Raw genomic sequence first — 72,089 nt, 5'->3', positions numbered from 1 at the left:
TCTAATCTTGGACACATATATTTGTTAAAAACCCAGGACTCCTTGCTCAAATGCTGTCTGTATAACAGGCAGAGCACAGTCCATCCATTGGCTTGATTGTCCTGTGGCCACTGAAATCTTGGCAGACCTCTGCAGGGCCATCTGGCCATTAGCATCCTTTCTGAAACTCTTTCTGCTCTTCTGTGATCAAATGCTCTGCCCATTGATCTTTCCCAGGATGTAGGGTTTTATTTGCTGTTTGCTGGCTACTGCATCTCACCAAGAGTAGCACAGAATGGCTTCACACAGCAGTAGGAAAGAGATTCAAGTTTTCCAGACCCCAAAAGCTCACTGTGAAGTTTGGAAACCTTTCTTAACATAGTTAGGCTCAGAAGGCTATTCTGAAAATATTATGCTGATCTGAAAGAAAGCCATATTATACAGTGTGTGAAACTAACACATATGGTATTACTGGTCAACAACTTGAAATATGTCCAATTCCATAGGTTACAAAAAAAAAAAACAAAAAAAAACCCAAACCCTCAATTGCTTAACTTTTAGCTCATCTGTTGAAAACTGATGGTGTATATATAAAATAAAAGTAAACAATTTTAGGCTAGAAAATGTACGACTTGACTCTGGGGACTTCATTGAAGACCGCAGGAGAAAAAAGAGACCTTTCTTACCCTGAAAGAATGAAGACCAGCACATGAGCTGAACGTGTGCACAAACATCCAGTTTCTTGTAATCAAAAAAAAAAAAAAAGTGCAAAAAAAAATTAGAAGCAGAAAATAGAGAACTCCATTAACCTCACTGTGTGTGGTTAACACTCCCTATTAGCATATGGGGAATTTGTTAGAAAACACTCTTAGAGCTTCCTCTGACCGCATATCCTTCCAGGTACTAGAGGCTGAGACTTACATAGCTCATAAAACACACAAACAGATTTGCATCATCTATGAAAATACTGCAGCCTTAAATATTATGAAATGGTAGAGCTGACTGTAAATCCTCTTGAAAGTGTTTGTTTTCCTGTATCGCAATAAGCACAAACCCCATGTAGCATGTGTAATGCCAAAAACAGACTTGTGCTGCTAAAGATTCAGAGAAAGATGTTGCACGTGCTGCTTGACACTGCAAAGTCTCCTTACAATAAATGTGACTACTTTTCCAACCCATGTTTCCTGGGTCTTTCCCTGCGAGCATCAACCTGTGAGCCATGGATGCTTAGATGAAGACAGGAGGAGACACCCTGATAATACAAGACTTGAGACTCTGCCGCCCAAACAGTCTGGCTGGCGTTTTGGTGCCAGCACCAACTGCTGGTTAAATCATCTAATCAGCCAGGAGGAGGCCTTTTGTTCTCTTGCCTTTGTGACTACATTTTTTTTAACATTTAAAGTTGCCAATAATTCCAAATGCAGTCTTATCACTTCTCTCTGATTTGTTTCCACGCGAACATAAAACTATTGTATCCAGATTAAATTATAAGAGGATGCATAAATGACCCACTGTGGTTAGACTTACAAATAACAGATATCTCCTTACAATGGTTTGAAAAGGAAATTTTTTTATATCAAGCCACAACAGGAAAAAATGCATCTCTACACTCTTTTATTACCTATATTCATCATCAACAACAATAGCAATGATTTATTGACTATCCACCAGCACCACTACAGGAATTCTGGGAGTTTGAAGTAGTAAAGCTAGGCCTATGTAGTTTATCAATTCAGAACAAGGTCAGACATTTGCTTACAGACACAAAAAGGCTTTTCTGCCTCTACCCATTTATGAGTTAAATTTCTTTTTTTTTTTTTAAGTAAAGATAGGAAAGAGGTTAAAATGCAAAGCTGCTTTTATCCACATATAACTTTCTGACTTACAATAGGTCAAGCATCAGTGTTCAGGTTTACAGCCAGATGCAGTTATGAAGCAGGTATGGGTGTCTGTAAGAAAAAAAAATAAGTTATTTGATGAATCTCAAATAATACAAAATTTTTCATTGACAGTATAAGAACTCATGATACCTAAATCAATATAAGAATCTCTTCATTTCTTCTCTTCTTGACCCTCTTTCAGGTTCTATTTTTGGCATTCTATTTTTAGATTTCTGCAGGTAATATGCAGAGAGGTATTGCTGAAGTAATATGATGTGCAAATCTCCATTAATTGGCAGAATACTGAAAATCAATTATTTCTTCCTTGAAAATAAAGGAAATTTGTCTAAGCAAAACTGCAGGAACTTCTATAAGGCTATCTGCTCCTAATCTCGTACTGAGATTTGAAGTATATAAATACAAATATTCATGTTAAGATGTTAATCAAAATGAAAAAGTCCCTATAAGAAATGTAGGGGGTGTGGCGCCTGGGTGGCTCAGTCAGTTAAGCATCTGACTTTGGCTCTGGTCATGATCTCACTGTTTGTGAGTTTGAGTCCTACATCAGGTCAGCTGGAACCCCACTTTAGGTGAGCCCCACTTCTCTCTCTCTCCCTCTCTCTCTTTCTCTCTGCCCCTCAGTCACTTGCACCCTCTCTCTCTCAAAAAAAAAAAAAGAAAGAAAGAAATTTAGGAAAAATGAAATGCTATTGAAATACATAAAAATAAAATCTATTGAATTTCATCAATCATAAGAACTTGAATTCTCTATGAAAAATTCATATTTACAGTGAGTCAAAGTATAGAAATTGTGTCCAGGTAATCCTTAAGAGACATCCCATTCCTGTTTATATGATGAAAATATCTTGTATCCTTTAATGAAAATCATCTCTATATTGCCTTACTAAGTAGTTTACATATAGCCTATACATAGATTTAATAGTTACTGTACAAATGCAGTAAAAAAAAATCATGTTGGGGGTGCCTGGGTGGATCAGTCGGTTAAGCTTGATTTTGGCTCAGGTCATGATCTCACAGTTGGTGAGCTGGAGCCCCGCATTGGGCTCTGCACTAATGGCATTGAGCCTGCTTGGGATTCCTTCTCTCTCTCTCTCAAAAATAAATAAATAAACTTAAATTTTTTTTTCATGCTATCTCTGCTATTAGTACAGACATTATTATATTTGGGAGAGAAAAGTCTTTGCATTATGCATGCAGTTTTCGAAAATGGGTACAAAACTAGTATTAGGAGCCAGGTCTCAACAGAGACATGCAATATTTCCAACACCCATATCTCTGTATTTTCTGGCCCTTTTAAAGAACTGACATTTTCAGAATGCCCACAGAATAAAGAGAAGAAGTCAGACTGAGAGAGGGCCATTACGCATCGCTGGCTGCTTGGAAAACCAATAGCTCCCTCAGTTTATCACCAGGATTAGGGCGTTAATGAAGAGCCTTCTGTGTGAATCTTCCTTGTGTTCAACACCCCTATTTGACCACTTCTATCTGTGTCTCTGGCTACATTCATCACAGTCACTGTTTTGTCTTATTAGAGCCATTTGAAATAACCAAACTCTGAGTAACCCCTACTAATTATTTGTGACTTTGGAAGATACAACCACTCTGAAGAGGTCCTCATTCTACCTTTAGCCTTAGCATTTTTCCCAGCAAAGAACAAACCTTATCTCTTTAATAGAATTTGTGTACATTTAGATGAATAATGCCTTCAAGGAACAGTTACACAACATAGGCTGTCTGAGACTGAAGACAGAGTCACAGAAATCCCTCAAGGTACAAAGTTTCCCCCTCGATCTGATGGCTTGTCACTACTTTTATTTGCATATATGTATGTTTATTTTCTAATAAACATTTTCATTTAGAGGTGGGCTTAAATGGAAAGTTGAATAGGTGCATGGAGGTCTCCAATAAGTTAAAGTATACATATGAAAAGATTATTTTAAATTGTATTTAATGTAGCAGAATTATTGAAGCTACTTTGTAGAATATATTTCAACACGGTATTTCTATCTCATTGATAATGCTCTTAGATGTTAGGATATTGAACAATTCCCTTGAGTTAATACAGAATTCTCAACACATCCAAAAGTCTATCTTGCCTTTGAAGCATGAGTTGGGGGATCTTCCATGTATAAGCTTAAGGTTATAAGAGCTGTTCAATTACTCCCTCCACATCCCTCTCTGAAAACACACATAAGCAGACAGCTCTAGCCAAGAGGCAGAGTAATTATCTGTAGACCCCACTATCAAAATGGAGGTATTTGCATTCAAGTAATCTAATAACCATTACTCATAATGAAGATGAACTGAAGACTTACTCTGTGCCAAGCACTACACCACAAGCCTTATGTGAATTATTTTATTTAATACCCAAAACAATTTGATAAGCTACCTACGATTTGAGGTTTAGAGAGTTTTTAGAGGCTTAGAGAGAACTGCCAAAATCACACAACCAGAAAAGAGTGGGCTACAATTCAAGCTCATACTGTTTTACCCTGAGCCCAATGCTCCCGTTATCCCACTTACAGCATCTGGATCAATCTCATATAAACCCTTAGAGCATCCTTACTTTTTTTTGTTTTTATGTAATTTCTATACCCAATGTGGGGCTCAATCTCATGACCCCAAGATCAAGAGTCACATGCTCTACCGGCTGAGTCAGCCAGTTGCTCCCCTTGGAGCATCTTTAAATCATTTCAGAGCCACATCTCTAATTCAGGTATCAATTTACTTCCTCCAACACTTACCAAATATGGTAAGAAGGCATCTAGAACTAAACCGATAATCAAAATCAGAAGTAATAAGGAAATTTTAGAGATAATAAGGCACAAGTTGGAAGAATGGGAAAAAAAGGGGACTTCTTCAAAGTAGCCATATGGCCTACCCATTGAGAGATGTATATATCCAGTTGCGTATATTCTCAAAGATAATCTCTATAATAGTTAAAACAAATGAATTATGTCTAATGTATCAACATGGAAAAAAATCTGAAAAATCTAGTTTGAAGATATCAAGTTGGATATTGTTATTTACTGAATAATATCAAAATCTTAATTTTTAAACCCATGAAGTAATATTATGTATTGATATGGATACACACACATAAACAAAATGCATAAAACATTGATGGGGAAAAAAATATCTAGGAATGCTAACTTCTGGGAGAATTAGAGAATTATGGGCTAGGAAGAAATGAGTAGAGGACCTTGACTATTTCTGTAATGTTGTATTTATTTAAAAATATCTGAAGTAAAGATGGCAAAATGTTCACATTCATTAAATGTAGGAGGTGGCTACATGGTATTTGTTGTGTTCGTTTCTATAGATTCCTGAATGTTTGAAATAGTTTGTTCTTTCAGCATAGTTTTCTGAATGTTTGAAATAGTTTATCATTTAAAAAAAAAAAAGGGAAGATGAGAGAATATAGTGTCTTAGTGGGGGAGCTTTATGTAAATAGAATGTTTGAAACTTGAATTATAGCTGGTTGCAGATGTAGGGCCTTTGCTGGGCTGGAGAGGAGACTTAGATAACATCCAAGTTAGGGAGAATAAGAGGATCCCACCACCCTTCATCCTTTTTACAGACACAAACTATTGGCATAAACTGGATTACCAGACTTGGGATCCTCTTGGGAAAATAATTAAATCATGACCACAATTAGGTTTAACAAGTATACAACTATGTCTGATTCACGGGGGAACCTCAAATAAAGTAAGATAGAATGAGACACAACAGAAAATTTACCAAAGGGAGCACTAGGTGTCTGCTGCAGTAAATTCAGCAAACGGACCTAAGGGTTGGAGGGTAGTGAATTCAACAGCTGCTGGCAGAACCCTGGGGGATTCAGACATTCCTGCACCATGTTCGCGCCCCGCACATCATGAATTATTAACAGCTCACAACTTAGAAACTTTGCGGCACAAGACTTCCCACCGCTCCCACACCTGATGAAAGAAACACTTTATTTTTCATTCTTGAGAACAAAATTGGCCAAGATATTAGCAGGGATCCCAAATGAGAAGGTGTTGGTGGTAGCAAAGTCCCCGCTTACCAGGCTCAAAGGCAGCGGCAACATCAGCTAGTTGGAACTAGATTAGTTCCAGGTGGAAGTTCTGGCTGTAGCAGAAGCAGTTCAGTTCAACTCAGAAGAAAACACTGTGTATCTAACTCACTGTGCTTAACCAAGCCCGTTCTAGAACGCTTCGTCCTCACTGTAATGAGCAGCGAGGAAGTATTCTTTTCCTCACTTCGCAGAAGCACCATTGGCTGAGGTGCCGGAGACCAGAGCCGCACCAAGGCAGCGACGGCAGTGTGGTGGCATGCTGGCAGCAATGAGGCCGCAGCACCCAGCCTTTCACTGGGCTCTGCAGCCGGACTGCAGTGGCAACAGCACAGTGCCACTTTTGCAGCTGTGGCGGCCCAGCTTGGGAAGCCCTAGGCTAGCCCGGACTCTGTGTGGACAAGTGAAAAGCATCTTGTGGGCGAATTTCCACAAGTCCCTGGAGGAGGAGAATTCCACAGGAACCCTAATGAGTAGGTGGGGCGGAGGGGTGCAGGACGATCGAGATGTGAATGCTTTTGTGCTCCCAGGGTGGGAAATGCTGAGATGTCCAAGGCACCGGAACTGGCTGCTGCAAAGGACGGCATGTTGATGAAACGCTGTGCTTCAGACCAAAAGCCCACAATAAAATAAAACCCAAGTCTGAATTAGATGATTTGGCCTAATGTTTTTGCATCCCTCTAAGGCATGGAATCTTCTAAGACGATTTTGGTTAAAAAAAAAAGAAGGAACGGGAAGGGGGAGGAGAGGGAGAAAAAAACTGCAAGTGATCAAATGTATCCACTTATGAATATGTCCTGGTGACAATCTCTTCAATTACACACAGTGAGAAACAGGTAATACTGGAGCCTGTTTGAAATGGAACGTTTTGTAAAGGCTGGAATTTAGTCTGAAACCTGAGGTATGAGATGAGAGAGGACAGCATCCCTGCAGCAGGAGCAACTAAGTGTATTAAATCCAGGTGAAAAGAGCAATAATCGTGACCACACAGACAAACGTAAATCTAAAAATGCTCCGTAAGTCACCCCCCAAACACTCATAAGCCCACAGCACAAGATGTCTGCAATGTATAAAGCATTCGGATACATGAGGAAGAAACAATAAGCAAAGTGAGAAAGACAGGGGTGGGGGAGACACCTGAGACCGTTCTGATGCGATGCTGAGAACTGTCCAGCAACCGTATGGCCACTCAGAAAGGGAAGATGGTCATCCTCCTACGTGTGCTCTATGCTGAGATGCATTTTAGCCAGTTGGTTTATTGAAAGTGTAGGTACACTTACTCACCCAGCACTTTGCCCATATCAGGAATCATGCTGTCTTCCCTGAGAGATCCCCCTCTGGCTAACTGGTCCCATCTGTTGATGACTGAGAGAGCAGCAAAGGGAGAGTGCAAGCTGACCCCAGTGGGCCCAGCCTCCCCAAAAGGGCATATGGGACACACGTGGGCTGTCTACCTTCCTGAGTCTTGCACAGGTATAAACACACAGGCGTCACAGAGAAGGATCACATGGGGGCCAGGAGAGACGCAAGCATGCTGCGTCCTGCTGTCAAGGTAACAACTACCTTCGATTCCTGGCAACAGGATCCTTCCGGACCTGCTGTCAGAGAAACTAAGGGATTAGCCAGACTTCTCCCACTGGGGAGGTCACCGCCATCCCGAGGGCCGATCAATACATTAATCCTCCCAGAGAGGGTCGATGTTGGCATCGTAGAGGCAGGAGAGCCGACGGTCAGCATTTATATGTTGTGAAGGACACAGCCCCACAGTTCTCACACCTTACACCTTCTCACTGACTCCACTGCAGACTTAGAGGGCCCACAGAGGAGTCTGCCTCCAGAAAGCGCCACATGATGTCTTGTCAGCCTTCCCTCTGTGGAATACGATCCATATGCAAATTGAAGAACTCCCTTTTTGGTGAAATTTGAATCCTATCATCTTAGGACTTGACGGTTCAGTGATAATTGGAGATCATTCTGACTAGGGATTTTTCAAAGAAATAGCATACCTGAAATTCAAAGCACAAAGAGACATATCCCTTTCCTTTATTATAGGTATCCTACCACATTGCTTGTGTCTCATGTTTCCCCTGTCTCAACCAAATAAGAGGCTTGCAGTGGAAATGCCTAAACTTTTAACACCCCAAATGCCCCCTCTCTTCCCCAGGAGGATCTTGTAAGCAACAATGATCACAATTCTCTCAGCTACCAAACAACAAACACTGTTTTCCTGCTTTCCTGGTTCCCTAAGATGACTGCCAAGCCCTCTGAGACTCTCACCCTTGCCATAGGGATACCCTGAAGTTGTTGAAAAATAAACATTATGTCACAATTCCACCAAAGCAGGGAATAACTTTTCATGATTTCAGTTTTAAAGTGTAATATAATCGGGGCACGTGGGTGGCTCAGTTGGCTGGTTAAGCGTCCGACTTTGGCTCAGGTCATGATCCCACTGTTCGTGAGTTTGAGCCCCACGTCGGGCTCTGTGCTGACAGTTCAGAGCCTGGACCCTGTTTCGGATTCTGTGTCTCCCTCTCTCTCTGCCCCTCCCCTGCTCTGTCCCCCTCTCTCTCAAGAATAAACAAGCATTGGGGCGCCTGGGTGGCTCAGTCGGTTGGGCGGCCGACTTCGGCTCAGGTCATGATCTCACGGTCTGTGAGTTCGAGCCCCATGTCGGGCTCTGTGCTGACAGCTCAGAGCCTGGAGCCTGTTTCCGATACTGTGTCTCCCTCTCTCTGACCCTCCCCTGTTCATGCTCTCTCTCTGTCTCAAAAATAAATAAACGTTAAAAAAAATAAAAAAAAAGAATAAATAAGCATTAAAAAAATAAAAAATAATTTTAAAAAGTGTAATACAATCCTAAAGCAGCAATGCTTTCTTCTTCCATTGTTCCCGAGGTTTTCACGAAAATATCCCTTTGAGATTTTACTTGCAGGTTCTCCCTAGCATTCAGACAAGGATCCGTGGGAACTGGACAGAGCATGAGCTGAATGAAGAATGCCTTGATATGCCCCCAAATTACCCCTCCCAACACAAGGCTGCCTGTAGCTCTTATCCCTTTAGGATGAGTCACTGCTGAGCAGGCTGCTCAGGTTGCCATGTAGGTGGGCTCGTAGAGGCCCTGTGAATTCAGGAGATCCTGAGACAAAGACCTCCCAGAATGGCCAAACCTGGAACAAACACAGTTAGGGTGCAAGTTGAGATCCCCCTACTTTATTTCCAAACATGGACATCGTTCCTTCAAGAAAAATGACACTTCCTCACAAGGGAAGACAAAACTATCATTAAACAAGGGAGAAGGCATTTAATTAGGCAAGAGCAAAGATCTTGCACATGTCCGTATTTATACACCTGAGAGAGGACTAGAGTGTATTGAGGAAAACCAGAGTCAGAGAGTTCATAGTTTGAAAAACTCTTCCCTTAGGTGACCTCTCTACTAAGAATCAAGGCTTTTCTATAGTCAGATACACAGCATCAATGAGATGTATGACCTTCATTCATCTCTTTTAACCACAGTTTCCCCAACTGTGAATATCAAAGGGATACAAACTTTTTGAGAATCTGATAAAAGCTATAGATCTCCACTCCCCCACCAAAAAAATAAACACAAATGCATCCAAATACAATTTTGCATGTAATTTGGAAAGGAGAAATTCACAAACCTTAAAATCCAGATTAAGCGCCCCTGAACTAGATGGTTTCTGAGATTTCTTCCAACTCTACCATGAGTTTACAGAAGCCCTGGTTAGACTTGACAAATTTAACACTCTCGTTTTTCTTTACTGCCTCCTAAAAACTCACACATACAAAAGACAACAGAAAAATAATAGGAAATGAAGAGATGGTAACAGAATAACTGGCGGTAGAAAGCACCCAGACAAGCGAAACTGATTTGGCTGAGCAGAGATTTAAGTAGCGCCCAGAATTCATTCAGCTCCCCACCCAGAACACTGCAAAATTGAAGGCTCTGGCACCTGTGAAAGCAAACGTGAGCAGTGAAGTCAATCAAGTTTTACTCTTTTACGCAGGCTCTACCAAAGCCCAGTAACGAATTTTGCATTCTTTTTTTTTTTAAAGGAGAGTCCCTAAATTTTACAAGTTTATGCCCCACTGATCTTGTATTTGTCCCTCAGTGTGGCTGAAACAGAAAGATTAACTGAGTCTTTATTAGAAAGTTAGAGCCCAATGCCCTTCCCCAACCCATATAATCAGGGAACTCCTTGACTGAAGACAGATTTACTAACTTGAGATATTGAAAGAGTGTGTCTCAGCTATGGTCAGGGATGAGGGTCAGTTTGAAATAGAGAGAATTAAATGAAAATCTACATGCTGAATTGTGGAACCCAGGACCCCTCCCTCCATTCAGCTTCCAGATGCTGACAGTTAGTTGTCTCTGCGAGAGGTTGGAGAACTCTCTGAAAAAACTACAGCAGGTGGCATTCCTGAGCTCCCTGAAAGAAAAGCTGGGTCACTGTCCAATTATTGTATGCTAAAACCAACCAGAATACAAGCCTGCGAGCTTCTCATCATCTTATCTATAACTCTCTTCTAAATATGAGTGGACAGGGATGCTTGGGTGGCTCAGTTGGTTAAGCGTCTGACTTTGGATCAGGTCATGATCTTACGGCTTGTGAGTTCAAGCCCCACGTTAGGCTCTGTGCTAACAGCTCAGAGCCTGAAGCCTGCCTGGGATTCCACGTCTCCCTCTCTTTCTGCCCCTCCCCGACTCGTGCTGTCTCTCTCTCTCTCTCTCTCTGTATATAGATACAGATATAGATGATATAGATATATAGATATAGATATAGATATATAGATAGCACAGAGCCCAATGCGGGGCTTGAACCCACGAACCGTAAGACCATGCCCTGAGCAGAAGTTGGACACTTAACTGACTGAGCCACCCAGGCGCCCCTAGTTTCTCTAGTTTCTTATAGAATCTTATCTTTTCTTACCAAGATTTTCCAAATAATGGGATGAAAAGAAGTCCTAGTCTATCTGAACATGCATTTTCCTGAGACTTATACTTGGTTAACATAAATATGCTTGTACCGATTTTTCTAAATAATGTATAGTCATTAAGCATATTTGCAGGATAGTAATTCTTTTGTCTGTTATTGTATAGAAAACTCTTAATTATCTATTTTTTTTTTTGGAAGACACCAAGGGAATGCAGTATGAGAAAAAAATAAGAGAAGGATGATCCTTAGCAAATCTTGCTTTCAAATTCTTAGGCATCATTAAGCCAAACAGAAAATAACAAAACCATCTGCTACAAAGCCCATTTTTTTTCTTATTTACTTTTCCCCCCCTATAACCAAACTTTCCCAACCAAAACATTGATCCTCTTTAACTCAAGGAAAGTATAAAAACAAACACAAGCAAAACAGTTGCAGCAAGTAGCTTGCTCATTAGGGTGGATAATGAAAAGTTGAGTATATATCTTATTTTTTTTTAACGTTTATTCATTTTTTGGAGACAGAGAGAGACAGAGCACCAGCAGGGGAGGTGCACAGAATCCGAAGCAGGCTCCAGGCTCTGAGCTGTCAGCAGAGAGCCCGGCACAGGACTTGAACTCACAATCTGCAAGATCGTGACCTGAGCTGAAGTCAGCACTTAACCAAGTGAGCCACCCAGGCGCCCCAAGTATGTATCTTATTTTGATCCTTATCTTTGTCTAGCTAACAGAGTATGAGGAGTAGAAAAAGATAGAAACCAAAATTAAAAGTATATACCCTGAAAAGTCCAGGACCAATTTTCATTAACCAACTTCATACAGAACTTTCACCACACGCTGTTATATTTAATATTTTTAAGTTCACTCTTATAAAACATTTTATAAAAATAAATAACTACTGGGACACCTGGCTGGCTCAGTTGGTGGAGCATGCAACTCTTGATCTCAGGGTTGTGAGTTTGAGCCCCACACTGGGTGTAGAGATTACTTAAAAATAAAATCTTTAAAATCAATAAATATAAATATAAATAACTACTAATGCTAAATGACAAACGCATTCTTATGTGCCACAGAAGAGTTAAGTATATTACAGGGGGGAAAAAAAACCTATATGTTGAAGTGCCAAGGAGAAAAGCAGATTCTTTTATCCATTCAAACAATATTTATCAGGCATCTGCTCCATTTTCTAGATGCTATTCTAAGCACTGAGAACACTGCGGCAAACACAACAAGCCCCTGCCCTCCTGGAGTTTACATTCTAGTGAAAGAAGATAGACTATAAACAAATATATAATTTGACAGGTGGGATAGAAACAATTAGCAAACATGAAGCCGGTAAAAGGGAATAGTGGGAAACAGGAAGGGGATGCTAGTAGATACGTTAGTCAGATGATGTCTGCTTAATATGATGATTTTTGTTTTTTAGTTTATTTACTTCAGAGAGGGAGTGCACAGGGGAGGGGCAGAGATAGGGAGAAAGAATCAGAAGGAGGCTCTGCGGTGTCAGTGGGGAGCCCGTCACAGAGCTCACACTCACAAACCACAGGATCATGACCTGAGCCAAAACCAAGAGCCCTCTGCTCAACTGACTGAGCCACCCAGGCACCTCTAATATGATGATATTTGAGCACAGACCTGAAGAACTGCTGGAGACAGCCTATATGAATAGATCCGGGGGACAAGTACCCTAAGCAAAGGCGATCAGCAAGGGCAAGGTCTCTGGGATAAGAGTGTACTTGACCGATTCAAGGAACAGCTGAGGCCAGTCAGCTGCAAAGTGAGCAAGGAGGAAGGTAGTAAGAAGTGAAGTTGGAGATCACGAAGTACCTTATGGAGCACAGTAGCCTTTTTTCCTGTCTCTGATTGAAATGAGAGACAGAAGATGAGATTTCCCTTCCTCTACCCCACTGAAAAAGTCAGTCCTTTATTTCTATCTGGGATCAAGTGGAAGGAAGGAAAGGAATACATTACAGGAACCACAATGCCAAGGAAGGAACAGACTAGTCCTGATGAACAACAGACTGCTTTGAAACCTACTTCAAGATCATAACATGTGGCTCCTGCAATTTTTTATCTGAAAACATTGTTAATAGCAGGGTGACATTCATGATTTCCTTCAGTCTAAATTCAGTAACCTTCTATTTTCCCATCAGGTGAAATAGAAACACTAGTCTAAATTCAGCCTAATCATGGTGCTAATAATAGCACACACGTGAAAAGCATCTCTGAGCTACAGATGCCCAATTTTTGCTTCTGAATTGAGCCTTGTTACATGTCCTCCAGGTTCAGGTTAATCCCCATCCCACTGTGAGCAAATTTTAAGGAAAGGCACTGACACTATCTGAGATCTGGAACTCAGAACAACTACCAAGCACGAGCCAGGCAAATGTGCCAGTATGTAGTAATCTCATCATTCACTAGAAAAATTTGCTGTATTTTTAGCAATCACTTCTGAGAAACTCATTTTCCCATATTGAGGCTACTAGAACAATTTTCCCACAGAACTTGCACAAAATTTTACCAGCTAGTTTATTTTTTTAATTTATTTTTAATTTATTTTTTAATATAATTTATTGTCAAATTGGTTTACATACAACACCCAGTGCTCATCCCAACAAGTCCAGCTAATTTTTTTAAATCTCATAACCTTTTACTTTTCCTCCCTTCCTCCCTCTCTCCCTCCCTCCCTTCCTTTCTTCCTTCTTTCCTTTTTTTCTTCCTTCCTTTCCTCCTCCCTCCCCTCCTTCCTTCCCTCCCTCTCTCCCTTCCTTCTTTCCTTCCTTCCTTTCTTCCTCTCTCCCTCCCTTCCTCGTAATAATCATAGCATCCTGGCCCTAAATGGTCTCCTTTAGAGATGAAGTCTTTCACTGCTTTAGTGAAATAAAGACAAAGACCTTTTACCATGCTTAATTTTAATGGCAAATTAGGCACAAAAGAACATCTGTTTTGAGCAATATTAAGATTGCACTGTACAGCTCAAGTCTTCTTGGTGAATTCTCTTTCTAGTGAAATACTTTTGTGGTCATTGCCACAAAACAGATGAAGAGTATTTTGTCCTTCAAAATGGATGCCAGTCAAGGAGCTAAATGGGAGTTCCTGCTGCCTCGAGTCTCAGCCTATCCTCTTTAGAGCTACTACCACCAGGTCCTTATCTTCCCAGACTCATTGGGATATGAAGACTCTCATTTACTGTTCACAATTATTGAGGAAAAACAATGTAACAGAAATTTAAAATGTGATGTCACAAAACATTTTTAAATTCCATCTAGTTCTCTTAGCCTCAGCAATCAGACAACAAAATGAAATAAAAGGTATCCAAATTGGCAAAGAAGTCAAACTTTCATTTTGCAGATGTCATGATACTCTACATGGAAAACCCAAAAGACTCCACCAATAACTGCTAGAACTGATACATGAATTTAGCAAAGTCACAGGATAGAAAATCAATGCACAATAATCGGTTGCATTTCTATACACCAATAATGAAGCAACAAAAAGAAATATCAAGGAATTAATCCCATTTACAATCGTACCAAGAACCACAAAATACCTAGGAATAAACCTAACCACAGAGGTAAAAGATCTGTACACTGAAAATTATAGTAAACTTCTGAAAAAAATTGAAGAAAACACACAGAAATGGGAAAATATTCCATGCTCATGGATTGGAAGAACAAATATTGTAATGTCGATACTATCCAAAGCAATCTATACATTCAATGCAATCCTAATCAAAATAGCACAAGCATTCTTCACAGAGCTAGAACAAACAATCCTAAAATTTGTATGCAACCACAAAAGATCCCAAATAGCCAAAGTAATGTTAAAAAAGAAAACCAAAGCTGGAGATATCGCAATTCCAGACTTCAAGCTTTATTAGAAAGCTGTAATCATCAAGACAGTATGGTAATGGCACAAAGACAGACACAGAGATCTATGGAACAGAATAAAGAACCCAGAAATGGACCTACAAATGTATGGCTAACTAATCTTCAACAAAACAGGAAAGAATATTCAATGGAATAAAGACAGTCTCTTCAGCAAATGGTGCTGGGAAAACTGGACAGCAACATGCAGAAGAATGAAACTAGACCACTTTCTTACACCATACACAAAAATAAATTCAAAATGGATGAAAGACCTAAATGTGAGACAGGAAACCATCAAAATCCTACAGGAGAAAACAGGCAGCAATGTCTTTGACCTCAGTTGCAGCAACTTCTTACTTAACATGTTCTCCAAAGGCAAGGGAAACAAGCAAAAATGAACTATTGGGACCATGTCAAGATAAAAAGCTTCTGCACAGTAAAGGAAACAATCAATAAAACTAAAATGCAACTGATGGAATGGGAGAAGACATTTGCAAGTGACATATCAGATAAAGGGTTAGTATCCAAAATCTATAAAGAACTTACCAAACTCCACACACGAAAAACAAATAATCCAGTGAAGAAATGGGCAGAAGACATGAATAGACACATTTCCAAAGAAGACATCCAGATGGCCAACAGACACATGAAAAGATGCTCAACACCACTCATCATCAGGGAAATACAAATCAAAACCACACTGAGATACCACCTCACACTGGTCAGAGTGGCTAAAATGAACAACTCAAGAAACAATAGATGTTGGCGAGGATGTGGAGAAAGGGGAATACTCATGCACTCTTGGTGGGAATGCAAACTGATGCAGCCACTCTGGAAAACAGTGTGAAAATTCCTCAAAAAATTAAAAATAGAATTACCCTATGACCCAGCAATAGCACTACTAGGAATTTATCCAAAGGATATAGGGGTGCTGATTCATAGGGGCACACGAACCTCAGTGTTTATAGCAGCGCTATCAACAACAGCCAAAGTATGAAAAGAGCCTAAATGCCCATCAACTGCTGTGTATACAGACATACATACACACACACACACACCCATTGGGGGGTAGGGAAAATGGGTGATGGGCATTGCGGAGGGCCCTTGTTGGGATCAGCACTGGGTGTTGTATGTAAGTGAATCACAGGAATCTACTCCTGAAGCCAAGGCTACACTGTATGTTAGCTAATGACAATAAATTGTTAAAACAAAAATCCACCTACTTCTTCAGGTAATAAATTCTTGTCCTATACTGTCATCTACTTGGAGGCAAGCAAATCTGTCTAATAGTACCTTTCCTGTATTTTCTATCAAGTATTTGTTGAGCATTATTATGTTCCAGGTATTATTCTAGGTGCTGAAGATACAGCAGTAAACAAACAAACAAAAAAAAAGGTAAAAATCCCTGCTATTGTTTCCAGTGAAGGGAAACATACATTATAAAATTAAATAAGTGAAATACATAGCTCAGGAAATTGTGTTGTTGGAGAAAAATAAGCCAGAAAAAGAAAATAAGAAGGACTTGGGGAAAAGTAGATGCAATTTTAAATAGGTGGTCAGGGAAGGCATCACTGAAAAGATTCATTTGAACAAACTGGAAGATACATACAAGATGCCCTTTCAGAAGCATTTTGACTTTCATGTCATTTCTTCTCTAAAGACATATTCTCTGTGGTGGTTTTAAGGAAACATATTTTTGGCACAAAAACAGACACATAGACCAATGGAATAGAATAGAAACCCCAGAACTAGACCCACAAATGTATGGCCAACTAATCTTTGACAAAGCAGGAAAGAACATCCAATGGAAAAAAGACAGTCTCTTTAACAAATGGTGCTGGGAGAACTGGACAGCAACATGCAGAAGATTGAAACTAGACCACTTTCTCACACCATTCACAAAAATAAACTCAAAATGGATAAAGGACTTGAATGTGAGACAGGAAACCATCAAAACCCTAGAGGAGAAAGCAGGAAAAGACCTCTGACCTCAGCCATAGCAATTTCTTACTTGACACATCCCCAAAGGCAAGGGAATTAAAAGCAAAAATGAACTACTGGGACCTTATGAAGATAAAAAGCTTCTGCACAGCAAAGGAAACAACCAACAAAACTAAAAGGCAACCAATGGAATGGGAAAAGATATTTGCAAATGACATATCGGACAAAGGGCTAGTATCCAAAATCTATAAAGAGCTCACCAAACTCCACACCCGAAAAACAGATAACCCAGTGAAGAAATGGGCAGAAAACATGAATAGACACTTCTCTAAAGAAGACATCCGGATAGCCAACAGGCACATGAGAAGATGCTCAACGTCGCTCCTCATCAGGGAAATACAAATCAAAACCACACTCAGGTATCACCTCACGCCAGTCAGAGTGGCCAAAATGAACAAATCAGGAGACTAGAGATGCTGGAGAGGATGTGGAGAAACAGGAACCCTCTTGCACTGTTGGTGGGAATGCAAACTGGTGCAGCCACTCTGGAAAACAGTGTGGAGGTTGCTTGAAAAATTAAAAATAGACCTACCCTATGACCCAGCAATAGCACTGCTAGGAATTTACCCAAGGGATAGAGGAGTACTGATGCATAGGGGCACTTGTATCCCAATGTTTATAGCAGCACTTTCAACAATAGCCAAATTATGGAAAGAGCCTAAATGTCCATCAACTGATGAATGGATAAAGAAATTGTGGTTTATATACACAATGGAGTACTACGTGGCAATGAGAAAGAATGAAATATGGCCCTTTGTAGCAACATGGATGGAACTGGAGAGTGTTATGCTAAGTGAAATAAGCCATACAGAGAAAGACAGATACCATATGTTTTCACTCTTATGTGGATCCTGAGAAACTTAACAGAAACCCATGGGGGAGGGGAAGGGGAAAAAAAAAAGAGGTTAGAATGGGAGAGAGCCAAAGCATAAGAGATTCTTAAAAACTGAGAACAAACTGAGGGTTGATGGGGGTGGGAGGGAGGGGAGGGTGGGTGATGGGTATTGAGGAGGGCACCTTTTGGGATAAGCACTGGGTGTTGTATGGAAACCAATTTGACAATAAATTTCATATATTAAAAAAAAAAAGGAAACATATTTTACAGCCTGTGGATCACTTTACATAAATTCAAATATGCTAGCTCAAAGATGACCACTCTCACCATTATTATCTAACATTGTTCCAGAGGAGATAATAGCCAATGAAACTGGTCATTAGAAATTAGGTATAAACATAGCAAATGAGGAGGTAAATATCACAATTTGTAGATTATCTATCAATTGCTTCACTTAAAGGAAGGGCAGTAGGGAACCAATTACAACCAAAAGAGAACTCAGCAGTGTGAACAGTTACAAAATTAATATACAGACTTTAGTTGCCTTCACATGTATTAATACAAACAACAACCAGTCTAAAAATACAAAGGAAGATAAACCCCATTTACAATAAGAAACAAAAGATGGCAAATACTTAGGAATAAATTTGACCAAAAAATGTGCAAGAACTATGAAGGAAATTTTGAAAAACACCACTAAAAAGTACAAACAACCATGAACACATGAAAATTAGTATCAAACTCATGATTAGGAAGATTCAACATCATGAAGATAGCAATTCTCCTTAACTTATATAGATTTAATACAATCCCAATGAAAATACCATCAGAATTTTTGTTGGAAAAATAGGTAAGCACATTTAAAGTGCATATGCAAAAAGAAAGAAAGCCAAAAGACTTTAGAAATATTTTTATATCTGAAAATATAAAATTAATAATAAAAGGGGAACAAGTCTATTTTTCTTTTGAAACTTAAATAAAATAGTGTGGTGCCACTGAATGAGTGACAGGTGAATAAAACATAATGGGAGGTCTAGAATTAGACATAAATATATTAGGGAATTGAGTAAAAAGGTGGCATTGCACATCACTGGGAGAAAAAAAATGGATTATTAAGTAAATGATTTTAGAACCACTAGGTTAGTCATCTATAAAAAAATGTATGTCATACCCTTTATACTAAAATAAACTTTTGGTACGTAAAAGTTTTAAACTTAAAAAAAAGCACTAGAAACAAGAAAGAATTTTGCAAAAGTAGGTAGGGTCTTACTAAGTATAACACAAAACCTGGAAATCATTAAAAACTGATAAATTCAGATACATAAAAATTTAAAATTTCTGCATGGCAAAAACTTTCGCAAAATTAAAAAGCACACACACACAACAGATTTTCAACAAGTATAGAAAGAAATATCCATACATTGCTGATGGAAGTATAAACTGGTACCAACTCTATTGAGAGCAATCCGGTAGTCTTAAATTTTTAAGTGTATGTATCTTCGACTCAGAAATTCCTTCTAGGATTGTATCTCATTTGATGCATGTGAGAAAATATGTCCAAAGATATTTATGAGGTAGTATTTAAAATATCAAAATATTGGAACAATTGGGATATATCTATATAATGGAATTATATGCAACCTTTGAAGAGTGAGCTCCAAGAAGAATGATTTGAAGAATCATTGAGGATGATTTGAAGAACCTTTGAAGAATGATCTGCAAGATCACAATTATCTTCCCTTAGCCCAGGAGCAGAAGCAGAGACCCCAAAACCCAATGGATTAAGTGTGAGACAGAAAAAGTATGGATGTATGCTTCCAGTTGTTTTTTTGTTTGTTTGTTTGTTTGTTTGTTTGTTTCTGAAGAATAAACATGCCTGAAGCTGAGATCAGGGCAAGTGGAGATGGAGAACAGACTTGGATGGAGTCCAGGACTGGAGGTCCTTTCAAAGTGGGGGTGGGAACTTTTTAGTTCCAGGAACAAAGAAAAGGACTCAGTGATGAGTTATTCTTAGTGTGGACCTCACACTGATCCTTTGCCTGTGGACATTAACTATTTTACCAACCTGGATACTCTTAAAACATCCCTTGAAGAGAAAGTGGGACTTAATGTGGTGACTTTGGACATCCTATGTAGAGATAGATAGCTAAAGGAAAATTCTGTCCCCTGACCAATGTGGAATTGAGTGGAACAATTTGGGAATTTGTTTTTAAGAAGCAATGGATACCCCACAACTGTTAGATATGTCATCCCAAGGAATCTGAACATACTCCCAATTCTCATGATGTCTTCTGGGAAAAGCACTGTTAAAAACAGCTGTCCTGATGAAACTCATTTATAGTGGTGGGAATCAGGATAGTGGTTATCCTTAGGAATAGGTAACATAAGGGAGGGCATATCCGAGAGCCTTTCATAGTACTGAAATGTTCTCTATTTTGATGAATGGTGGTTAGATGAATATATACATACTTTAAAATGTTTGCTTAAAACTTGCAAGCTTACTATATATAAACTGTACCCCAATTTTTAGGGATATCCTTCTATTCGACCACAACCTACGTGGGCCTGGGTTATCCACATTCCTCTTTCTCTCCCATAAAGAATAAAACTAATCTATTCAGCAAAATTTCAATGCCAGACAGTACAAATGCAAAGTCACAAGGAAAACAGAAACACAAATATATTTATCTGACAGAGAGATCAAAAAAAAGTAAATAGTGACTGTGGCTTCATCAAACATTTACAGAAGAGTACGGGCCACAACAAAGTAGCTGATAATCAAGATATATGTTAAGATTATATTTGCTTTAGGGCAATTTATTTTCAAATGTGCAATTGGTTTTAAAGTCTTCATTTAAATCTTAACATTTTGTTAAGAGATTACGATAAAATTTTGGTAAACTGTGGGTTTAGAAAACTATAATCTTTTAATGCTTTAAAAAGTACTGTTTAAAATTTTTGAAAAACACTTTCTCAGTTCTGAGATTTTTGCATTTGCATTGCCCTACAGTCCAGGAACAACTGCCAAACACTCTAGTGGGACTAAGAAAATAAAGTTTAATTCCTTTTCACACTAAGTTTTCTTTTCTCTGCATGAATGGAATACTTCTCCACTCTCGGAAGGTGTTGTGATTTGCTTCCTTTAATACTGGGTCTCTGTTTGTTTCAGTCAAAACCAAAACACTCCCCACTACCCTATTCTCATTCCCCTTCTCAAAAGAAGTAAATTTTGGCAGAAGAGTAAAGAGCAAAAGTAAGTCATAGGCCAAGGGTGACCAAAGTCAATGACCTCCAGGGCAAACCCACTAAGCTCCCTCCTACCAGAAGCCACAATTTGAGGGGTGTGGGATAAGCAAAGTAACTGCAAAACAAACTGCTACAAAGAAGGAGGCTGCTGTAGGAAGAAGGTGCTCATCAAATTCACCCAACAGCACCATTTTGTCCCATCAGCAGTAGTACCTTCTGTAAGGATCCTATGAATTCTGAGCTCATAGCAATAGGAGGCCAAGAAATAATCAGACATCAAAGAGAAGAACTTGATAATATTAATAGCAATTACTCCCAACTTTACTTATTTTTCTTTTTGAAAAAAAAAATGACAAGGAAAATACAAAATTTATTCCAGCCCTGCTAAAATACATCTACCTGAAATTGTTTCTATTATTTATGAATCAAAAACTCCTTATCAGTTTTTATATTTTCATCATCTAACCATTTTTGTAAAGACTTTACACCTTTGAATCCTCCAGAAAAAGACAGCTGTGTTATTGTGGAAAGGGAATTAAACCTAGATCCAGAATATCTCATTTGAAAACCATGGCTTTGCCACTTAGGAAATATGAAATAGGAGAGAATACCTGATTTCACAACGCTGTCATAAGGAGAAAAAAGTTTTGTAGCCTGTAACAACCTATACAAATGTAAAGTATGAGACAGGCAGCATTAAGAGGAAAGTAGAGAGGCTTAGATCCAAAGAGATCCTGGTTCGGGGCCCCTGGGTGGCTCAGTCAGTTGAGCGTCGGACTTCGGCTCAGGTCATGATCTCACGGTCTGTGAGTTTGAGCCCTGCATTGGGCTCTGTGCTGACAGCTCAGAGCCTGGAGCCTGCTTTGGATTCTGTGTCTCCCTCTCTCTCTGACCCTCCCCCGTTCACACTCTGTCTCTCTCTGTCTCAAAAATAAATAAACATTAAAAGAGAGAGAGAGAGAGAGATCCTGGTTCAAATTTCAGTAGTATCACTTTGACCACGTAAGTTCTCTGAACTCAATTGCCCCGTCTGGATTGTTACAAGGATTAAATATTAACTTATAGAAAGCCCCAGTCACTTAACAGACATCCAATAAATGACAGCTATTATTTTTAAGCTTTTTTCCCTTTCCTTTAGTCATTTTTCATTCATTTATTCAACAGTTACTGAGTAAAAGGCACTGTGCTAGGGTACAGTGTTAAGTAAGACATATACAACTCCTATTTTCATGGAGTTGTCCTCTGACAGTGGGCACAAACAGAAAATTAAAATATAATTTTATGGGGAAAGTATAGGGTCCTAAGGGAAAAGAGACATTTAATCTAGTCTTAGGTTAGTACTGCAGAGGCTTTTCTCGGAGAAAGTGACACTGCACCAAAAACTGAAAGATGAATAGGAATTAACAAATGGAGGAGAGGTGATAAGGGAAATTTTCTAGGCAAAGACATGTACAAAGACCCAGAAGCAAGAGAGATCACGTTTGTCAAAAAATACCTCAAAATGCCTACCAACACATACCCTCTGTTCTGGGATTAGAATACAAATACTATCATATAAGTCTTTCCGACCTTTCCTTGTCCACTGACATGTCTTTCAGCCTTTCATCTGATAAACAACCATTTCTCCATTGTAGACCACTGAAGAAAACTTATTTTCATCAACCAAAATCCTATCACAACCGATCACCATTATCAAGTATAAATTCCTGGTTATGTGGTCCAATAATTCACAACATCTATCCTTATTCCAATGTACTGTTACTATAAGCATAGCCTCAGACTAGATGATGATGAATAAATACCACTCTCCACTCTCAATGAGTTTAACAGTCCAATTAGAAAAATAAAATATAAAATAGATTATGCCATAAAACAATATGTGATTAAATATCAATCACAACTGAACCATAAATGTAATAGCCTTTGGTTGGACAATAAATGTGATAGAAATTTAGACAAGGATATATCATGATAAAAATCTTACAAATGTCAGTGCAGCTCGGGAGTATTTTTTCACATCATTCAGTGAGGCCTGTGGACTTTTATATACAGACACTGGTAAGTTCATTTGTTTAGTCTTTCAACAAATATTTGAGGGTCTCCTGTTATATGCATACAACAGGTACAAAGGCAAAACAAAGGTCCTACTGTACAGATCTGGTATTTTTGTTGGCAGAGGAGGCAATAAACAGAAAAATAAAAACTTTACATGTATATCTTATTCTATCTTTGAAACAACTTCACCAAATAGGACTTATCATCCTCCTTTCACAAAAGAGACATGGGATGTCAAATAATTTGTCCAAGATCAGAAAGTCGTGTAGCCAAAATTTTAACCTGTATCTATCAGACTGTCAAACCCACGCCCAATGTGAGCCATTCCACTCCACTGCTGAGACTTCCATTTCCCTGAACCACAGAGATTGCTGGAGGCTTCTGTGGTACATGGTTGGTCCTGAAATGGTGTGTCCAGGATATAGCCAAGTGATTCTCATACTCTCCCTCCCACTGAACTAGGTTGTGAGCTATTTCTTACTCCTGCAGTGTTCTTTCTCCCATCTGCATTGCTTTCTATTGTGATTTTGGTTTCCACATCAATGTATATATCCGTGGGCTCCATTCTATGCAATTCCCTTCTCTGCTTTTAACATCTTCAACAAACTCTCCATTCATTTTCCTCATTCACCCAAAATACCAGATTCCTGGTATTCCTCATTCACCCAAATTCCTCATTCACCCAAAATACTAGATTATAGCACTGTACTCCCCTTCAAAGTTATGGCACTAATGGGCAATGTAGCAACTGTGCTATGTTGGAAGGACTATTGTCTTTGGACTTATACCTATTAACAATAGCTCTACCATGAAGCAGTTAAGTGCCTGGTCCTCTCCTACACTATCTCATTTCATCTTTTCAATAACACTGTAAATTATTAAAAACTGTTCATGTTTTACAGATGAGGAATGAAGGTTCAGAGAGGCTGATATCTTGTTGAAGGCCAAGGTATAGTAAATACACATCTTCCCATGTGCTTCTTACTATACCATGCTGCCTCCCACCTAAAACTACAGAAGTCAAAGAAATGTGCATTTGAAAGATCTTTTAGGGGCACCTGGGTGGCTCAGTTGGTTAAGCATCCAACTTCAGCTCAGATCATGATCTCACAGTCTGCGAGTTCAAGCCCCGCATTGGGTTCTGTGCTGACAGCTCAGAGCCTGGAGCCTGCTTCAGATTTGGCGTCTCCCTCTCTCTGCCCCTCCCCTGCTCATACCTCTGTGTCTCTCTCTTTCTCTCAAAAGTAAATAAACATGAAAAACTTAAAAAAAAAAAAAAAAAGATCTTTTATAAGATCCTTTCCAGTGCAGACATCATGTAGGCATCCTTTCTACAGAGCACTTTCCAGTGATCCAGTCTCTTCAATTCCTGGCTTTGTCACATGCAAATTGGGACCACGGTGAGCCTCAGTTTTCTCATCTATAAAAGGGAATGCTACTATTTACCTCACAGAGTTATTGTGATGATTTAATGACAAAGTATGTAAAAGTCCTTTGCAAACAATAAAGCAACTTACAAATAAAATGTTCCTTGAACTTCTTTTACAAGTTAAGCCTGTAAAAAATCTCGTCTTTGAATTTGCCATTGTAAATTGATTCCCCTTTATATACATATACATATACATATATATATATATATATATACACATGTATATACATACATATATACACATATACGTATGTGCACATACATACATGTATATATATAATAAATATAAATTATAAATTATAAATCAGTGATATATATACATATATACATATACAAATCAGTGATACATATATATATGTATATATATCACTGATTTATAATTTCAGATTTAGGGGGTGCCTGGTGGTGGTTCAGTTGATTAAGCGTTGAACTCATGATTTCAGCTCAGGTCATGATCTCTGGTTCTTGAGTTTGAGCCCTGCGACCGGCCGTGTGCTGGCAGTGCAGAGCCTGCTTGGGATTCTCTCTCTCCCTCTGCCCCTCCCCTGTGTGCGTGCATACTGTCTCTCAAAATAAATAAACTTTAAAAAATAATAATTTCAAATTTAAATAGAGCAATATATCCACAGCTTTTCCTACTAGGCAAACTTGTTTTACATTACCACTAAGACTAACCTTGCAATATAAGTTTTCCTCAAATTCTTTTAGAAATGGAGGAAAATAGTCAACTTTGGAACAGCTATAAGAAAATGAATTTCATCTTAAATGTGCAGTTATATAAATTAAAATGGCCTGCAATAGGCCTAGTTTTCAATCAATTTTCTTATTGTTTTATTAAAAGTTACACATATATTTAAAATGCCAATATAATAGAAAACATTCATTAAGCACTTAACATTTCTTAATCCATTTAATAAAATTCTTCAGTTATAGGAAAAGGATAATTTAACAATCAAAGAAAAGTTTAACAGTTAAAGGAAAATTAGTGTAGTAACTATAAAACAATATAGTCCAGAGAAAAACTATAGAAAGTATAGATAAAATAGATTAAATTTTATTACCTATAAAATGCCGACACGTATGCTCATTTAAAACTGATCCATGGGTATTATATTATGTCCCTTTATTCATGTAAATGGAAAATTAGATCTCTCTATTTACCTTCCATTTAGTTAGCTTTCAAATTCATTTTAGTATGTTAATCTTAAAGTCTGTCATTTCCAGGATTGTTTTTGTGCTTCTTTCCTTGGCATTCATATTGTTTCCCTTTCTTTTCCAAGAATTTTATTCTAAAAAGCACATAAAAATGTGTGAGCAAATACATATGTGTGTGTGTACATGCACAGTATTTGCATCTTTTTCTAAATTAATATTTCTCTTGACAATACAAATCAAATCAGGACAGAAGGTTCATCCCTTCCTCACCCCCCATTAAGGCAAAAAGGTGGAAATAAATGTCTTTTGTACTGCATAAGCCCATCTCATTAAATGAAAACTCTTAGTGTTTTACTTACAGCTAATGTCCTTCAAAGTGCTTTGTGGTGATAATGTTTTTTCAGCAATGACGTCTGGAAAATCAAAGAAATTCAGTTTTCTACCTTTTAAGCTTCTTATATCTCTCTGAATGATGCAGGCTCAAGAGTTGCCAAATGAGATGGGCAAAGGCAGCCAAACAGGGCTTCCTAGCCAACTAAAAATAGCAGGTGGTGGTGGGCAGATATACCATTTCTCTCTTGCTCTTTTTCTTCTTTTCCCTAAAGCTAGGTACCATAAATATGGCTTATTCAATATTAAAACAGTACAAAAAGAACTATATTCTCTCTTGTCCTAATCTCTAAACATGTGGTCAGTTAGGAAAATTTGCACATTTTGCTAAGGAAGATGAGAAAGTCAGGGCAAAGCTGTATTCTGTATTTCTTACAGGAAGGTTTCCTTCCATACCCAATTTCCATTTGTTCTGAAAGTAAATCAGACCATAACTTCTGGAATCAAGAATTGCCTTTGCCTGTTGGAGCACTTTGAATAGTAACTATTAACATGTGTACGTTTTATAGTTTAAAAAGTCTTGTCACTGATTTTATGTTATTGGCTCCTTACAACAAGCTTATGCTTTGGAAAGGTTCTAGCATTATAATTTGAAAAATGAGACAACTGAGGCTCACAGAAGTTGTAGCTTGCCCAAAACTATCCAGATTAAAAAAAAAAAAAGGTAGATCTTCTGTTTTTCGATTCTACTTTTGTGACACACACACACACACACACACACACACACACACACATAAACACACCTCCCTAAAGATTCCAACATAATGAAATTTAAGGTTTTAACTTGTAAAGTTTCACACATATGTACATATATATATTATAAAATTGATATGTATATCAATTATGGGGAAAAAGTTTTCCTTGGATTAGCGGTCCTTTACAATTCAAAAGTTTAAAAAAACATGAAAATATGAATTTACTAATGATATTAAGCATAAAATGATTTCTTTAAAGAAATTCATTTTTCAACTTATTATCACTTGTGCTTGCTTCAGCACATATACAAAATTATTATCATTTAACAAAAGAAATTAAATAAGGAGTTATGGGCATTTAAGTTTTGTTTGTTGAAGATGGGAGCAAAGAGCCTAGAAGGAAATACTAATGTGCGAGTTGGTTATCTCTCAGTGGTAAGATTACAAAGACTTTTTTCTTCTCCTATTTTCTGCACATTTCAAATTTCATATAAGCAAGAAATTATGGTCGTAATGCATTTTCCTCTTTTCTTTTAAGTTTATTTGAGAGAAGAGTATGTGCAGGGGAGGGGAAGACAGAGAGAATCCCAAGTGGGCTCCACTCTGTCAGTGTAAGCCTGATGTGGGGGTTCCATCCCACCAACCACGAGATCGTGACCCGAGCCGAAACCAAAGAGCTGGCTGCTTAACTGATTGAGCCACTGAGGCTCCCCATTAATCGTATTTTCAAAAATAATTTAGACATAAAAAATTTTCTACAATATAAGGGAAAAAAGCAGGACACAAGATTGAATCTACAATATGATCTCAATTTGGTTTTTAAAAAATATATATATATATTTTTTTGTAGATTCAAGTAGCTAAAGCTGGAAGGTAACAGTTTGCTAGGATAGTGTTACCTCTGATAGGATCCAAGAATTATCTTGTTTTTTAAAAAAAAATTTTTAAACATTTTATTTATTTTTGAAAGAGAGAGAGAGAGAGATTGTGAACAAGGGAGAGGCAGAGAGAGACACACACACAGAATCCTAAGCAGGCTCCGGGCTCTGAGCTGTCAGCACAGAGCCTGATGTAGGGCTTGAACCTACAAACTCGAGATCATGACCTGAGCCAAAGTCAGATACTCAACCAACTGAGCCACCCATGCCCCTAAGAATTATCTTCTTATTTGAACATCTGTGCAATTTGCAAAGTATTCTAACAAGCATATTGTACTTTTATAAAGAATAGGAAAATGTTTGGAAATTAAGTGGAAGTAAAAAAAAAAAATCCCAAATTATAAATCAGCAGAAAAATATTAGTATACCCAAATTGTAATTTATAAAACTTTCAGCTTTATGTCCATTAAGTTAGGTACAGGTATCTGTCACTAAACATAAAAGATGAGGGTCAATATATTTTGTCAACAACCAAATCTTTAAAAAACTCTGAATGAGGGGCACCTGGGTGGGTTGAGCATCCAACTTCAGCTCAGGTGGCGATCTCACCGCTCAAGTTCAAATTGCTCATTGCGTGCTCTGTTGTCACCAGAGCCTGCTTTGGATCATCTGTCCCCTCTCTCTCTGCACCTTCCCTGTTCATGCACGCTCTCTCTCAAAAAAAATTAACATAAAAAAAGAAACAAACCTGGTTACATTTTCAATATGGAATTCAGGATTTAGAGTCTGAATGTAAACAAAAGCCCTCTAAAGATCACAAATATATACAAATATAGAAATTAGGCCTATGTATATACATATGTGCACACACATGAGAATGTATACACAGTGGATGGGTGTAAGGAAGTGGAATTTCTAGTAGACTGTACTTTTTTCTTTATAATTTTCTAGATTGTTTAATTTTCCATACTAAACACTGCTCTAGGACCCATGAAGTTAGGAATGCTCCTTTCTCTCCTTTTCCTTGATTACTTTGTTTGCAATAAAATAGCAACTGCAGAAGACCAATAGAGATGAAAGGTTTAATTCACTTTCTTTTCAGTCCCTATTTAATAATATCAATTATTACCTTGGTATTATCTGCACTGTTCCACCAAAGATGGCATTCATAAACTGTCTGAATAGTACTGAGGTCCTGACCAGGTAAGAAACCAATGCAGGATTTTTGCCTGCAGCCTACAACCATGCCCTTGTAGGAACAACTGGGTGACAGTTTGGGTGGGATGGGGAATAGTTTTTATCACTAACCCAGGGAAGAAATATTAGACTCATAACACTAACCATAATATTCTTTTATTCAAATAAGAGAAGAGTAATAGGCTTCTCACTTCTACAAAAATAAAAGAACAGGGGCAATTTCAAACAGACTTTAAAGATAATTTATACATACTGAGAGTTCTTTTTTGAAACCCATGTTCTAGTAAGGAGTACAAAGATCTGTATGTACTTTGTTTAAAAACAATGCATAAAAGCATAGCCTATTAATCTCATCTACTTCCCAAGAGAAGGAAGGTCTCTTGGTGTTAGAGGAGTATCAAGTATCATTTCCCCTGAGAGTTTTCCATAACAAACATTTATGGTTTTTATAACCTGAATACAATAAAGCTACTTTTATATTTTAAAATATACTTTTAGATTTTAAAATATACTTTTAAAAGTAAAAGAAAAATATCAAGAATGTAGGTAGCAATCTATCTCCTTTATGTACCTTCCAACTTCCTCAAGAGGGAAAGTAATTCCTTTTCAAAAAAAATTTTTTTTAATGTTTATTTATTTATTTTGAGAGAGAGCACGTAAGAGAGCAGGGGAGGGCCAGAGTGAGGGGGAGAGAATCCCACTTGTCAGCACAGAGCCTGACACGGGGCCCAATCCCACCAATCATGAGATAATGAAATGAGCCCAAATCAAAACTCATACACTTAACAGACTGAGACACCCAAGTGCCCCCAAAATATATATCCTCTTTTGTTATTAGTATTTTTTTTATTTTTTATTTTTAGTAAAACCAATTCCTAACAACTTAAGAATGTAGGAGATTAATAAAATATTTTCAGAATGATGAATTTAGTATTAAATGAAGTGCCTAATTTTTAATTTTTATACCAAAGACATTCTCCAGAGAGTCTCAACCACCACTCCAATCCCACTCACCAGAGGTAACCACAACGAATGGTTTGGTGAATCTCTCTCTACACAAACATATGCCATACATACGTACCATACACTGTAAAACCTTGGATTGTGAATAACTTGTTCTGAGAGTGTCCCGCAAGACAAACAAACATTTCTAATAAATTTTAACTTGATAAACAAGCAACATCTTGCAATACAAGTAGTACGTGATGCCAAATGTCACAAGATCACAACCGAGCCAATGGTTCTTGAAATTCGCTTTGATATACGAGTGCTTTGGATTACAAGCATGTTTCCACAACTAATCAGGCTCACAAACCAAAGTTTTACTGTATATATGTATATGTATGTATAGAGGCATATAGAGATACATACTATCTATAGTAATTGATGGATATGGATCTATCTCTATATCTATCTGTCTATCCATCTATGGAGAGAGAAAGGGGATCACACTGTAACTATTCCACTTAAAAATATATAGTGGATAAGGGAGCCTGGGTGGTTCAGTTGGTTGAGCGTGGAACTCTTGATTTTGCCTGAGGTCATGATCTCACAATTCATGAGTTTGAGCCTTGTGTCAGGCTCTACACTGACAGCATGGAGCCTGCTTGGGATTCTCTCTCTTTGCCTCTCCCCTGTTTGCGTGTTCTCTCTCAAAATAAACATATATATATACACACACAAACATATATATCCATATGTATATACATACATATACAATTTTATATACAATGGATATCCTACCAGAGTTCCACCTTATTCATTCTTCTGTAGTAACTCCACAAACTTACCAATTTTCCAGATGCTTTCAGCCACCAAGACACTGAATGAAAAGAAATAATAGTACTAATAGTAATAGCTAACATTTATTGAGAATTGTTCTAAATGCTTCACATATACTACACATTAAAATTGCACAACTTTACAGATACATACTATTACTTATGTCCTTCTTATAGGAAATTAAAATATATTAACTGTCCAAGGTTATAATGACTTTCCCAAAATTAGTAAGTTTAAGGGCCAGGAATTGAAGCAGCAATTTGTCTTAGGAGCCTGTGTTCTTCACCAATACTGACTCTGTGATGTTAAAAATATTAAAAATAAATTCTTAACAATGACTGACTGTTGGTATGTATCAGATGTAAAGATAATAGAACACAGTGTTTTGGTGTTTTAAAAACTATACCAAAACCTTCTATACTTAGTAGTGCCTTCAAAGGAATCATACCAAGAGGTTATATATTCAGTTTAGAATCTGCCATTAGTCAAAACATTTGAATTAGTTAAAAACATACAAATTTGCTTTACATATATTTCATAGACTGAAAAAGGAAAGAGATCTAAGTGTCTTACTATTACCTTCTTTTATGGCTCAAAGAGGCTTTTTCCCAGTTTTACCAGCCTTTTAATTCACTAAACTGTCACTAAATGATTTATGGTCATGAAAAAAAAAAACTATATAGTCACAGAAAAGATCCTGAATCACATTTTTGAAATCTATGACTCAGACTCTAAACTCAGATCCAAGAGTGTTTTGAATAATGGTAGAATCTTTGAAATAAATAGTCTCTCAAGGTAACTATTCTGAAGAGGACAATACTCTGTTGCCTGTTTAAGGTCAAATCTGTTAGAAGCTGGTTACCATACTCAACAGATTTATTTCATTCACTAATTCAGCAACCAGTTCATGTCAGCCATTAGCAAAATAATAACTTATGCCCATACTGGCTATTCTGTTCCTGAGCCAGATTTGCTAACTAGTATTCTAAGCACTGTATAACATAACAAGATAGCATTGCTGTACCAAGTGGAGCATTAATTGTTTTATAACATTAGCCAATTTCCTAATTTACTCTTTTAACATAAAGTGATCCCATTCTAGCTGACCGTAACAGCAAGGACAAAATGGCAGTTTTAGGGGATGCTTTACCTTTGAATGAAACTTATTAGTTTTGAACAAGGGATGACAGTAAGAACAGTGCATACATACGTATATATATTCAACACCGCCAAAGCACCCTCACTACCAACATTTTGAAGTGATGCCAATTAACATTTAAAGGTGTTATGTCTCAGAAGATGGGTCAAAGATCAGGTTTCGACTACTTCTGTTACCCAATCACTTTCTTGACAGTAGTTTTGTTAAGAAAATCTTTTTTCTTGAAAAAATAATCATCTTATCTAAGCTTCGTGTAGTTCCACAGAATAGTAAAAATAAATGTAAGCTTCTTTGTATACACAATTGCTAAATAAATGGTAAACAATTTTGCAGGACAGCCCTTAATATGATGTCTAATTAGTAAATATTAGAATATTAAATTCCCTGTCAACCTGTTAAGCATAATTATCTAACCATAAAAAACAATTGGTATTCCTCAATCGAATACTTGGAGAAGCAGCTGGAAGCTGCATAGCGGACTTTCTTAGAGTAAAATATTTCTAAAAGCATTGCCTTTTGATTGCCTATATTTAATCTAGCAGCTCATTTTCTTTCCCCGACCCCCCTGTATTTGAACATGTAAAATCTCACTCAATGAAGTATTTATTAATCAATTAATGCTTTTCTCTGGCAATAGAAAAGACCTCTCATGAGCTCCTATCTTATTCCAACCACTCACCATAAAAATAATTTTGCTTGGATTACAGCCAGAGCAGAGGTAATAATCAAGTATATAATGACCTCATGTGGCAAATGACGATAACTACTGATTTAACTATGAAATAATTATGGGCTTAAACTACTTTTGCTATAGAATTTTCAGTTTTCAAATTGTTATTTGAAATGGGCATTAAATACTGCCTAGAATTAAGGAAGAAAAGAAAAATGACCTTACATACAAAGAGCAGAAGTTTAAAAAAAAAAAAAAAAGGAGAGGTAAAAATAGAGTCACTATTGACTAAAATAAAATTAACCTACATGGTAGAGTCAAAATATTTGGGTCTTTGTTTCAGCTTTAATTTTTGTGGGATCTTGAGAAATCCCTTAGCCTTTCACACCTGTGAAATAGTGGTAAATTCTACTACAAACTTGTAAGGCTAAAAGATGGTTATATGAAAGGATTTGATAATATCTTGTATTCATATGGTGCTTTTATCTTACTCATGGTACTTACTATTCTACATATAAAACATTTTTAAGCTCATCTGAAAACTAAACCAAAAACGAAAGTACTGTTACCTAGTTTTACTTCTAATTGTCACCTCTTATTCTAGTGCAGTGGACATTGATTGGTGTAGTACTTATCATATTCTATGCACAGAACTAATATTAAATAAATTCAAGGAATAGCCATATTGCTAATAACTTCCTTGAGAATGGTCTTAATTCTTAAAAATAAAAAATGCTTCAATATTTATCAATTTAAAATTTGCCAAAGCAGAATTTGGTGTTATTTTGTGAAATCTGAACCAAATCCACATCCTCTTTGATGGAATATGTTCTGAGAACATCAATATCACATTAAGAATTTATAACTCAATAAACATACAATTATAGGGGCGCCTGGGTGGCGCAGTCGGTTAAGCGTCCGACTTCAGCCAGGTCACGATCTCGCGGTCCGTGAGTTCGAGCCCCGCGTCGGGCTCTGGGCTGATGGCTCAGAGCCTGGAGCCTGTTTCCCATTCTGTGTCTCCCTCTCTCTCTGGCCCTCCCCCGTTCATGCTCTGTCTCTCTCTCTGTCCCAAAAATAAATAAACGTTGAAAAAAAAAACAAAAACAAAAAAAAACATACAATTATAGAGCTGCAGTCACAATAATCTAAAAAATGGTGGGAGAAAGGGAGTAGGTAAAACTTATTCAAATTCAAATTACATACCTATTCTTCACTTATGTCTTTATTCCTGAAAGCACCTCACTAAGTAAAAAGCTTTAAATGAAAACTTTTCCCATTAATTTTAATAGGACCCATTATATTATATACCAAGATACCAAAAAAGCATCGATGAAAAATAACAAGTTTATAAGCAATAAGTAAATGGACTGTACATAAAATATATTGTAAAAATGGTTTATTATACATGCCAGGTGGAAAATTTGATAGTGGGGGGTGGTTAGTAGAGAAGAATAAAGGAATCATTCTTTGGAATATAAATTATACTTTCTGTACCATTTCCCTCCACCAATTTTCCACACTTTTGGGGACTAATTTAATGGTTATCTTGCATTCAAACTGCACTTAAAATTAAGTTATAACAACAACAACAACAACAACAAAAACACCCTTCAGGGAACTTCAAAACACATGGAAATACCATCTGAACATAACAGAGTCTTACAAGATGCAACCTCTTCATTCTTCTCCTTTGACATGCTTATGCAGAGCAAAATAACCTGACACATAATTCACATGTATTCAAAGTGATAATCTCTGTATAGAAAGTGTTAAGTAAATTAGTATGTTTTTGTCTGAGACAGGAATGTTTAAATATTGATTTTTATCGCATACTTGTTTAGTGTGTTTTGGAGTATGAGTTTGAGTAGGGCAAGTCTTCGCACCCAAAGAGAAAAAAGAGTGATTCTCTATAACATGACATAACTTTCCAAGAGATATTATGGCAAAAAGTTATTAACTGAACAGTTCTTATGTGGCGGGGTGGGGGGGGGGAGTGGAGACTGTATTTGGCATTACTGATCTCAGTACTTTTTATAATTAATGACAATATTCCAAGGAACTACACAGAATAAGGAAGAACTTAACTATATCAACCTTGCCTTCATTTCTCAATATTAAACTATCTAACTGAAGATGAGAAAAAATTTCATTGTAGAAATAAATACTTGAAAGAAAAAAAACCTTATTAGGGTTAGCCTTAAAAAGCCTCCAAAGTATTATTAAACCTAAGTAGCTCAGGCCTCTAGGAAACACAAAATTATACAACTTCAAGACTTACTATAAAGCTAATCGAAACAGTATGGTATTGGCAAAAGAACAAACAGATCAATGTATACACAGTCAAGTGATCTTCAACAAAGGAGCAAAGGCAATATGATGAAGCAAAGATTATCTTTTCAACAAATGATGTTGGAACAACTGGACATCCACATACAAAAAAAAAAGAAAAAAGGAATCTAGACTCTGACCGTACACCCTTCACTAAAATTAACTCAAAATGGATCATAGACCGAAATGTAAAATGCATAGTTCTAAAACTCATAGAAGATAACACAAGAGAAACCCTAAATGACCTTGGGCATGGCAATGACTATTTAGAAGCAATACAAGATATAATCCATTAAAGGGGTGACTCGTGGCTCAGTGGGTTAAGCATCTGACTCTTAGTTTTGGCTCAGGTCATGATCTCACGGTTCTTGAGTTCAAGCCCCCCATCAGGCTCTGCGCTGACAGTGTGGAGCCTGCTTGGGATTCTCTCTCTCTCCCTCTCTCTGCCCTTCCTCTGCTCACACTGTCACCGTCTCTCTCAAAATAAAAAAGATAAATTTTTTTAAAAAACTTAAAAAAGAAAAGAAAAATAATAATCTTTAGGAGAAATAATAAGCTGGACTTTATTAAAATTAAAAATTTCTGCTCTGTGAAAAATAATGTCAAGAGAGTAAGCTAAATCACAGACTGGGAGAAAATATTTGCAAAAGGCACATTTGATAAAGAAGTGTTATCAATAGTATACAAAGAACTCTTAAAACTCAATAAGAAAATGAACCCAATTAAAAATGGGCGAGGGGCGCCTGGGTGGCGCAGTCGGTTAAGCGTCTGACTTCAGCCAGGTCACGATCTCACGGTCCATGGGTTCGAGCCCCGCGTCGGGCTCTGGGCTGATGGCTCAGAGCCTGGAGCCTGATTCCGATTCTGTGTCTCCCTCTCTCTCTGCCCCTCCCCCGTTCATGCTCTCTCTCCCAAAAATAAATAAAAAACATTGAAAAAAAAAAAATGGGCGAAAGACCTTAACAGACATCTCACCAAAGATATACAGATGGCAAATAAACATATGAAAAGATGGTTAACATCATGTCATAATGACATTGCAAATTAAAACAAGATATAACCATATACCTATTAGAATGGCAAAAATCCAAACCACTGACAACACCAAGTACTGACAGGGTTGTGAGACAATAGGAGATCACATTCATTACTGGTAGGACAGCAAAATGATACAACTATTTTGGTGGACAGTTACCAAGTTTCTTAAAAACCTAAACATACTCTTACCATACAATCCAGCAACTGCACTGGTTGGTATTTACCCAAGTGAACTGAAAACCTATGTCCATACAAAAATCTACACACAGGGGCACCTAGGTGGCTTAGTCGGTTAAGCCTCTGACTCCGGCTCAGGTCATGATCTCGCGGTTTGTGGGTTTGAGCCCCGCGTTGGGCTCTGAGCTAACAGCTGGAGCCTGGAGCCTGCTTCAGATTCTGTATCTCCTCTCTCTGACCCTTCCCTGCTTGCACTCCGTCTCTCAAAAATAAATACACATTTTAAAAAATGTACACACAGATGTCTGTAGCAGCTTTATTCATAACTGCCAAAACTTGGAAGCAACCAAAATGTCTGTCAGCAGGACAGTGGATAAACTATGGTACATTGAGACAATGGATTATTCAGTGCACCCACCTCCAAAAAAAACCCCCCAAAACAAGCTATATGAAGGCATGGAAAGAAGCCATGGAGGAAACTAAAGGCAAATTGCTAAGTGAAAGAAGCCAATCTGAAAAGGCTACATACTGAATACTTCCAATCGTATGACCTTCTCAAAAAGGCAAAACAATGGAGACAAAAAGATTAGTGGTAGCCAGAGGTTGGATGGGGGTGATGAACAGAGCACAGATTTTTGGGGGCAGTAAAACTATTTTTGTATGATACTACAGTGGTGAATATATGTCATTATTCATTTGTCAAAACATACAAATGTACAACACTGAGTAAACCTGAATGTAAACAATGGACTTTGAGTGATAATGTGTCGATGTAAGTTCATTGATTAAAACAAATGTATCACTCTGGTGGGGGATGTTGATAGTGGAAAAGGCTGTACAAATATGGGAGCAATGAGTATATGGGAACTCTACTTTATACTTAATTTTCTTGTGAACCTAAAACTGCTCTAACAAATAAAGTCTATTAAAAAGTTAAAAAAAAAAAAAAAAGGATAAGACTGGTAAAATCCAAAGCCTGTAGTCTAATTTATCATTTTCTGGAGGTAATAAAATTTGTATCTCTATATAAAAAAATGCTTTGGGATGATTTGTCCCTTAAAATATGACAGACCTATTTTCTAGGGGGCTCAGTATACAGTGCTTAAAGTTTCAGACACAGATGAGAATATCCTGAATGAGGGAATGTCTTGTACCATTAAAATTACCTTCTTAGAAGAGTAAAGTATAAAAAGTAGTACATGCACTCTGATGAAACATGAAATGAAACGGGAAATAGGATCCAAGAGATAATACAGACCACTAGGCTCAACACTCTTGTACCCACTCAATGGCACAGCTTTTATTTTGAATCATAACAAATAAATTTTTTAAGCTTTTTTTTTTCAATTCTACAGATATAAAGTCATTAAGTTAAACATTTCTAGAGGTTACTAAAAATCTCTAAATTATGTCTAAAGCAGAACAATGTAATATATATAAACCTTTGTTACCTTTTTATATTCATAATATTTTCTTCAAAAGTAGAATTTTTAAAAGATGTAATCATTTCAATGAGTATAGCTCCATCACAGTTCATGAGACTATATTTATTTATTATGCTAATATTTAAACAAATTCATTTGTATCAAACACAAACAAAAAATACCCATACAATATCATGAGACAGTTTCAATATTCATGAAGAATATAGGATTTGAAATAAAGTCTCCCTTACAAAGATCAGTGCATCTAGACTGTTTAACCTACAAAATCATCATCTTAGACTATCAAAAAAAACAAAACAAAACAAAAATGACATTTTAAAAAGGAAAATGATAGTTTCAAAGGCAAAGTGTCTCTTCCACTCATTTCAAAAACAGAACTTTTCTAAAATCTAAGTAGAAAGGTTAAAAACATAGAAAAAACACTGCACCTTAACTGAACAAACTTGAAAAAACATTTTATCTCTAGACCTAAAGTGAAACCATGCAGATTTTTAAAAATTACAACTATTCTACCTCCTTGTCTTCCTAATGTCTTTCCTAATATATATTTAACAAAAATGATCCTGCTTCCAAAATATAGAACATATAAAGCAAGACCATTATTATCAGTAATTTAAAGGAAGAGAAAAAAAATCTAAGTTATAACCCTACAGAGAAGCACAGCAAACTGAAGTAAAGAATGATCATGATGTTCTCAAAGCAGAAATGTTGTGACTTTCATTTAAACTTTAAAAGAGCAGGCTGCTGGGGTACCTGGCTGGATCATTTGGAAGAGCATGCAAGTCTCGATCTTGGGGTTGTGAGTTTGAGATGAATGTTGGGTATAGAGATTACTAGAAAAAAATAAATAAAAACTTAAAAAAAATAAATAAAATAAAACAGTAGGCTACCTAATTAATCCAGACAGTAAAGAAAGCAGGATAGGGCAAGAAGTAAGAGCTGGACAAAAGAGGGGCACCTGGGTGGCTGCTGGTTGAGCATCCTATTCTTGATTTAGGTTAACATTATGATTTCAGGGTTCATGAGATCGAGATCCACATGGGACTCTGGGCTGACAGTATGGAGTCTGCTTGGGATTCTCTTTCTCTCCCTCTGTCTCTGCCCCTTCACTGCTCATACTTATACTAGCTTTCTCTCTCTCAAAATAAACACTGGGGGGGGGGAAAAAACCCCTACCATGTGACAAGCTATTTTCTAAAAAAAAAAAAAAAAAAAAAAAAAGAGCTGGACAAAAGAGACTACACCGCTAAGAAGATAATCTACCTTGTGTCTCTTTTGACTTCTTACCACATGTAAAGGTAAAGAAAAACTACTCATTCCCAGTACAGGGTCAATAAAAAATAAAATGGAAAAACATCCCTTGCTATGTTCCACTAACGTTTTACCTATGAAAATGGGAAGAAATTTAGGGAAAACTATACTTTCACCTCAAATAAGTTAAAGACAGTTATATTTTAAACCAATATTTTAACTATAAGACTAATATCCCATTCTAAAAAGAATGGTCTGAGAAGACAGAAAGTAGGTAGCTACTAAGCTCCATATAAATTGAACCTTTATACTCATTTATCTTTTAATTACAGAAACATTTTAAGTTATCATTTCCTCTTTAATCCTCTAAAATCCCATGCAAAAAGATGAATGAAGCCTCACCCATACCACAGATTTAGAAATAAAAGCAGAAAAAAGATTAAATGACTTATAAGCTAGGCTTTGCCTTTACAAAATGGGAACAAAGTCTGACCTGCTCCTTTGTTAATGTGTTAGAGGCCCATTAATAAATATCAATGACGTGATTAAATACTAAGGTGGTGTTATCTTCCACATAAATTAAAAGGAAGGGAACACATGTGATCAAAAGTATTTAAAACTTCATAATCCTTTTTTAGGGATTCTTTAAATTCCACTTTTCACCTTTAAAGGTACACTGATTTACACAGGATACCTTACCATTTACTATGTAACATTAAAGTTCCCAGTTAAGAAACTGGTCACCAGTGAAATAAGAAGCACCAGGAAAAGAAAAAAAAAAAAAAAAAAAAGCCAACCTGCTGAAGGAAAGGTAGAAGGAGGCTGGATCCTTTATGATGTAATTTAGCCAGCACTTACTCTGGAAACATCTACCTTCAGACTTCCTGTTGTGAGAGATAATTAAATGTCTTTATTTTTGTAAAGCAAAAAAGAAAAGAAACTGCTCGTAAGCTTTTATATAGAATTCATCAAAACAATTATTTTTTTCTTGAAACAAAAATGGTAAAAAACCTGGGTTTTCTAGAGACTTGTATGAATATGGAACGACGAAGATACACAAAGCTGAAGTATCTGGAATCATTTGGCTGCCTGTAGTCTTCAGCAAAATCACAAAGTGCTCAAAAATTCTTTGACCTGAAGGGAGGAAATAAATATTAGTATAATTCCTTGACAAATTTGAAATATCTAACATTCATCCCTATTTTTTTTTTTAATTTTTTTTTCAACGTTTATTTATTTTTGGGACAGAGAGAGACAGAGCATGAACGGGGGAGGAGCAGGGAGAGAGGGAGACACAGAATCGGAAACAGGCTCCAGGCTCTGAGCCATCAGCCCAGAGCCTGACGCGGGGCTCGAACTCACGGACCTCGAGATCGTGACCTGGCTGAAGTCGGACGCCTAACCGACTGCGCCACCCAGGCGCCCCTCATCCCTATTTTATAGTACATAACAGTTGAAGACCCCAACTGTATAAGTAACTCTATCACAAAGATACAGCATTTATTTTCAAAGAAATATTACTAAATACTTCAGTAGTAAAAGATAAATGACTTAAAATGTCATTACAGGAGTTATTTATATCTAAGATTAATATAATTCTTTAACAGCCATAACACAAATTTCATAATCTCCTTATAATAACATAGACCAATGACATGCAGCTTTAGCACCAAAAAATATTAGTAATCGTGATGGTTTAAACAACTCTGAAAGGTCCAGACATGCAAAATTTGTAATTTTTCTGCAGCACAAATTTGAATCATATTTACAATCTGTAATGTTAACATGTACGGAAGGGTCATGTACATTGTGAATGTAACCAACTGCCCAACATCACAATGCAACAAGATTCTGTTCTCTACAAATTCTAGATGACACAGTAATTCTTCTGAAGAAACAAAGATTCTGCCTTAAACACTGTGGAAAATATAGAACTGTCGAATCAATATGTTGTAAACCTGAAACTATATATAACATACTATGTCAGTTATGTATTTCAATAAGGAAAAAGAGAAAGGCAACTACTAGCATTACTAATGAAAGTAAAAGTAAACAGTAACATTTAAAGGTGATTCTTAGTCAAAACACAAAAGTGTTAGATAAAGAAGCTGTCCTATAGATCCACTCTGAAGGCAATGGCCGATTTAATTTTCATTTATTTTAATAGTATCATAAATGAATTGTATCCTATATTTTTAACATCATTAATGGTATAAAGAGGTCATTTGAATTTTCCAAAAACGCTTTACTTTATATCATGGGAAAAGCAACTATATGCTACAGAGTAGTTAAATAATAAATGTTGACATTTTCAAAATTCTTGAGATATAGCCTTCATGAATGTCAGGTTCCTGTTAAAGTAAATATATATTTTGTGAAGGAGAAAAAAAATCAAATTTCTCTCAAAACTAAACAAAGTAGAGGCGCCTGGGTGGCTCAGTCGGTTAAGCACTCAACTTCGGCTCAGGTCATGATCTCACAGTCCGTGAGTTCAAGCCCTGCATTGGGCTCTATGCTGACAGCTCGGAGCCTGAAGCCTGCTTCAGATTCTATGTCTCCCTCTCTCTGACCCTTCCCCATTCATGCTCTGTCTCTCTCTGTCTCAAAAATAAATAAACATTAAAAAATAAATAAATAAATAAATAAACAAAGCAAAAAACTGGCTTCTTTAGACCTTGGATCACCACCAAGTTAATTAACATGGATAATGGGATCTTTATTATATGATTCCCATTATTATTCTCTCTCAAGTGTACATCAATAGGTTTTCTCCCACTCCCTTTATCATTACAAGCAACACTCATTAATAGAATATAGTCAACTCCCAAATATGTGGAGGATAGATTAACTATGAATACGACAATGATTCAATGATCAGGCATGCCAATTTATCACTGACAAGGTCCCACATAAAAGTCAAAACTAAAAATTCTTTAATCTCAAGACTTGAGCTAATATAAAAATGGACAAAATCCATATCCTACAACTTCAAGTATCTTCCATACTGAATTTTGTTGAAAAAGATAAATTTTATTTCACAAGTAGTTTGTTATGAAAGTACCTAAAGACTGGTGATACAGAGAAGAGGAGAAGAAAAGGAAACAAAGCAGAGAAGCGGATGAGCAAGAGCTTTTGTTAATGTGATCATCCCTGTCTTAGAGATAAAGGGACCAAAGGATAAAAGAATCTCCTTATTTTAGCCAAGGTCACAAAGCTAGAATTTGACGTTAGGATTAGAGTCTAAAGTCTAAATCCATCTGAAGCTCTTAACTGTCTCTTACTGTAACGTTACATATTCTTTTCTGTTAGAAAGTTGTTTTCTCACAAGTTACAACACTTTTCTAGACAAGACAAAACAAATGTTAGTGTAGAGTCTTTGTACAAATCTACCTTTTCAACTAGACTGTCGTGTTTGTCTTTAAAGTCTTCATTAATATCCAGTGTTAAGATGGGGATTTCTTGTAGAAAATCAAAGTCGGTTCTGTTTTTTAAAAAAAGAGAGATGAACAAAATAATTAGAAAAAAACAATAAATAAAAGAGAAACACTAAAAACTCTTATACCATCTCTGGAAAATCAAAATGTTGTCAGTCATTTTATATTAAAATCATCCTGTCAGTAATTTATCTGGTAGCCCCTTCTTTTTCACCTTGATTTACTACTAAATAATAATATTAATAATATCTAAAAATCTCAGGTATAAAATATATAAAGCTAGGGCTTGTGACATGTAATTCTTCTCAAAAACTAAAATCATACCATAACGTAGGAATGTTTGTATTTTAAAGATGAGAAAACTAAAGCCCAGGGAGGTCAGTCTGGGGCTCAGAGACTGCCTAAGGTTGCACACTAGTAAGTCTGGATTTGAACCAAGATCTGACTAAGGACAATGAAGTCCATGCTCTTAACAACTGTGCTATACTACTACCTAAGCCTTGATCTAAAAAATAAATTTAAAGTATCTTATCTTAAATTCTCTCTGAAAGACAGTACCTAAATAATACACACAGATATATTCCTACTTTACCACTTCAATTCCATATATTATGCTGTCAATAACCCTGGGGGAGATTAACTACAAAAACTTTAAGGAAACAGGATCTCATTACAATAAAAAGAATCAAAATTCACACCTAATTCTGGGAGATCCTAAAATACTAACTTAAAAGAAAAAGGGCTAAAAATGAAAACTTGTACATGTTTTAGATTAAGACTTGTTAAAGATCTTTGAAATGGATAGTAAGTGAGAATAAGGAGGTCTTACTTCAGGGTTCTATGCAGGAGCCAGCTCTCATGCTTATCGTGAAGCTTCTCTAAATACTCAAGAGGAATGCCTTGTTCTTCATTTCTTCCCCGTAAATACATTCTATTCAAGCATTTCTAAAAGCAAGCAATAAGAAAGGGGTGGGGGAATAAGAACAATTATTCTTGTCTGCTGTCATTAAAGTTTTCTTCTCTAGTGTCTCTTTAGTTATGCTAGCCAGCATCTCCATTTATTCCTTCTAGAAAGTTGAAATACTTCATTTTTCCCCTCCTTGTGCTTTTCAATCATTTGGTGGCTATAAACCAAGTAGTACGATTAGAACAAGTCTATAAACTTATGGGATCCATACTTGAAAAATACTGTATAAAATAAGTTTGGTAAAAAGTTCAATATATAAAATGTGTTCAAAATCTATTATAAATCGTCTTTTCAAGTACTTAGATGATCTTCCAATCAAAAGACAGTATAAATAACACTGATGAAAACAGCTTTGTGTTAGACTTTAAGACATTGACTACATCTTATAGTATTCTTTATGTTCTTCAACATTTGCGCTTGCTATATTCGTAACTAAAAACAAAAAAAATTCTTTTCAAAAATAAAAGTGAATTTCAAAATTACTGCTAAATTCTGGCTTTCTTGAATTTAAAAAGAACAAAATCATCACTTGGAATCAGAAACCTAGTCTCTTTGAAAATTCCGATTCAATAGCCACACAGTATCCTTTCAGACTAGAAGTCATGAAATTTATATTCATCAGAGCCTACTTTGTGGCTTAGGGAAGACACAGGAATAAAAAACAGCAAAACTGAAATGCAAGCACCAAAACCAGAAATGTGTTAATAAACGTAAGCTCTTATTTAGGTTAGCTTTATGAAGGGCATCCACTTAGTCTTCCTGGACTCATGACATAATTTCATATAAAAACAAGAATAGCTATATTACAAACTATCATGAAAGGCACATTTTCAAGTAAGCTCCCTTAAGTGAAAATGGCAATGGTCCTCTAAGTCTCTTCTCACTTGAAGCTGCTACTACCTACCCATTCCAAGCCATGAACTATAAAGGATTTCTTAAAATGGACCTCCACCGACTTTGTTAATTCATTCACAAATATTTACTGAGCTCCCACTACGTACCCAGGCCCTATTCTAGACATTGGAAATTCAGTAGTAATTAAACACTCAAAGTTTCACACCAAGAAGCCTAAACTCTAGCAGTTACTTGAGCAAAATTTTTAATCTAGCTGTGATAGATAAGAGACCTTCCAAAAGTCAGGAAGGAATAAAGAAGAAAATGGAGAAAGCACAGAGAAAAGGGCCTAAAAGAGCAACTTGCCAATGTGGGCTTCTACTTTGCTGAGGAAAAGAGAATGCCTCTCTCTACAGTTATGAATTTCTAATTTGCATGTGGGGAGTAGAGCAGGGAGTGGAGCTAAACTAAATTGCCTTCACTGCATACCACTAAAAGGACTTCTAAATATTACTTTAAATTGTCAATGGAGTAAACAAATTTTAAGTCTCACCTCTGGTGTGGCTCGAAGATAAATGATTCCATCCAGTTCAAGGCTTTGACCAAACTGGTGATTCATCCAGTCATGCCAGTCTTGATAAATTGTCCACTCTGTTTCATTCATGCAGTCAGATTCATACAAATTAGATGCAAAAACATACCTGAAAGAGAGTCTACATCAACACATAATTCCTTTCCAAAAAACACAAAGAAATAGAAAGGAGATCTACTAACTGGACATGGAACATTCTCCCAAAATCCATGGCAAATAATAACTTAGCAGGAAAAAAAAATAGAATATCTCCAACTATAAGAAATATGTTCTTGGACAGCAGTTCTCAAAAATATAGTGTAAGAATGCCTGGTAGTCCTCAAGACCTTTCCAGAAGTTCTGTGAGAGGCCAGATTACTTTATACACTAGATTTCAACCAAAAGAACATAGTATACAGATAGAGAAGGCTTTAATGAGAATCTAGCTGTCTTTTATTAAGTTAGATATTAAAGAGATTTGTAAAAATGTAAAACAATCCTCTTCTATCTAATGTTTTTGTTTTGAAAAATATAATTTTACAAGTATGTTATTTACACTAATACGTAACGGGCTTAGTATTACTAATTTTAAATAAATAAGTGTCCTTTATATTTCTCAACATTAATTTCTTTTTCTTTTTTTTTTTTTTTTTTTTTACTGTTGAGACTCCGATTTTTTTCTTTTAATAACATCTGCATCAACCTAGCTTTCAAGAAAAAAAAAAAAAAGGCATGCTTAGAATGAGATAGGCTAAAAAGGAAAAAAAAAAAAAAGTATGTAGTCCACGAAAGAAAGAAGTCATGTAACACATCTACATGTACTGTGGGGGATGTGGGAGGTCTGGACTCTTATTTAGGGTTTTTAATCATCTATTTATATGTTTAAATTACAAATACTGATCTCAGAGAAATGAAGATTCTCCATCCCTGTTTCTTAAATTTATACAAAGGGATGTGATAAAAGGTCTCACTGAACATCAGCCTTTAGCTTAGAAAAAATCTACACATTATAGCTGAGGGCATTTTTTCCCCATCCATAGCACATACAAATAAACACGGTCCTATTTCTTTGGAAATAGATTTGTAGTTGTAAAGTGGTTATGATTTACAACTACAAAAAAAATAATTACATGGTGTCTGCTTCAATGAGGGGTTACCAGCAAGCAGCACTGGTTAGAGAGAGTTTACCAGTGAGGTCACCTCTACATTCAGCACAGAACACCCGGGGCGGGGGGTGCGGGAGGGTACTCCCTTGCTGTTCCCCTACTAGCCCTAGAGCTGAAAGACACATGAAATGTTCTAAACTCCTCATCCACCAAATAACAATATACACTGCTACCAGCTGATTAAACCTGGATCTACATATCTTATCAAACAGTATAAAACAAATATATACTGAACTCTTGATTTCTGAAATATTTTGCGCTACCCTTCCAACCTTATATATTAAGTGTCATCAGATCTCAAGAGAAATCACAATGCTATCAACATTAATTTCTAATAACATAAATATCAATAAGACACAAAGCTCTTTGGGCTCTTTAATAATTATCAAGAATAGAAAGGGATCCTGGGGTGCCTGGGTGGTTCAGTTGGTTAAGTGTCCAACTCTTCATTTTGGCTCAGGTTGTGACCTCATGGTTAGTGAATGTGAGCCCAATGTAGCCTGCTTGAGATTCCCTCTCTCCCTCTCTCTCTGTCCCTCCCCCACTCCTCCCCTCCTGTGTGCTCACGTGTGGGCGCACTCTCCCTCTCTCAAAAATAAATAAATAAACTTAAAAAAGAAAGAAAGAAAGAAAGAAAGAAAGAAAGAAAGAAAGAAAGAAAGAAAAAAGAAAGAAAGAAAGAGAAAAAAAGAAAGAGAAGGAGGGAGGGAGGGAGGAAGGAAGAAAGAAAGAGAAGGAGGGAGGGAGGGAGGGAGGGAGGGAGGAAGGAAGGAAGGAAGGAAGGAAGGAAGGAAGGAAGAAAGAAAGAAAGAAAGAAAGAAAGAAAGAAAGAGAATGGAAAGGGGTCCAGAGACCAAAAGTTTGAGAACCGTTGTTCTTAGCCAACACTCTAGCTTAAAAGAATCTTTGCATAAACAAGGTAACTCTAAGGCTCCCTTAGAGATTTTTGATCTGGCTCAAGATGCAGTCTAGAATATAGATCCAGATTTAATCAGAGTAGATGAGAATTTTAAGAGCATTAGAGGAAAAAAACCTTCTCTGCAAATTTGAATGAAATGGCTATCATATTCCCTAAAGCTTCCATGGAAGCTAGCAATTATTAATACTAGTACTTCCCTAATGTCATGATTACCAAATTGCTGAAGGTAATTTTTCTCCTCAACACAGCCTCTCTTATTACTTTGATTACCAGGAAACAGAAAAAAAAAAAGTCAATTCCAAGCCACGATTCCAAAATGATAAGTGCAAGTTATTTATATATACCTGTCACTATATATAGATCGTTCAAAAAATAATACAGGTTTCTCTGCATCTTTGAGCTTGCCATTGAGACAGGCAAGCTGGGCTCGTATTCGACTGAGGCAGGCATATGACTGGAAGGTAAAAGACCATCGTTCAGGTTTCTCATACATCATTTGAAGAACATTCCCACCACTTTTCTGAGACGGTGTCAGTTCCTATTTTGAATGTGAAAAAAGAAACAAAAAACAAAATTAATGATCAATAGAGCTATTTAAATTTTTTAAAAAGCTCAAAAAGAGAAGTTAGATAAATAAATGCATCATGATTAGCAAAACCAAGATGATTAAGTCCTCTTCCTCCTACTCTTTCCCATTTTATTTTTCAGTTTGCCTGAAGTCTAGAAGGCTAGCTTAACAATCAGTTCCTTAGAGCTCTTCCACAAGAAGTCACAAACTAATGGCCTATGGAAGAAAATATTTGTTTGGTCCAAATGGGACTTTTAAAAAATTTGAATTAGTTGTCAATATTTAAAAGCTAAATATAAGTTCACATAATATATCTGGATTTGTGACTTCTTTTTAAAAATGTGAAAACCACCAACAGCATTTTTTTACAGAACTAGAACAAACAATCCTAAAATTTAAATGGAACCACAAAAGACCCTGAATAGCCAAAGCAATCATGAGATAGAAAAACAAAGCTGTAAGTATTTGCCTGTGTTGCCTTAGCCCTCTGGCCAATTTAGTAGTCTGTAAATGTTAGCAAGCACCTTTAGCTGAGTGATCAATTAACTAAAACTTTCTTGGTATATCTATAGATCGTGTATTGTTTCCTAGAAAAACCCTGAAGGAAACTCTCTTGTACAACCTCTCTCCCCACTGCCCCAGGCATTGTGATAACATCTGTAGCTGGCACCACTGAATCTGCATGCATGCAATCAAGAAGTATTACAGATCATTGTGCTCCCCTTTTACTGATTAACTGCCCTAAAGTTCCTTTAAAAATCTTTGGGCCAGGTAGAAACCTCAGAATTGGTTTTTGGACAAGGGTCCACGGTCTCCCCAGGTGGTGGGCCGCCTGAATAAAGCTCATATTCCTTTCCAACCAAAACTCGTCTCTTGAGCATTGGCTTTTTGTGCAACAAGTATCTGAACTTGGGTTTTTCAGTAACAGTATCACAATCTCACACTTCAAGGTATACTACAAAGGTGTAGTAATCAAAACAGTATGGTAGTGGCACAAAAACAGATATACACATCAATGGAACAGAACAGAGAGCCCAGAAATGACCCCATGTTTATATGGTCAATTAATCTATGACAAAGGAGGCAAGAATATACAATGGAGAAAAGGCCATCTCTTCAATAAATCATGTTGGGAAAACTGGACAGCTACATGTAAATGAATGAAACTGGACCACTTTCTAACACCATACACAAAAATAAACTCAAAATGGATTAAAGCCCTAAATGTGAGATCAGAAACCATAAAACTACCTAAAAGAGAACACAGGCAGTAATTTCTCTGACATCAGCCACAGCAACATTTTCTGAGATACATTTCCAAAGGCAAGGGAAACAAAAGCAAAAATAAACTATTGGGACTACACCAAAATAAAAAGAAAGCAAAGGAAACCATCAATGAAACAAAAAGACAACCTATTGAAAGATATTTGTAATGATATTTGAAGATATTTGCAAATGATACATCCATCTGATAAGGGGTTAGTACCCAAAATATATAAAGAACTCATACAACTCAACAACAAAAAAGAATCTGATCAAAAAATAGACAAAGGACCTAAATAGACATTTTTCCAAAGAAGACATACAGATGGCCAAAAGACACATGAGAAGATGCTCAACATCACTAATCATCAGGGAAATATAAATCAAAACCACAAGCAGATATCACCTTACACCTATTGGAATGGCTAAAATAAAGAAACAATTACAAGGACGCCTGGGTGGCTCAGTTGGTTGAGCATCTGACTCTTGATTTCAGCTCAGGATTTTGGCTGAGGTCATGATCCCAGGGTCATGGGATTGAGCCCTCTGTCGGGCTCCACACTGACCATGAAGCCTGCTTAAGATTCTCTCTCTCTGGAGAAAAAAAAAAAAAAAAAGGAAAAAAAAGACAATAACAAGTGGATGAGGATGTGGAGAAAAAGGAATCCTTGTATACTATAGATGGGAACGTAAATTGGTATCACCACTGTGGAAAACAGTAGGGGGTTCTTCAAAAACTTAAAAATAGAATTACCATATGACCCAGTAATTCTACTACTTGGCATTTACTAAAAGAAAACAAAAATACTGATTCAAAATGATACATGCATCCTTCTGTTTACTGCAGCATTATTTACAATAGCCAAGGTATGAAAACAACCTAAGTGTCCATGGACAGATGAATGGATAAGGAAAATGTGATGTGTGTATATATACATGTGTGTGTACACACATATAAAAAAATGTATATATATACACACACATACACACACAAATGTATATGTACAATGGAATATTACACAGCTATAAAAAAGGATGAGACTGCCATTTGTGACAACATACATGGACCTAGATGGTATTATGTTAAATGAAATAAATCAGAGAAAGATGATTTATATTTATATGATTTCACTCATATGTGGAATCAGGAAAAAAAAATTTTAAAAAAAAACCAAAAAGCAGAATCAGACCTATAAATGCAGAGAATAAAATGATGGTTGCCAGAGGGAAGGAGGACCAGGGACGGGCAAAATAGGTGAAGGGGAGTGGGAAGTACAGGTTTCCAGTTATGGAATGAGTAAGTCATGGGAATAAAAGGCACAGCAGAGGGAATATAGTCAATGATACTGTAATAGTATTGTATGGTGACAGACAGTAGTACACTTGTGGTGAGTGTGGTATAAGATATAGATTTGTTGAATCACTATCCATACAACTGAAACTAACGTAACATTAAATTTTTAATGTGGAAACCAAGCAATACTGTGCCTGTATTTTATCTCACTAAAAATCACCTAGGGCCAATCACACATGCTTCCATTAAGCGGGACATATGCTCTCCAGTTTATCAGCCCCTGCCATTCTCTGTTTATCAGCCCCTGCCAATCTCACAGCAGGCCTGATTTATTTGTTTAGTTACCTGGTCCCTTTAGGTATTTTAGGCCCCAATCTTCTAATAAAACAGAACAGGTCCTCCCTAAAATTTTGTGATTTAATAACCACATTGTTAGAACCAGTATTTTCAGTGTTAAGAAAAAAATGTATAATAAAAAATAAAGTAAAATCTCTGTAATCTTACATTTGAATTTGAAATAGCATCCAGAACTCATGAATTATTTTCCTTCCTATAAAATATAATTTCCCTAGCTCTGTCCACCAAAAGGCCTATCAATAATGACAACCTTGTAGGAATGAATATAAATGTCACCCAGATTATGATCCCTAAATACCATTTCCCACTGAAAGGAACTAGGGTCACATTCCTTATTCATGTCTGGAGAAATAAATGTATAAGATGAGCTTAACACATCTTGTTTCAGGAAATAAGTAAACGATCAAAATCTCCTGAGGCTGTGCCAAAGGCAAGAGAGCCAACGTCAAAGGGCTTCAATTTGTCAAAAGATAGGACAACTATGAATGTCCAAAAGGAATGATGAAGGAAGGGAAGACAAAAACTGTAAATTCAAATCTAAAGAAAACCAGAAAACAAAAACCCAAACTCTCTAATCATCTTTGGAAGTTGCTAGGGTACCAATTAATTATTCTGGAAATTTGCATATAAAGAGGAAAAAATATCAAAAATTTTATTCTGGCCCTTTCTATACAAATGTTATTTAAGGTTAATGAAAGAGTAGATGAAGGAACAGGTCTTCTTTACTGAAGAATCCCAACTAACAGGCTTGATTATTAGAATATCATCTTTTGCAACTCCAAATGATATACTGGATTAGGGCAACAATTAGCAACAGATCCTAAAATCATTAGAGAAAAGCTAATATGGAATTTTATGGTGTATGAATTAGGCTAACAAAACCTGAAAAGACAGATTGATTTTACCATCACAAAAGACATCCTCCTGGTGGAATGTGAAAGAAAATACACATAGTCACCTAAGAAATTTAGCCAAAAAAGAACTAAAACCAAATCTAATCAAGGCTCTACAGATCTAACTACAAATTCACAGGAAATACAGAGATTGAGAAACATGTTAAACTATGCCACAGAGATGCACTCAGCCAAGACCAGAAAAAGGGAAACTGTACAAGGACAAATGACCCAATTTCTTCAACTGATAAACTACAAAGAAAAAAGAGGAAGAGGAACCAACAGATTACAATTTAAAAGGCATATCAACCAAATGTAACATGTAACAAGTGTAACCTTGACTCTTGATATTAATAAACTATAAGAAAACTATGAGACAATAGAGAACTATGAACACAAACTGGATGTAATGACACAGTGAAATTACTAATCTTTTAGATGCAGTTTTTTTCAAGAAATCTTTTTATCTAGAGTTTCTTCTGAGTCTTTCATTTCTACAGATGTATATATTATCTAGAACAGAGGTTCTGAAGGTGTGGTAGGGGAATGCCTAAGAAGTCCCTGAGATCCTTGCAGGGGTCTACAAGAAAACAAAAAACAATTTTATTTTATTTGTTTATTTAAAAAAATTTGTTTAATGTTTATTCATTTATGGGTGGGGGGGAGGGTGGGAGACACAGAATCGGAAGCAGGCTCCAGGCTCTGAGCTGTCAGCACAGAGTCCCACGCAGGGCTCGAACTCACAAACTGTGAGATCATGACCTGAGCTGAAGTTGGATACTTAACCGACTGAGCCACCCAAGCGCCCTGGAAAAAAAAATGATTTTAATAACAAATATACCTTATTCCATTCTCATTCTCTCATGAATGTATAATTTTCCAGTAACTATATAACATGTGATAAAATTGCAATAGTCTAAATGTAAAAGCAGATATAAGAATTCTGGTTTGCTATTAAGTCGGGCATTAAAGACATGTACAAAATGTAAAACAATGCCACTTTTCTCACTAAATTTTTTTTTGGAAAATAGTTATGGCATATATGTTAACATGTAATGGGTTCAGTACTATGGTTTTTATTTTTTATTTTTTTTTCAGTACTATGGTTTTTAAATGAATTAACTGATAATTTTTTAAGTGTTTCAAGTTATAGTTTTAATATGGTAAATATTGATAGACCTACTTAAAAGTCTGGTTCCTCAATAATCATTACATATATATATATATTTGTTTAGTTAAATAAAGTAACATTAGCTTTTAAATGAAGTTGTCTTGGAGCACCTGAGTGGCTCAGTTGGTTAAGTGTCCAACTTTAGCTCAGGTCACGATCTCATGGTTGGTGGGTTTGGGCCCCACGTTGGGCTCTGTGCTGACAGCTCAGAGCCTGGAGCCTGCTTCCAATTCTGTGTCTCCCTCTCTCCACCCTTCCCTCGCTTGTGCTGTCTCTCAAAAATAAATAAATGTTAAAAAAAAATTTTAATAAAATAAAATAAACGATGGGGGCACCTGGGTAGCTCAGTCGGTTAAGCATTGGACTTCGGCTCAGGTCATGACCTCACAGTTCATGGGTTTGGGCCCCACATCAGGCTCTGGGCTAACAGCTCAGAGACTGGAGCCTGCTTCAGATTCTTTGTCTCCCTCTCTCTCTCTGATCCTTCTCAGCTCACATTCTGCCTCTCTCTCTCTCTCTCTCTCTTTCTCAAAAATAAATAAACGTCAAGAAAAAAAATTTTTAATGAATAAATGATATTGTTTTATATCTTAAAATAATTAAGAATTCACAGGATTAATCTGTTCAATAAGCAATTTACTGCCTAAAAACTTCCCATATATAGTATCTACTTCAAATGTCTCTATTAAATAATGTGACAATATAGTCACATATTCTGTGTAATAAACACAAATAATATAGAAAAATGTCCAATTAAATTCCTAATTTTAAATTATCATAAAAATTTAACCTCATTAATATAATCAGTGAATTTGAAAAATACCTATCAGGGTTATTTCAAAGTCTAGTGCTCTCTGGAGAAAATAAAATTGAGCCAACTACTTGACAAGTGATTTAAATGGTGAATTTGTGTAGGCCACTTTCCTTGTGCCTGAGGAAAAAGGCAAATAAAGCCTTGAAATTACTGTGTAGCTAATCTAGCTATAGTTAACTAAAATGAACAAGAGACTGACAGAACTAGATATGATCAGAAAAGAGATGGAACAAGATCCTGAAGAATACGTATATATAGACTTGTTAACACCAATTCCATGAGAATCAACTAAAATTAGAAAAAGGAGCATTTAGATCCAAATTTTAAAGTGTGATTTTGTTTCATAATCAATGGACATTCACAGCTTACTTAAATAAGTTTTCAAAAATGTTAAATAAATTCACACTGATAAAGGTAAATGTACTCTTGACATAACCCTAAACTTTGGAGTGAAGGCAATCACACATTTCCACATAATACTCTGTGATCATAATTACAAATCAAATGCTGGATAGATTTAGTCATGACTTGACCCAACAGATAAAATTCTTGTTTTTGCAAATTGTTAACTCAATTTCTAAATGGGATTACTTCACTCCTACTCAAGCTTTTGACAAAAACATGTATGAATATGACATTCTGTAACTATAAATTTTAAAATTCTTCTCAACTATTTGATCTCTGGAAGCAGTAAAATTATTTACTGCTCTTACAAAATATCACAAAAGTTTACTACTAAAACGTTTCAATGCTTTGCTCAGATCTCTGGCCTAGCACCTACTCTGCACAAAGTGCTATGTGTTTAAATAATTAAATAGGCAAGGTCATCTTAGGTCCCTTCTGGTATTCCTCTCACACTTAAAAACTCCCAATACCTAGGTAGTATCTATTTGCTAATCTCTCTCCAACCACAGTCTCCACTAAAATACTCTATATAGGGGCACCTGGGCAGCTCAGTTGGTTAAGCGTCCGACTCTTGATTTCAGTTCAGGTCATGATCTCACGGTTCAGAGCATCGAGCCCTGCATCAGGCTCTGCGCTGACAGATTCCCCTTCTCTCCCTCTCTCTACCCTTCCCCTGCTCACGCTCTCGCTCTCTCAAAACAAATAAATAAACTTAAAAAAAAATATTCTATATAATCACATTGTAATTAGAGTTTTATATAGTCGGATTAAGGTAGTTTACATGAAGGGATATCTAATTCAATATGTGCATTTTTAAAAGAGACTTGGTATTCTAAATGAATCTCTAATTTGTAAAATACATAGGAAATAGTTTTGAGCTTCCGAGGACCACTACTATAGTCAAAGTCAGTAAACCCTACCTTTCCTTGCTTTCCATATCAAAATAAGAGAATGAAGAGAAAGAAGCAACTGAAATTTCTTCCTTTTAGTGACAATATTCTTTGTTTCACAGTCATAGAATACATTAGAATACTATAATACTAGAATTGTCAGGTTAAGAAAGAAAAAATAGGGGCACCTGGGTGACTCAGTCAGTTAAGAATCTGATTTTGGTTGAGGTCATGATCTCAGTTTGTGAGTTTGAGCCCCAGTGGGGCTCTGTGCTGACAGCTCAGAGCCTGGATGGACCCTTCTTCATGTTCTGTGTCTCCCTCTCTCTCTGCCCTCTCCTGCTGTCTCTCTCTCAAAACTAAATAAACATTAAAAAAAATTTTTTAAAGAGAAAAGAAAACCCAGGACCTCCAGTTCAATTTGAACTTCAGATAAACAACAAATAATATTTTAGTACAAGAATCTCCCAAATATTGCACGTATTTTAATACAATACCTTACCTTACTATATAGTCTTTCCAACACAATGGACTTTCATTTTTGTTTTTTATTTAATTCTTACACAAGCTTGATTTTTCCTATTATCATTCCCATTTTACTGATAAAGAAAAGTTTAGAACAACTAAAGTGCTAAGATTACACAGCTAACTAGTAGCAGAATTAGGGCTTACATTCAGATTATATGTAAAATTTTACTGCAATAGCATTTAATGTAACTGAATTTCACCTACAATCTTATTACTAAGCATATCCTTCCCTTTTTAAACAGTTAAGCCCCATCCCATTTTAGGAAGGAAAATAAAACCAATTCCAATTTTATCTATAAGGAAAAGGGCAATCCCACATACCTTGGGGTAGGTCAGTCACTCTCACTTCCCTCTCTCTAAATTCCAGTGACTCAACAGTAATCCTTAAAAGGATCTACACATGCCAAATCAAACTTATAAACCTAATGGCTTCCATTTACAGGAACCATATCCCACTATTATTAGTTCAACTGCAACTGCTTTAGCAAAGAAGAGCTTTTATTCATAGCCCAGACAAGCAGAAGCCAAAACATCCTAGGAGACAAGTCCTCCCTTTGTGGACTAGGAGTGATCATTTCCCTGTCAGAAAAAAAAAAGACTGAGCTCTGCCCTAACAGTTGACTATCTTGAATACTATTGTTTTCAGAAGAAAGATACTTTAATCCACCACGTGCACTGTAGGATCAAATATTTATAGTCCCAGACCAAAGGAATAAATAAGGAGCTGCTTTCATAGGTCCTTATGGTTAAGGGCAAAGGATGCTTCCTCAGTCTTTTCTGTAATATCAAGCTATATGAAGGTTCTTCAAAAAGTTGTATAAAGTCTTTAATCTTATATACTAACTTTTAAGAAATAAAATATAATTCCTATTCTCAATTCTAGTCCAAATAAACACCCCTGAACACTTCCTAGAAGTTCATGCTCAAAGTAGGTGGTTTTTCTCTGGGGGGAAAAAATCCACCAAGTGTAAATATTGACCTCAAAGTTTCAGTTAAGAACTAAAAACCACACAAACACATGGCACTTTGAGGCAGAATTTAAATTACATACCGCAAACCACATAATTAACTGAATCTTCTTCCCAAAATTGAAAAAAAAAAGCATAAAATAGCAAGAAGTTAACTGTCAACAATAAGTCTGTTTAGAAAATACTCTTAGCACATCATCAACTGAAATAAGGGTGTAGTTAGCTGCCTTCCCAAACTGCTTAAAGAATAAATTTATTTTTATTAAATTTCATTAAAAAGGCTTTGTTAACTTAATTATAAACTGACTTTCCACTTATTCAGCATCCCCCAGGGGAAAAAAAATGTTTCATACAAATGAATCTTTTCAGCTAAATGAAATTTATCAATTTAACCACGTTTTTTTATGTATTATTTTTATAGGGAGAAGACAGTAGTATATATTTTATTTTTGTACCCTCAAAAGGATAGCATTTCAAAAACTACTCAGTAATAGACATTACTCTTAAACAACTTTATAAATACCAACTGCTGGATTTATAAAAGAAGTTAGCAATAAAGCACAAGTTTCCATTGAACACATAAAACACTAGGCACAAACTGTAGAAACTGCTATTCAATCTTACACTAAACGAGACCAAATTGGTATTACTTTTTAGTTCTTATCTAGTTTTCAGTTTATTTCCTCCTTTGATGTCAGGTCAGTGACATGACCATCTTTTAACAGTCCCTCCCTTGACAATCCTTCTAATCAGAAAATAAGTTTATCAGATTGTGTCAAAAGTATTAAGTAAATACTCTTTGAATAAGCCACATTAATTTTAATGCATAATTTTGTGACCTCCATTTGGTCCACTCAGATGATTGGTTTCCTTCCTTATTCTCAGCTTATTTGTGTGTGCCTTATCAACTATTACAAACATTCCCTCTTAGGGCGCCTGTGTGGCTCAGTTGGTTGAGTGTCCACCTCTTGATTTCAGCTTAGGTCATGATCTCACAATTCGTGATAGAGGCCCTCGTTGGACTCTGTGCTGACAGCACAGAGCCTGCTTGGGATTCTCTCTCCCTCTCTGTCCCTAACCACACCCCCTCAAAATAAATAAACCTAAAAAAAAAAAAAATTCCTCTTAAAAGAAAAGGTAGTTAAATTTGTGTTTTTAAAGCACACTTTCGTCATGTATTGTCATTCAGGTTTGGCAGACATAAAATAATTTGGTAAACTTTTGACCAATCAACAAGCATTTTCTCTTAACCAAACTTTCTCTACCTTTCTTGTATGTCAGCTACTCCTTCAGAGAGGGTCTATGAGTGGACCAAAAAAAATAAGCATATACCTACAATGAGGAAAAAAAAACAAAAAACAAACCTCTCCAACAAAACAGAAATATCAGGTCACATTACATTTCTTTGAGTACTGACACCAGCTTTTAGGCACACTTCCCCAGTTCTTCAGAAAGGTGGCAGATGATTGTAGTTGTTTATTTTAAAGCAATTGAACTTCAAAAATAGTTTCGGGGGGAAAAAGTGACATAGAGTAATGAAGAAATAAAAAAATAATAAAGGGAAACACAGTCTCTAGGTTTTCTCCCTTTGTACATTAAATTAACCAGAAAAATAATTTAGTATCAACTTTTCATGAGTTACAGTTGATTACATGATTGGTGCTGGTATTTATTTAGAAGCAAAGTAGACTCCCTGCTTAATCCTAACATATTATTTTTTTTTTTTTAATTTTTTTTTTTTTCAACGTTTATTTATTTTTGGGACAGAGAGAGACAGAGCATGAACGGGGGAGGGGCAGAGAGAGAGGGAGACACAGAATTGGAAACAGGCTCCAGGCTCTGAGCCATCAGCCCAGAGCCCGACGCGGGGCTCGAACTCACGGACCACGAGATCGTGACCTGGCTGAAGTCGGACGCTTAACCGACTGCGCCACCCAGGCGCCCCTATTTTTTTTTTTAACATATATTTATTTTGAGAGAGAGTGTGTGCTTGTACTGGCCAGAGCAGGGGAGGGGCAGAGAGAGAAGGAGAAAGAATCCCAAGCAGGCTCCGCACTGTCAGGGCAGAGCCTGGGGGGCTCAAACTCACAAACCCTGAGATCATGACCTGAGGCAAAGTCAAGAGTCGGGCGCTTAACCATCTAAGCCACCCAGGCGTCCCCTAACATATCATTTAAAGAAGTGTCTTCACTTTGCTAAAGGAATTACATATATTTGGTGCTAATGAAGAGGAGCAGGGTGGGAGTGGTATCCATGTATATATATGGAATTCTCTGCAGTATAAATAGTAATTCAAAACACAAAATTTAATTCTTGGATTAGTATGCTCTATTCCTGGTTACATTGTCCCTGGCATGTTTTTAGAAAACGAATGTGCTTAGGAATGTGAGCCAAAGGGCATGTTTAAGTTTTCTAAGAGTTTAGTTTTTAGAACTGAGAAGTAGAGAATAGAGAACGTCTGTTGAAGACCTCTTCCACATAAATGAATTAAACTTGGCACCGTGGGGTTTCAGTTACATTAAAAAATAAACTTAAGTTGCTCCTATCTTGAAATGTGTGTGTGGCAGACACTGCTATGTGTTCCCTAAATCCAGGTTGTTTTTCTTCTTGGACACAAACTAGGCTTTATTGACCAGCCTCCCTTGTAATTGAGTGTGGCTATGTAACTCCGTTCCAGTCAATGGAAGTAGGGCAGAAACAATGTATACCATTTCCAGGCTTCACTCTAAAAACCTCTGGAATGTGATGCTTTTCTCTCCAGCAGCTAGAAGAAGCAAAGAAAACCAAGAGCCTAGAGCAGAGGCTCTCAAATTCAGCTCCAGGGGTAACAAAGTATGGTCCCCATAACAGCAACAGCACCATCACTTGAGAACTTGTGAGACATGCAAATTTTCAGCACCAACCCCACAGCAGACCTAATAAATCAAAAACTGGGGGTAGGGCCCAAATGTGTGTTTTAAGTCTTCCAGGTCATTCTAATAAACACTAAAATTTGAAGCATGGTTCTAGAGGTTGGATGAGTCACAATTTAGAAAGGGCCTGGGTCCCTGAGTCACAGCATGGCATGGCATCCACCAAATGGCATTTGCACTATTCTCTGAGAAATAAAATTTTATTATTTTGAACTACAGGGTTTTAAGAGCTTATCATAGCACCAAGTATTACCTTAAGTCTACCTGATACACTTCATTTATTAGAAGTGAACTTGGTTCATTTGAAAAACACTTAGGATAAATTTGCTATGCACAGAAATAACAAAAATAGGTTACGTATGTAAAATTAAATGGGCTTATTACATACTGAAAAGTTTGAAACTTTTCCTGGAGAACTTGGAGGACAATATGCTATGTGACATAAGCCAATCACAAAAGGACAAATACTGTATGATTTCAATTATACAGGGTATCTAACGTAGTCAAATTTGGGGGCACCTAGCTGGCTCAGTCAGTGGACCCTGTGACTCTTGATCTTAGGATTGTGGGTTCGAGCCCCATGTTAGGTGTAGAGACAACTTAAAAATAAAATCTTGCATGCAACTATGGAGTCAAGCATAAAATACATATTAAAAATTTATCTAAAAAAACACTGTGTATCATCTTTACCATATTGAGTGTAATTTTATCTGTTTTTCTCCCTCTGAAAAAGGACTCAGATAAAAAATGTGAATAGGTTAAGGTCAAATTATATTATGTAAAAGTTGACAGAACGTCTCTAGAAAGCAGCTTAGCTATATTTATTTTTAAAAGTCTAAATCCTTGGGCCTACTTAATTTCACTTTTGGAAATTTGTCTTAAAGAAGTAATCTAGAATACAGATTTAACCACAAAGATGTTTATCACATTACTAAGCAAATAGGCTATCATTTCACTATTATTAGGCATTTATATTATGTAAATACTAGTACATGCACACAATAAATTAGGCTGCCCTTAGAATTGTTTACAGTAAACTTTTAATGACATTTTTAATTGCCTTTGATATAAACATTATGGGAGGAAAAAAGAAAAGTACAAAATTATATACTGCTGTGCCAAGTAAGATCTCTAGTTTTCTCCGGGTAATAAGGTTACAGGTAAGCTTTATTTTCTTTCTTTGGTAATCTATGATATTTCAAGTTCAAACAATGAACATGTATTACTGTATAACATTTTTTTTTAATTATGTAGCTCCCCAAGTGCCAAAATTGGATATAGTAAATTATTATCTCAACTGTATATAAGATACATACAGGGTAGTGGGATTATGGATCACTTTTACTCATATCTTTAATTCTGTAACTCACTTCATGATAGAACACTTTATTATTTTGCAGAAAGCACAACTTATTGTCAAGATAAGTGAAAACCAGAAATATCAAGTAAAGATACAAAATCATTAATCTTTTAACTCTAACTGAACTTTGTAAACATTGCAAAAGAGGTGAATTAAGTTCAACCAAAAAAGATCAGAATCGACCAAATAAGATAATCGTAACACAGCCAACAAAAGTTATCAAGTGATCTCAGAAGCTATGAGTAGAAGTACTTTACCAAGCATACCTAATTAATTTTCAAGAATGACTTATCAAAAAATGCTGTTATTTGAAACACAGGTATCCCCTAAGACTTCATCTCGATAAGAAAAACATGACAGAGCAGAGATATGTCCCTAACAGTTTGTCCAACTCAAAAATAAGTTAAAAGAAAGTAAATCAAAGCTTTGGGCTGAAATAATATAAACCACCAAACAAGTGATTATTTGAAATAAACCTTCAATTCAAAGATTGAAAATCATCTGAGTGGTACCTTTAAAAATAATCTTATCAAGGGGAGGGAGGAAGAGGGGAGACAACATAATCTCTTTAGGTATTTTGCCTCATTATTTTGGTAAAATTGGTTCAGCTTATCAACAGTATAGCAACATTTCAGCCACTAGATGGCAGGTAAAAAAATAAAACAGCTAAAAAAAAGCATGCACAGCATGCAGGTGCAAATTAAGTTACTAACTAGGGGAAGAGATCAAAGGTACCAATAACCCAACTCTTCCAACTCTACAGCAACTGCCAAGAAGTGTGATTAAATGGAGAACATCCAAAGTAGGACTGGCCCTGTCCGGATGGTTTCTAAAGACAGTCTACTTCTCAATATTGACAGCCTTCTAAGAAAACAGATTTGGACAGTCGGTGATCCACACTTTAATACCAAGAAATAGATCAGAAATGGGTCTGGAGAAGAAAGGCTCCAAGATGATGGAAGAAAATCCCATTTCTTGAGTTTAGTAGAGGTCCAGGATAAAAGAAGAAAATATCCAAAGATACATACACCACTATCCTCACATTCCACAACCTTAACCCCAAAATACTATCCCCACCCTGTCTGAAATGCCACCTAGAAGTACCAAGCACTAAGAACATAAATAGACCCCAATACACGTACAAATATAAAGCTATCCTCCAAGAATGTGCACCAAAACTCAGTTAAGGTAATCATATTGTAACATCATGGAGACATGACTAGATTATAGTAAACTGTATGACGAAACTATTTGTTAATAATATTAGGATTACTGACATAGTAGTTATAAAGGTCAATTTGGAATTTTGACTTTAGTACATGGGAAGAAAGTGCCCCTGCCCATAAACATGAGTATCAATCAGATCCATGAAACCAAGTCTTAAAATAGAGACAGATGCATCAATGTGTCAGTCTGATGACATCAATTAGGATCATATAACTAATTACCCTGGGCTCTGATTCTAAGCTTTTTTTTTTTTAATTTTTTAATGTTTTTTTATTTTTGAGAGAGAGAGAGAGAGAGAGAGGGAGAGAGAGGAGAGAGAAAGACAGAGAGTGGAGGGGTGGGGGCAGAGAGAGAAGGAGGCTGCAGGCTCTGAGCTGTCAGCACAGAGCCCAACGGAAGGCTTGAACTCACAGACTGAGAGATCATGACCTGAGCCGAAGTCAGGAGCTCAACCGACTGAGCCACTCAGGTGCCCCTGATTCTAAGCTTAATAGACAACCTGCTTACTATAAATCTGCCTTCCTATATATATTACTGCAATGTTTTCAACCTCTCCTCTCCAACATAACTAAAAGGGTCAATAAAATCCCAACACTAACAGTGATTTGCTAGGGCAGTCATTTTTAAGTAGGAGGCATCCCACATATTAAAATTCCCAAGGCACTGTTTGTCATTTTATAAAGCATCCCAAAACTTCGAGATTCTTACGGGTTCCTTCCACTGGTTGAGAATTATGGGCCTGCATAGAGAACAGAATGACCTAATTCAGTGAATCTGATAATTACACTTCTCCCTACAGATTAAAATTCTGGGTATGGCAGGGGTGGCTGCCTAGGTAGTTCAGTCGGTTGAATGTCCAACTCTTCAATTTGGATTAGGTCATGATCCCAGGATAATGGGATCTCTCTCTCCCTCTGCCCCTCTCCCCTGCTTGCATGTACCCTCTCTCTCTCTAAAATTAAAAAAAAAAAAAATGTTAATAAACTTTTGGCATTTTGGTTTTTATGTATCAGTTTCTGCACCCCAGGTTAATTATATGCATACTACAAGGGAGAGATAGTTAAAGTGCTAAAGAACCAGTTACACATATTTAAAAGGAGTTGGCAGCTTATGATACTAAAACTAGAATGGGCCTTTAATGGAGGTCAACTAACCCAATCTAGCCTGACATTACTCCAATGAAAGAATCCCTTCTGTATTTCTGACATTGGTTTAATTTGTCTACTTTCTACTAACACCTGAGAATAACTGCACTGATAGCTGACCCCAGAAATGAGGGGAAAAGAGGGGTTGGTAGAACACAGGTCTTTCATTTCTAAAGGTAAGTAAACCTAAGCCAGGCACTTCAGTGAAAAAAGAGGCACAAGACATACTTTGGGAGATAAAAATGCAGAGTGGAGCAAAGACAGAAAACTAAAGGAAAATGACAAAAGGACCTGAACAGGGACTTAACAAAATAAATCCAAACAGCAAATACATTAATTAAATAAAGGAGCACAATCTCATTAGCAACCAAAGAAATACAAAATTAAAAACTTATAAAAGACATTAAATACCCAACAGAATGACAAAAATTAGGAAGCTGGATAATACCACTTTGGAAAATAGGCATCACACAAAAACCCACCAACCAATGATTTTATTTCTTCTTTCTAGAGAAAGTCTTGCATGTGTGCACCAGGTTTCATGTTCATAACAGGGCTGTTTTTACAACAACTAAACTAGAAATCACTAAAAAATTAATCAAAGGTATAGAATGGAAAACCAGTGATGTCTGAATATAATTGAATATTATATGGCAATGAAAACTTACAAACTACAGCTGTATGCAACAAATGAACAAATTTCATAAACTTACTAAGCAAAGAAAGCAAGAGGGAAAAAAACTACAACCAATTGATTTTATTTATGTAACATTCAAAAACAGAAAACTAAATTTTATTTCTTAGTCATATGTTTGTGGATAATTAAATTACTTTTAGAAAGCAGAAGAATTATTATTGCAAGAGGTATTTTATGTGAGTGGTTACCCCTAGTGGCGTTGTTACCCAAGGAAAGGAGATACTGTGACCGGAGGACAAACAGGGAGAATAAGAGTAATATTCTATTTCTTGACCTGGTTGATGGTTAGCTTTCAAATTGTTCTTCAAACTATACATAAGTTTCCTATACTTTTCTATAGTTATATCATATGTTAATAAAAAAAATGTTGAAAGAAAAAAACAAATTTACCCACTTTAAAATTCTACTTAAGGATAATCTTACCTTCCCCCCAAAGACCAAATTGAAATATCAATTTCTTAAAACAAAAAATGGAGTCCATGGGGCACCTAGGTGGCTCAGTCGGTTGAGCATCTGACTTTGGCTCAGGTCATGATCTCACAGTTCGTGAGTTAGAGCCCCACAATGGGCTCTCTGCTATCAGCACAGAGCCCACTTCAGATCCTCTGTCTCCCTTTCTCTGCCACTCCTCTGCTCATGCTTGCTCACGCGCTCTCTCTCTCTCAAAATAAATAAACATTTTTTAAAAAATGGAGTCCTGGGGCACCTGGGTGGCTCAGTTGGTTGGGCGGCCGACTTTGGCTCAGGTCATGATCTTGCAGTCCGTGAGTTCTAGCCCCGCATCGGGCTCTGTGCTGACAGCTCAGAGCCTGGAGCCTGCTTCATATTCTGTGTCTCCCTCTCTCTGACCCTCCCCTGTTCATGCTCTGTGTCTCCCTGTCTCAAAAATAAATAAACGTTAAAAAAAATAAATTAAAAAAAAAAAAATGGAGTCCCATGGAAAGGAAGTCTCTTCAAGATTCAGTCCTGGATTATTCTAAGGATCAGAATGTTCTAAGCACACCCTTTCGTTAAAGTTAACTATGCTTGGCAAATAGGTATGTGAGAAAATATTTTTGGTTATTCACAACCATATATCCTCAAATTCTACAGAGCATCCTGCTAATGATTTACATTTTAAATACTCAATTATTATTCCCAGACTCCTCATACCAACAGCTAAACTTTAAACAATAGACATTTTTGTTCAATCCTGTATCCTCAATTCTAACAAAGTAAGTTTCTGCCACACATTTCCATTCTGATGATTTCTACTATGCTACTTTCAAGTTCAATTCTCATTTCTCCAGAAACAAAAGTCCTAGCAATCAGATACATATAAAAGACTCAAAAGGTAAACTAATAAAAAAGTTATTGGGTAGTTTTTTTTGTCTTTGTTTTCTGTGTTTGCAGGTTTTTAAACAAAATGTAAAAATCTACTCAAGGAATTTAATTTGCAATTAGATTTTTTAACTTTTTAATTAATTTTTAAAAACTTACAATTCTACTTGGATGCAATGAAGTACATATCTTAACTGCATCGCTCAATGAATGTTTACACACACACACATGTACCTCCCCCCACACATACACACATTCATCCATATATGAAGGTGAAGAGACAGACTTAAAGCTAGATTTGAAAATTTTATTGGAAAAGGGAAAACAAACAAAAACCCAAGGGTTAAATACTACTGGCCCTCTAAAGCAAAAGAATTTTACTTTCCTTAGTTAATTTTATTTTCGTACCTCACAGTCATCTTGTGCACTTTGAACATTGCACCATCTGGCAACAGGTTCAGGAACCACTTCCCAATCCTCACAGACCTGTTTAAGGATATTCACAAATGTTGTCTTCCCTGAAGCTGTTGTGACAGGAAAAGGAAAATTGAAGGAGACTTAGAAAAAAAAAAAAAAAAAAGCCAAAACAGTCATCAGCTTTTACAAAATTTATACTAGCAAACAATATAAAAAAAACAAAAATATTCAATTTCCTAAATGTTCTCTTAGATTTGCTTTCTGAAAGGGTCCCTACCCACTTGTATTATGGACACTTGTTTGTTATTGTTTTTAGTTTATCAAAGCCATGGAACAGAAGAATTTTAAACCTGGTGACATTGTAGGCAAGGTGTTACAGCAGAAAAAAAAATCCTAGTCCTAGCCTCACTTTCATTAACCAAGTAATTAGAGACAACTTTGCGGAAAATATTTAAAACTATTCTTCCACTTAGTTAGATATGTGATTTTGGGCAAGTTACTGAATCTCTGTGAGCCTGTTTCTTCATAACACAATGGAAATAATAATACCCTCTTTATGGAAACCACTGTGATAAACAAGCTATGAGTACAGTGACAATAACAGGCTCTTGCATTTTCAAAATTTTCCTCTCTACTTGCTCTATTTTCTCAGTTTACAAACAGGCTTACGTCCTTCATATCTAAAACCAACTTAAAAATGGCCAAATGAACTATAAAATCAATATAAAGATGCATTCAAAACCTAGAGCTTTAGAATGAGAAATAACATGATTATATGACACTAATCATATGACACTATATGACATTAAGCCATAGTGTCTAACAGAAATTATAAAAACGTTTTTGCACAGCACCCCTATAAGCAAGCAATAGCCATGTTTTTTTCTGCTTCACTTTAAAGGTTCTGTGCACTTTATCCAATCCTTAAAAAAAACATGTTGTACTTTGCTTCTCCCTGATCATTCACTAGTTTCTGAGACACCTAGGAGGGAAAATAAAGGAAATAGTTCAGGTATAATCAGGGCATATTATATTCACTACTTTAACATTACCTGGGAATACATTCCATTAAATAGTAGGGAAAGTCTTGATCTAGAATTTAACAGGGTGTACCAATACTCCTAATGACCACCACACCCTTTCTATCTTAAGTCACCAAATGTGGTTTATATTAGGCATCTCTGGTCAACATAATGTGTGTGTCTCTCTCCTCTCTCTGTCCATATGTATATAGAATTACACATACACACACACACATAGATCAAAAAATATAAAAAAAACAGCTTCTGAAAGCTTTTTTAAAAAATTTTTTAGGGGCGCCTGGGTGGCGCAGTCGGTTAAGCGTCCGACTTCAGCCAGGTCACGATCTCGCGGTCCGTGAGTTCGAGCCCCGCGTCGGGCTCTGGGCTGATGGCTCAGAGCCTGGAGCCTGTTTCCGATTCTGTGTCTCCCTCTCTCTCTGCCCCTCCCCCGTTCATGCTCTGTCTCTCTCTGTCCCAAAAATAAATAAACTTTGAAAAAAAAAAAAAATTAAAAAAAAAAAATTTTTAATGTTTTTTTTTTGAAAGAGTGCATGTGTGAAGGGGAGGGGCAGAGAGAGAGGGAGACACAGAATCCAAAGCAGGCTCCATACTCTGAGCGGTCAGCATGAAGCCTGACCCAGGGCTTGAACTCATGAACCATGAGATCATGACCTGAGCCGAAGTCGGATGCTTAAGTGACTGAGTTACCCAGGCGCTGCAGCTTCTGCAAGTTTACAAGGAAAACTTCCTCATCTTTATAAGCTGGATTCAAAGAGGGCAAAAAGAACTTACCTTTGATGTGAAAAACCATATTCAAACCTAGGACATTATCTAGGCAATAGAAAAGAAGAAAAACCAGAAGAACTTTAAAGGATCACACATAGGGCTAAAACAGGGAGTGGGGACAGGGGTCAGGGCCAATAAGAAGGTAATACAGAACAAAGAACTGCTGAGAAGCAAAACACAAAGTCATATTATCACCACAGGACAGAAGAAAAACTTTTAAAGGTAAACTAGATGATCACTAGATTTAATCACAGGAAAAACACTGGTGACCACAGATTTTGTATGGGGAGAGTAATTACAGGGACTGTAAAGCATTTAGAATGGTAAACAGAAGCATATATAATGATCACTGGACATTCACTGAGCTAGATGGAGGAAGGAAAGGAAAATATGATGTTCGAAAAGAGGATCCAAGGAATGTACTAAAAAATCAGGCATCACCCAGAGTCTAAAAGCACTTTTTTTTTTAATTTGTTTAAGTTTATTTACCTATTTGGAGAGAGACAGAGACAGCACAAGTGGGGGAGGGGCATAGAGAGGGAGAGAGAGAGAGAAACCCAAGCAGACTCTGTGCTGTCAGATGTGGGGCTCGAACTCAGGAAACCTGGGATCATGACCTGAACTAAAAACAGAGAGTCGGACACTTAACCGACTGAGCCACCCAGGGGCCCAGAATCTGAAAGCACTTAAAGCTAGAGCATTCAGCTTTCTTCTGACACACCTATAAATAGAAAAATTTCATGTGGTCATACTCTAAAATTTTAAGAGCAAAAACAGTTACTCTTTAAAATTACTCTTTAGTTCAAGCAGAGTAACAACAGTTACCTGTAGTTCCCAAATTAATCTAGTTCCTTGACTTTTTAACGTTTATTTATTTTTGAGACAGAGAGAGACAGAGCATGAATGGGGGAGGGTCAGAGAGAGAGGGAGACACAGAATCTGAAACAGGCTCCAGGCTCTGAGCTGTCAGCACAGAGCCCAATGCGGGGTTTGAACTCACGGGCCACGAGATCACGACTTGAGCCAAAGTTGGACGCTCAACCGACTGAGCCACCCAGGCGCCCCTCTAGTTCCTTAACTTTTAAGGGAAAAGTAGGGAGCTGAAAAATAAGCTAATTAATAAATTAATATTCTATGAAAGCAAAGGAGAGCAAGAACCAAAGACACTGACGTTAATAACTTTAAAAAGTCATGTGGAACCTAACAGAATTACTAATGGCAAACAAGCATTACGATCCAAAAATCATCTGTACAAACTATTAATATGAAAAGAAGCAGGTAAGGCCTCCATAAATCTAACAGAAGGGAGCATTATAGTAACAGAAAACATGAGAAGATGAGTTATGTGAGTATAAACTAAAATGACCAGTTAAAGTTCAAATTCTAGGAATCACAAAATATTCTTCTACACACATATTAGCAATTTGTACATTTCTACTTATTTGGGACTGGCAAATAAGGTGGAAGGGACAGGAACAGCAGTGCAAGCACATTAACAACAACTAACAAACCTCAGTGTCAGGAAGACAAGTTGGAACACAACTCATCCAACATCCAAATAGCAAACTGTTATCTTACAGAAACAGAAGCCCAGTGTTACCAGATCTTTAGATACCGTACAAGACACCAAGAATCTAGATGTTCAAAAACAAATCTCAAAAATGTTAAATGCTAGCAATTCATTAAATTTGTTTTTCAGGGGCGCCTGGGTGGCTCAGTGGTTAAGCGTCCGATTCTTGATTTCAGCTCAAGTCATGATCTCACGGTTCATGGGCTCAGTCCACATCAGTTCCATGCTGGTGGTGTGGAGCCTGCTTGGGATTCTCTCTGTCCGTCTCTCTCGGCCCCTTCAGTGCATGCCCTTTCTCTCTCTCAAAATAAACAAATAAACTTTAAAAAATAAAATATTTCCAACATTCTAAAAAAAATGTTCTTAAATAAATTTATTTTTCAAGTCTATGCCAGCCACTATTGTGCAAATGCAAGGCATCAGTTTGCAACTCTTTCCAGTGTAGGTAATGGAGAAGTCAGAGAAGAATTTTAAGCAGGGGAGTAACACAATTCCATTTATATACAGAAAGTCTGCTCTGGAGCTAGGTAAGAGAAGATGGAGATGGGGTGACACATTAGGAAATGATTCAGGTGCTGGGAAGATTAAAGATGCTTAGGGAGATCTAGATATATGTTGCTTAACTGGATTTAAGGAAGGGAAGAGGATTAATTCAGTGTGGTATCTAGGAGATGTTGTTGTTCATTCAAAGTTACTCTTGAAATGGCTTTGTTCAACTACTTCCTCCTTTATATATGTTCTTCTTTATCCAATAAGTGGCTATAAGGACTCACACTAGTAAACGTTCACCTTCAAAGAATTTATCCTAGGAGGAAATGAGAATCTATTATATGGATCTTTTCCACTGGTGCCTTAATACTGGAGCAATGCAACAAGATGTCGTCTTTGAGGGTGTGTTCAGATATTTTCTACTAGGAATACTGTTAAAGCGTCTACTTTGCCTGGTCTTTTTAAAGAAGTACAAGGGCTTTGAATGTGGTAAGAATTCAAAAACATTTGCTGTATGCATGAATGGCCAGTACCCAACTTGGAGCCAAAAAAATTCTATCAGAACAGGAAGTATCAGGCATAGGTTTCCTGTGGTAGGAAATACAGAATAATGTAAGTTCAGATGTACCTTGTAAAATGATATGCATGGTATAGTCTGCCCTCATCCGGGTTAGGAACAGAAAGGGCACTGGTCTTTGAATCATAAGCCAATGTTTACTTGGAAGTGGGGGAAGGGGTGAGGAGCTCCATGATATTAAGATCATTAAAAACTCTTTCCTTGGGGCGCCTGGGTGGCGCAGTCGGTTAAGCGTCCGACTTCAGCCAGGTCACCATCTCGCGGTCCGTGAGTTCGAGCCCCGCGTCGGGCTCTGGGCTGATGGCTCAGAGCCTGGAGCCTGTTTCCGATTCTGTGTCTCCCTCTCTCTCTGCCCCTCCCCCGTTCATGCTCTGTCTCTCTCTGTCCCAAAAATAAATAAACGTTGAAAAAAAAAATTAAAAAAAAAAAAAAAAACAACAAAAAAAAACTCTTTCCTTGTACTGGAATGTTTATACCTATTTTATCCCTAAGCGTTAAAACTGGAAACCATCCAGGGGCGCCTGGGTGGCTCAGTCGGTTAAGCGTCCGACTTCGGCTCAGGTCACGATCTCACGGTCCGTGAGTTCGAGCCCCGCGTCGGGCTCTGGGCTGATGGCTGGGAGCCTGGACCCTGCTTCCGATTCTGTGTCTCCCTCTCTCCCTGCCCCTCCCCCGTTCATGCTCTGTCTCTCTCTGTCTCAAAAATAAATAAATGTTAAAAAAAAAATTAAAAAAAAAAAAAAAAAACTGGAAACCATCCAAATGTTCACACCTGGGGAAGAGATAAACTGTGGTATATCCATGCAATGGAATACTACTCAGCAATAAAAGAGAACTACAGACACAAGTATAATAGAAGATGGGATTCAGTAGGCAGAAAGGGAGAGGCTAAGTAAGACTTGAAGGTCACTGGGTGGGGAAAAACATATTTTAAAACAATGCTGGGAGTGTCTGACCACAGCAGACTGGCAGAGGTGTAGAGTTCCTCTTAAGAAATGTAACAGACATCACCTACTCCCCTCAGGCATTTGACAAAAGATGTGACTAAAAGTAAGTGGTAGACCTTAGAACATATGACCCACAAGGAACAGTGTGGCCATACATAGATCACCTCCCACACAATGGAAACAAGCCACTCAAAAAGTAATGACTAGGCATTTAGTTACCTAGCCAATAAGGGTAGAACCTGAGAAGGAACAAGGGGGAAGGTTGGGGGGGGAGGGTGCAACCAGAACTTATAAAACAAGGACCCTTGCCTACAGTTGACTGGGCATTCACTTGCAAATGCCCCCTCTCTGTAAAGAGAGCTTTTCTGCAATTCATATCTTTCCAATCTTAGATTCTAATAAACTTTTGCCTGCTGCTCATTTTATTCTGTGTCCACCTCTTCATTCTCCCAAGTGGGGAGACAACGAATCCCGGGTACTGAGCAACATGAAAAAATCTAAAAGCATTATGCTAAATACAAGAAGGGAGACACAAAAGGCTACATACTCTGACTCCATTTATATGACATTCTGGAAAAAGGCAAAATTTAGAAACCAGATCAGTGGTTGCCAAGACACAGGAATACAGAGGGAACCGACGACAAAGGAGCACCAGGGAACTTTTTGAGGTGATAAAAATGTACTGAACCTTGACCATGGCGGTAGTAAAACAGCATTATATGTTTGTCATACCTCATAGAAAAGTACACCTAAAAGGATAATTTAATGTATGTAAATTACACCTCTAGAACTAACACAGCCTCAAGATAAAAACAAAAAGCAAAAAGCCCTCCCCTTGCGCGATCCCAACAAAAGGAGGAAACGGGCCCAAAGTGCACCTTTCGAGGCCCCCATGCCCGGGCATGCACCACCGCCTGACGCCCGGGGGCTGCGACGATCCTCGGAGCACGGGAGGGAAACCGGGCAGGACAGGGCAAAACGCGTTCGGTAGGAAGGGAAGTAGAGGCCCTGTCCGCATCCACACAGGCCTGAAGGAAGCCCTCACTAAGGGGAAGCCCCCCTGCTTGGGGGCCAACATTTCCCGAGGCTCCTTACCAATGTTCCCTTCGATGGCAATCTTCTTGATGCGGACCCCCTCAAAGCCGGTCGCGGGAGACGGGCAGCTCCTCTTGGGTGGGGTGGCCATTCTAGTCTGGTGGTGGCCCGAGTGCATCCAACAGGGAAGGCTAGGAGGCGGCCACAGGTGCGCGCGCTGGGGCTCGCGCCACTGCCGAACGTGACTAGACGCGCAGGCTGAGCTCCCGCCGGCAGCAAGTACCCGGGACCGCGGGTCTTGGGGTTTGATTTTGGCGCGCGGAGGCTGCCGACGGGGGCGGGACTGCGCCGCGACCGCCCGCCAGCGGGGAAGCCACGCCCCCTCCGTCTCCCCAGCTGGCAAAGTCTCTAGCGGCTCCTTGGCCTTGGCCACCGCGGGCGGGGCTCCTGCGTGCGCGCCCAGCACGTCGGGTCACGCAGGAGCACAGGGCGGGACGGCGCGCGCGACGACGCGCCTCTTCCCAGGACCTGGGGGTGGCGGTTCCGGAGGACTAGCGCCGAAGCTGGAGGGTGAGCGAGGGCAGGGGTTGCCACCCGCTCTCGTCACCAGGATGGCCGGCCCCGACTCCGGAGAGTTCGCCTCTCCAGCGGGTCGTGTGGAAATAAACAGAGCATCTGGAACAGAACTGGCTGTGACGCAGTGTATGGTAGAAAAAACAAACGGATTACCCGTGTAGTCCAGTCCGAGGACAACGGTCAGGCTACGTCAGGCTAAGTGCTGGCGGGCAACCCAACCCTCAGGAAGTGTATTGCACTCTTACTGCGTGCCAGACACTGTTTCGAGCGCTGTTCTTGAATTAACTCGCAGCCCAGTGCAGGAAATCCCACCATTAGCCCGATTTATCAGTGAGGAAACAGGCACTGAGAAGCCTACTTGTGCAAAGTCTCAAAGTCCGTAAGTGGATCTGGCATGGGAATTTACGTAGTCAGACGCCACTACACAGCAAGCTTTTCCTGATGTCTCAAACCCCTGTCCCGTTTGATTTGAGTCT

At 37.3% G+C, this 72,089-nt stretch overlaps 1 protein-coding gene across 2 annotated transcripts; it reads right to left on the bottom strand.

Annotated features, from left to right (window-relative positions):
- Positions 1-38,033: 38,033 nt before the first annotated feature.
- DCK (deoxycytidine kinase) lies at positions 38,034-71,318 on the bottom strand. 2 transcript variants are annotated; one of them, XR_006964304.1, is made up of 8 exons: positions 71,098-71,318; positions 64,603-64,718; positions 46,727-46,920; positions 44,280-44,427; positions 42,755-42,870; positions 41,882-41,972; positions 39,289-39,625; positions 38,034-38,073 (listed from the first exon to the last, which is right to left on the bottom strand). XR_006964304.1 is itself a non-coding variant. In XM_047091176.1 (7 exons), the coding sequence occupies exons 1-7, from the start codon at positions 71,213-71,215 to the stop codon at positions 39,599-39,601; spliced, it is 810 nt and encodes a 269-aa protein (XP_046947132.1). In that variant the 5' UTR covers positions 71,216-71,318; the 3' UTR covers positions 38,468-39,598. The 2 variants fall into 2 exon arrangements, 1 of the variants encoding a protein (XP_046947132.1); XM_047091176.1 differs by lacking the exon at positions 38,034-38,073 and having other exon boundaries at positions 38,468-39,625.
- Positions 71,319-72,089: the final 771 nt, after the last annotated feature.

This window comes from Lynx rufus, unplaced genomic scaffold (assembly GCF_022079265.1).
Source record: "Lynx rufus isolate CCGP_SWC_20201006 ecotype Redwood Valley unplaced genomic scaffold, mLynRuf1.p SCAF_3, whole genome shotgun sequence".
Taxonomy (NCBI): domain Eukaryota; kingdom Metazoa; phylum Chordata; class Mammalia; order Carnivora; family Felidae; genus Lynx; species Lynx rufus.
Note: the sequence above shows the minus strand (reverse complement) of the source record. Positions and strands in the feature narration are given on the sequence as shown.

What these genes read in the sequence shown, in the direction of transcription:
- DCK (XM_047091176.1), bottom strand. Translation starts at nt 71,215, where the DNA reads ATGCACTCGGGCCACCACCAGACTAGAATGGCCACCCCACCCAAGAGG. An exon ending in CGATCTATATATAGTGACAG is followed by an intron (nt 44,428 to 46,726) that starts GTATATATAAAT and finishes ACTCTCTTTCAG; the next exon opens with GTATGTTTTTGCATCTAATT. An exon ending in ACGACAGTCTAGTTGAAAAG is followed by an intron (nt 39,626 to 41,881) that starts GTAGATTTGTAC and finishes TCCTCCCTTCAG; the next exon opens with GTCAAAGAATTTTTGAGCAC.